General features: G+C 33.7%; 1 long non-coding RNA gene and 1 other non-coding gene across 3 annotated transcripts; both read right to left on the bottom strand.

Annotated features, from left to right (window-relative positions):
* Nucleotides 1–14,658: 14,658 nt before the first annotated feature.
* Nucleotides 14,659–48,793, bottom strand: LOC120091973 (uncharacterized). 2 transcript variants are annotated; one of them, XR_016524632.1, is made up of 6 exons: nucleotides 48,610–48,793; nucleotides 47,692–47,799; nucleotides 46,016–46,413; nucleotides 45,832–45,897; nucleotides 15,235–15,878; nucleotides 14,659–15,154 (listed from the first exon to the last, which is right to left on the bottom strand). It is a non-coding gene; the product is annotated as an uncharacterized LOC120091973 (long non-coding RNA). The 2 variants fall into 2 exon arrangements; XR_016524631.1 differs by having other exon boundaries at nucleotides 14,659–15,878; nucleotides 48,610–48,770.
* On the bottom strand, nucleotides 38,387–38,493 carry LOC150032388 (small nucleolar RNA R71). Its single transcript, XR_016524931.1, has one exon. It is a non-coding gene; the product is annotated as a small nucleolar RNA R71 (small nucleolar RNA).
* Nucleotides 48,794–72,089: the final 23,296 nt, after the last annotated feature.

Here is a 72,089-nt window from a genome sequence, read left to right as displayed (position 1 = left end):
AGCACCATACAACACCCATAAAAACGTTACCAAAATTTATCTTTTATTACTCAATTAAAAAAATAAGGTCCACAAAAAATTATTTGCTTTGTTTTTAAGCGTCTCATGTTTATTGGCTCACATTTTAGAAATAGAACATGAACTAATAATTGTGAGTGGCATCAAAGCCATTAAGTAAATTGAAAATTTATTTTGGATTCTCAAAATAATTTCATACACCTCGAGAACATTATAACATCAAACTTTGATGATTCTAATCTCCGTCGTCGGAGTTTAATGAGAAATTTCATATATTTAAGGAATTTAACTTCTAAAAAGTGAACACTACTAAGTCTCATTTTAAATTAAAAATTGTTATTGATGGTTGAAATGCAAATTGTTAATTTTTTAAAGATGATTTCAAATTTAGAACTTTAAATTAGGGAAAATTTCATGTATTTATGGACTTTTAACAATAAAACCCATAACGGAACACTACTTTTCTCAAATTTATTCTTTTGTAAAAATATATATTTATTTGCACGAGAATTTTTATGTATTTATGAATTAGAATAATTCACAAAATAACACTATTAATTCTCAAATTTAATTTTGGTCAAGCATTTTGTGTATTTATGGAATTTTAACAAAAACACATAAAGAAAAGACTATTCCGCCTTCAGCCAAATATTAATTTGCTACCATTTTTAATTTAAGAAATATTTGTGATGAATATTTTATTTTATTATTGACTTTACACCTGAGATTAACGATGGATTTGAGATTTATGTAAAAATATATATATAAAATTACAAATTCACCATGACAAATTGGTCACCTATGATAATAATAATTAGGATTAACATTGTGACGTATTAAAGAAAAAAAAAAAAAAGTTACACAAAGCACAAATAAGCAGTTGTAAAAAAGTTACAAAAATGACTCTCTAGTTAGTTAATTGATGTGATAAAAAAACAAATCAAAGCAAGTAGACTCATTAAATAACAAAAAGAATATCACAGACTAACTAACAACAACAAAATCTCATTCGAACTTTAATCCCATGTCATAAGATAAAATTAATTTTGCATATTTAGTATTGATTCTTAGACACAATTTGGCAATTTGAAAGAAAAGAAGAAAAATAAACTCATAGTAAAAATAGAGAGACATCAAAGCTTACCATGGCTTGAAGACTGCAAATTACCTACTTGGGAGACAAAAAAGCAGTATATTGGTGTTCTTTCTACCCATCTCCTTGATTAATGTAAAATTGGGAAGCAAGAAGGAGAAATAATAATTTAAAAAAAAAAAAAAAAAAAAGTCTAATAATGGGAAAGAAATCTTTATCACTTTGGTATCTAATAGAGTAGGTAAAATTGGAAAAGAAAAAAGCTGTGAATTTTGGTGTACTTCCCTACACAATACCTGAAATTCCCTCCCACCCTAGAAGACAGAGAGGAAAAGATTTTGATATTTTAGATTAAAATGAGAGGGATTATGGGAGAAGAAATAGATAGAACCGAGGGAGAAAATTGGGGGAGAGAAGGTGAAAAAGAAATGAGGAAAAAGGTGAGGAGAATTGATGATGGGAGAGTAAAAGCCGAGAGAAAAATGGGAAGGTGGAGATATAGAGAGAAGATAAGAAAGAAGATAGGAAAGACATCGACCTTAGCTCTAGGGCTAGGTTCGATAGATATCAGACCTAATAGACAGACTTTGACATCAATTCTAGGATTGAGCTTGATTTAGTTTGAGAGAACTTTGAGTTTATCTCTATGGCTAGGTTCGAAATAAATGGATATGGTTGGACTTGACCTCAATTCTAGGATCGGACTTGATTGAGTGACAACTTGAGGCAAACAAACACTATTGTAAAAACAAAAGTTCCAATAACAAAGGATAAATGAGCACCACATGACATAATTAAGGTATGTATTGAGAACTGGGAGTAGACCATCATTGTTACAAGAAAAGGGACAAGTTCGAGGCAAAGGACAAACAAACTGAGTACCGTTATAGCCAAAGGTGTCAAAAGCCAAAGAAAGACAAACATCATGTGACATAACTAAGTTATTCGTTGAGAGCCATAGATAAACAAACACCTTTTCATCAAAAGTAATAATCTAGATGACTGAGGTAAAATCTAGCAAAATCTTGAAATTGCCCATGTTTTACAATAATTCAACCTCAATCTTAGAATGTGTTGAATTTTATAAAAATAGAAAAGATCTTGCTAGGCAATAGTCCAACCTAAATCTTGGATAAGGTTTCTTTTAGACCTCGGCTGGGTGCAAGCTTCAACCATAATCATAGATGGCATTGAATTTAATCAAAATTTGAAACCAATGTGATCAAGACATGGTATTGAAAAAGATAGACTAGACTTGTCATATGCTTCGACTAGAAACAATTGTATGAGATACCTATACCAATCTTGGATCGGGTTTGGTTCATTGAACCAGGTTTTAACGCAAGCTTCAATCTCGAATTGAATACCTCACCAAATTTTGTAATCAATCTGAAAACATATCCGATTTGATGAAACTAGAATTGAGGTAGACTTCAACCATAATCTTGGATTAGGTTAAATTTAATCAAAATGGAGGTGACCTTGCTTGACAAGACTTCAACCTCAATCTTGAGTGGAGCTTGTTTGATTTAATGAAACTAGGCTTGGCGTAGATTTCAACAATAATCGTGGATTAGATTGCAATTAATTCAAATGAAATAAACCTTGCTTGGCAAGAGTTCAATGTCAATCTTGAGTCGAGTTTGTTTATTTTTTAAGCGTATACAATAGCACATGATGAAAAATTCACAAAAAATATGATGAAATGATCTTGAAAAGCTAAAGAAAACATTATTTTGAGTGTGAAAAGCATAAGAGATGTGGAAGTTATGACTTGATGCAATGAGAAAAAAAGTGCAACTTCTTTTTTGACGATATGAGCGTATTATTTAATTCTCATCTATGCCAATTAAAGGATTGATTTCTCATGAGCATGATATTTGTGAAAATGATATGATTCGATGAAGCACGCAAAAAAAAAAAAAAATACTCACTTTGTATTTGCTTTTGCCCCAGTATGCAATGATATAAAATAGTTTTCTTTACGACACCCATGATTCCTAGTAATGCAATGATATTGCACATGTATGTAAAGACTATACTATGGAATGCATATGGAAAGTCAAATGTGTGTTAGAAATCCATGATGCATGTTGGATGCTTAAAACTTTCAAACAATCTTGACTAAGATTTCTAAAATCTAAGTGGAATTTAGTGATCGTGTATGCATAAATGATGATTTTGGTACGACTGACCAAATACCAGCTCCTTTTTAAACCATAACTTCATTTTGGCTTGAAGTGAAAGAACAATCTTCTAAAATACATCTTTGTTCAAAAGTCATGGTTTCTAGTAATGGAATGATAATGTGTATGCATGTGAACACGCAAAGTGAAATGTATGGCTGAGATTCATTATGCATGTTGGATACTTAAAACTTTCAAATGATCTTGACTAAGATTTCTAAAATCTAAGTAGTACTTAGTGCATGTGTTTGTACTTAGTGCATGTTGGATGCTTGAAACGTTCAAATGATCTTGTTCTCTCTCTTTATTTTTTGTAAAACTTTGTTCCTTTTATGAAAGAAGACTTTTCACAAATATAGTTGTAATTAAAAGAATTCTTTTTTAGTTAGGAAAATGTTTCATGTCCTTTTGGTATATATATCTTAATGAAAAATTTAATGTTTAGTCCCGTTTGGTGACCATTATTTCGTTTTTTGTTTTTAGTATTTGAAAATTAAGTTTATTTCCTCCCCATTCTTTATGATAATTTGCATCTTTTTTAAATACAATAGTTGAATTCTAAGCCAAATTCCAAAAACAAATATAAGTTTTTAAAATCTATTTTTTTTAGTTTTCAAAATATGACTTGGTTTTTTTAAACTATTGATAAAAAGTAGATAACAAAGGAAGAAATTTGGAAGTGGAAAATGGAAGTAGTGTCTATAGACTTAATTTTAAAAAACAAAAACCAAAAACCAAATTGGTTACTAAGTAGAGCCATAATAATATATGTCTTTTAGGTTTGATATTTTGGTTACATTATGAACTCAATGTAGCCACATTTTTTTGCCTAAACTCTTTTACATTATTTTAAATTAACACGTATTATTCCTACATTTTTGTATGTTATTTGTTAATTTCATCCATATGTTAATCTATGAAGATTTGTTAACTTTTTTAGTTTGGTTAAAATATCTAATTTGTTTAGAGTAAAAAAACAAAAATGAGGAAAATTTTGAATTTGGATTTGGTTTGTCAAAATGGTCTAATCCATTTTGGACATTTAGTCATGTTGGGTAAAATCACAAAATTAAAAAGAAAAAAAAATGCAAATACAATAACGTTTTGGGTTCAATAAATCTCTCGTAGTCCCCTAAATTTGTCCGGTATTTTATTTCATCATCCTTATTTTTGTTAATTTTTGTGACACTGGTATAATTTAAAATTTGTTAGCTTTCAAGATAAAATAAACATAAAAAAACTTTTGAGTAATTAATATTTTAATAATTTTCTTTTTCTTAATTAAAATAAAAATTTATTTGTTTTGAAGGGAGGATAAATTTTTTATATTCAATTTTTGTTACGGAAAATTTATATTAAAAATATTTTGCAAAGAATTAATAAAATCTTACAAATCAATCACAGGAAAATTATATTGGGTGTCAATTTGAGTTTAGGGATTTTCAAACATGTCTTCAACTTTTCAAATACTATAAATATGTCAAAATTTTAAACTTTTCAACTTTTCTAAAAATAAAGCAACAAAATTTATTTTAAATCTTTCAATGTTTTGAGTTTTTCAACTTTTGAACTTTAGTAATAAAATGCATTTTAAATCTTTCAATATTTTGAACTTATGTTGGAACAACTATTTTAATAAACACTAAAAAATAGCAAGAGCGGTTTTTTTCTAGCCAAAATTATTATCTCCAAACAAGTTTAACAACCTTAAGAAGTTATCTTTTAATTTAATAAATAGATTATATTTTTTCTAAAAAAAAAAAACTTCTAAACAGTTTTTCAACGAAAATAAAATTGTTTCTTTTCTAAACCCCAAAAGATTGAACTTAGAGCAGTTAATTAAGATTTAATGTGTCATAAAAAAAGATTTAATATACTCCACTAAGTTAAAATCCGCTAACAAATAAATGGCAATTTAAAAAAGACCACATATTTTCTTTATGATTTATAGAGTTTAATATGTGCTCATGGATTTGAAATGTCTATATTTGAATATTTCGAATGTCCATATTCAACTTTTCAATTTTTTAAACGATCTATGAAGTTGCCTGCCTTTGACATACCAACGATCGCTATCCACGTCACTTGCCGATTGTCGGTTGTTATTATTGGTAAATTTCTATGTTATTTTCTCTCTCTCCTGTGTATGCGGTAGCCCTCCCATTTTCATCATAAAGTAGCCCTAATTAAAGAAGATCTATTTAATTACAAAATTAAAACAAGTCTATATTTACATAAATGTCCTTTAATTTACAACACTTAGAATAACTAGTCATTTTCAATCATGTATCAATTGTATATCAAGTATATTAAGATCTTTATCAATAGTGTATCAAGTGTATCAGGCATATATCAAGTATATCAAGTGTGTATCAAGTGTATCGGGTATATTTGTCCTTTTTTACATTTAGTGGGTTGAACTTATTTTTTGTCATTTTTGAAAAAGTAATAAGTCTGAGTTATGAACCTAATTTTTAAAATTAAATTGGTCAAATCTGCAAGAAACCCTTATTAAAATCAATCAAACAATCTTCCATCAATTTTATTATTTATTCCTTTTAATTTAATTTGATTGTTCTTTTCCTAATTGAAAGGAGTTTGAGTTTTCTATAAATTGGGTGATCGTGAATCATTTGAGATGACACACAATATTAAACCCTAGAAAGATTTTGGTTTTCTTTCTCTCAAAACTTTTTTGTTTTCCCTCATCCCTCTTTCAATTTTCCCCAATCTTTTTTCCCTCTTCCAACAGTTTCTCCATTTTCATAACTTCTCCATTTTTTCTTATTTTTATAAAAATCTCTACCATCTTTTTTCCTAGGTTTTATTATTTTCATCTTCTTTTTCCCTTCTCCATGTTTTTTTCCCTCTCCATATTCTAATTTCATAGTAACTTTGTTTTACATTAAATTTGCTTTGTCTGAAGAAAGTATCATTGTATCGTCGTTTATGCGGTAAGTCTCCTATTGCTATCATAAAAGATATATATTTTAAATTTATATTGATGTATTGTTTACGTTCATTCATTGATCTACTTCATTATTTAAACGATTATCTTTTGTGAGACATGATTATTTAGTTTTTCATTAATGATAAAAAAAATCCTTTTATATATCATAGTCATTACAAATATTTAAAATCTTCGTATCATGAAGTTCGCTAAATAATATTCGTAAATGTTTTTGTATGAAGTGTTCATGCATTTTTGTTTTATTACTTCATTAATAATAATCATTCTTTTCTCTTTTTTTTTTAATATTAACCTTTATTTTTAAAAAAAAAAGAAAAAAAGAAAAAAAAGTTTTTCTCCACCGATAGAACTCAAACTCTCATAAGGCTATTATTTGATATTCTTGAGGAATAAATTTAAACTATTTGGAGGCCAAGATTTGAATTAAATATGTTTTCTCTTGTAAATAATATTTTTTAAAAATAAAATTTCTTATCTTTTACATTTTGTTTTATTTTTTTAATAATAAAAATTCACTTATTAAAAATATGCATTTAAAAAAAGTCCTTTCATAAAAGGAATTTTTCTTTAAAAGTAAATTTGAATCTCTCTAAAATTAATCTCTTGATATTTATTTAAATAAATTTATTTAAACATAAAATTGATTTGATAAGATTTCTTTTTCTTACCAAAAAAAAAAGTAATAAAATTTCCCTTCCATGCTTTTCTTCTAATATAAATTAATTGAATAAAATTTGATTTTATAAATAATATGTTCCTTCAAAATAAAAAAATAAAAAATAAAAAAAGGGTTCTCACAAAAGCTTTTTTTTTCAAATGTCATTTTATTTAGGCTTTCCTAGACGAAGATTAGGATTTCAAGAGGTTGATTCCCTAATATTCTTGAGGTGAAATTTATTTTTGAATCAACTTAAATTCAAATAAATTTTTCTAATGACCTTTAGCCACTCATAATTATTGTTTATTATTTATTTTAATATTGATCAGTAAAATATGAGACATTTAAAAATCAATATAAAAATCATTTTTTTCTTCAAGGCCATTTTCATTAAATTAACATGAAAAAAATAAATTTTATTCTTTGAACTATTGTTGTATGGTGCTAATTACGTAAAATACCCTCAGATCTTTTATTTTTGTTTGCAAACTATTTTAGCATATTTTTGAGTTCTTAGTCACGCCCTCTAAATCGAGACCGATGACGACTTCATTTTTCTCTTCTAGAGAATAAGTTGGCCGCTCCATTCTTAAACCCATAGCGACACTCCTTTTCTCAACAAATGAAACCCTAGAGGGAGTTAGCCACCACACCCCGTTTTGTAGAGAAACCTCCATGAGTGCTAGTATCAGAATCAGTCAAAATCTTACAAAAAGAATGAACAGTTTGCCTTGTATACCCAGGCGGCTCTCGATCAAGGCTTTAGGTTCACATGGCTGACTCATCCACCAACCAAAACTATTATAACATAACCAAAACAAACAACAAACAATTTCAATCTTGTGGTAAGAGAGAGAGAGGCCATAAATGAAAGAAAGTTAACAGTTCCTAATTGCAGTTCCTAATTGTACTATTGTATGGGATTTGGGACACTAATTACCAATCTCTAAATCCACAATTTAACTTTTCCCTTGAAATTTGAGGCAAGTTCATTTTCATAACACCAAACCCAAAAGCAAAGGAAGAAAAACAGGAAGATTAAAGCTAAGTAGTAAAAATATATGCATACATCAGTTTCTAGGTATAAAGTGATCTGAGCGTATAGACCTCATTTGTTTCCTTTTCAGCCTGAAAATCAAAAGCAAAAGAAGAAAACAAACTTGAAGAATCAACACAGAAACAAGGTAGGTAAAAGGATATGAACAAAAAAGGAAAAAAATAATACTACCAAACGAATGTTAAGAACGCGATATAGGATTTTGGTGATTAATCTTGGGAAGGAAATCTAATCTCTGAAATATTCTATAATGAGACAAGTTGCCAGAGTAATCTTGGGAAGGTTTGAGAATTTTCTTTTGGGGTCGGTCATTAATCATTAAGTTGTCCGTGAAAGGGTCATCCATACAAAAACAATTTATTTGTATAGCTTTTTTCGTGAGATGAACATTATGAAAATTCAGGAAGAAGACAGAGATGTTCAGGAAAAGTTTAAGAATTTTATTCGCAAAAGTTGGGGGAACAAACTTGTAGTTTAACATTTGTTAAACTTCAAAGAGAGATATTCAACAAGTTTACAAATGAAAGGGGAGATTTCGAAGAATCAATTACAAAGGATGAAGCTGGTTAAGTTTGTATGAAGCATCCCCTTGAGAATGAAGGAAGAAAATATATTGGATGAAGCATTAACTTTTCACAACTACTCAACTTGAGACCATGGCCGTGTGGATTCCAACTCTCCATTCTCAAAAGAAGCTAAATATGCGTTGACGTGGCCAATTTATAAAGCTATGCCAAGGTTAATGAGTAGGCAATATATATATCTCTCTATCACAACAATCCATTGAAGAACAGTGTTTTGCTCACTTTTGCAAAGTTGGACTACAATTTTCTGCAAAAACTTTACCAGAAAGAAGATGAAATTTCAAGGTGAAACTTCTTAATACTATGTTTGAGAGTGATTTTAAAATTTTTAAATCACTATTAAAATTACTCCGAAACAATTTTAAGTGAGAATTTAAATTATTCAATAATCATTCTTTATGAGCCTACTAACTTGAATACTTTTGATTAAATTTTAGGCAGGATATCAATATATTGAGAAACTCCGAAATATAATGAAAGGTCGTTATGAAGCCATATATGAATTTTGTTGAAAAGTTTGTCATTATTAAACTTTATTTGTGACATTTAGTGTTACATTTGGGTTTTGTGATTTTTAGATTTTTGTAACCAATAGTGATTTTTAAGTTATAGGAGTTATGTGAGTTAGGAGCATTTGATGACATTTTTAAGTTATAGGAGTTATGTGAGTTATGAGATTTTTGTAACCATTGGCATTCCTATGGTTATGTTTGTAAGCCTATATAAAGGTATGCTTAGTTGAGTGGAAAATGTATCTCTCGTTTTTCATATTTGTCCTCCACTTTTTTTCCTAACATAGTGGTATCAGAGATAGTAGAAAATATTGAGAGAAAAATGGCCAACAGTGGGATAGGTTCACTTCAACTTCAATGCTTACTAAGCTCAACCATGACAATTGGAGCATCAAGATAAAAGCGTTACTAGGAGCATAAGACGTATGGGAGATCGTGGAGAATGGTTTCCAAGAGGCAGAAGCTAGAGCCGATCAAGCGCAAAAAGATATGTTAAAGGAGACAAGAAAGAAGGACAAGAAGGCCCTTTATATCTTGTATCAATCGGTCGACGAAGATACGTTTGAGACCATCGTCAATGCGAAGACGTCAAAGGCGGAATGGGACAAGCTCCAATCGACTCATAAAGGAGCCGATCGTGTGAAAAAGGTATGGTTGCAAACCTTAGATGGTGAGTTTGAATCTTTACAAATGAAGGAAACGAAGGTGATAGTGGAATATCGCACAAAAGTAATAGTTGTCGTCAACCAATTGAGACGGAATGGTGAAGAAATCACCGATGTTCGTGTCATGGAGAATGTTTTACGAAGCCTAAATAAAAAATTCAAGATTATCGCCACAGCGATCGAGAAGACACAGGATCTCGAGAACATGACAATTGAACAATTTATAGGCTCATTACAAACCTATGAGGAGAAAAAGAAAAGGAGGATGGAGCAAACAGAGACCGTTGAACAACTTCTCCAACTCAAAATCAAGGAGGAGAATAGTCGTGAACGTGGAAGAGATCGTAGTGGTCGAGACCATGGTGGAAGAGGTGAAGCCAACACCGATGTTTCTCAAAACTCGTCTGAATCCTCAAGAGGAAGAGGAGGTCGAGGTTGTGGAAGACATGATGGAAGGTTCGGGCGAGATAAATCTCAGGTAAAATGTTATAGTTGTAACAAATATGGACATTATGCGAATGAGTGAGTGTTACTCATCTCAAACAGAGTCGATTGATCGAGAGCATCAGGATCGGTCAACGGCTAGCACATCAAAAGCCCATCAAGGGCAATCCAATTATGCAGAAGAGAATGAAACCTTATTTATGGTTTTAAAGGGAGAAGAAGAGAGTCAAGATAGTATGCGGTATCTTGACACAGGAGCCTCGAATCACATGTGTGAAAAACGTGAGATGTTTGTGGAGTTGAACGAGATGGAGAAAGGTAATATTGCCTTTGGAGACAATTCTTTGGCCGCCATCAAAGGAATGGTAAAATTCTCATTCGATTAAAAATGGAGAAAATCAATATATCAAAAATGTTTATTACATTCCCAATGTAAAAAATAATATATTGAGTGTAGGACAATTGTTAAAGAAAGGCTTTGAAGTTTAAATGAAAAACAATTGTTTGTATTTGAGGGATAATCATGAGAGACTTATTGCTAAAGTCTCCATGACCAAAAACCGAATGTTTCCTTTGAATATATGTAATGATGTTCCAAAATGCTTGAAGACGTGTTATGAAGATCTCTCTTGGCTATGACATCTACGGTTCGGGCACCTCAATTTTGGAAGTCTAGAAGATTTGTCAAAGAAGAAGATGGCGCGAGGTTTACCACACATTCACAAGCCAAACCAAGTGTGTGAAAGATGTTTGCTTGGCAAACATAATCGAAGTAGTTTTCCAAAGGAGTCTATGACAAGAGCAAAGAAGCCTTTAGAACTCATCCATGCCGATGTGTGTGGAATGATCAAATGAGAGTCTCATGGTAAAAGTAAATATTTCCTTTTCTTTATTGATGATTTTTCTAGAAAAACATGGGTGTACTTTTTTAAGAAAAATCAGAAGTATTTTTCAAGAGATTTAAGGCACGTGTGGAGAATGAAAACAACTTTACAATCAAGGCCATGAGAACCGATCAAGGTGGTGAACTCACATCAAATGAGTTCAAACAATTTTGTGATGAAAAAGGCATCTGACGTCCGTCAATAATCCCAAGGACACCGCAACAAAATGGCGTGATGGAGAGGAAGAATCGGACAATCTTGAACATGGCAAGAAGCATGCTAAAGACAAAGAAGATGCCGAGGGAATTTTAGGCGGCGATCGTAGCTTGTGCGGTTTATTGGACAAATCAAGCACCGACCAAAAGTGTGTTTGACAAGACGCCTCAAGAAGCATAGAATGAAAGAAAGCCCGAGATTGGTCACTTCAAGGTGTTTGGGAGTATTGAATATGCTCATGTGTCGGAAGAAAAAAGGACCAAGCTCAATGATCGAAGCGAGAAACTCATCTTCATCGGCTATGATGCAAGTTCAAAGGGTTATCATCTTTACTATCCTTTGAATGGGAAGGTAATTATTAGTCGTAATGTTGTTTTTTATGAGGAAGCCTCTTGGAATTGGAATATACAAGAGGAGGAGTATGATTTCCTTCCATTTTGAAGAAGACGATGAAAATGAGCCGACCAGGGATGAAATGGGTGAAGGTTTTCCCATTCCAGTGCCACTTAATTCGACCGATCAATCATCATCTGAAGGTTCATCTAGCGATTCGGAGAACGAAAATGGCCCAAGAGGAACTCGAAGTCTACAGGAACTTAATGAGGTAAATGAAAATCAAAATGACATAATTCTCTATTGTCTTTTTGGTGATTGTGAGCCTATTAGTTTCCAAGAAGTCATTGCAAGCAAGAAATGGAAGGATGCAATGGATGAAGAAATTCGAGCGATAGAGAAAAATGACACATGGGAGTTGACCAAGTAGAGAAAAGTCAATGGCGATGTTGAGAGGCACAAGGCGAGACTAGTGGTGAAAGGGTATAGCCAACGACATGGCATCAACTATGATGAAGTATTTGCCCCTATTGTTCGCCTTGAAACTATTTGTTTGATTATTGCTTTGGCAGCCCATAATCATTGGAAGATACATCAAATGGATGTCAAATCGGCATTCTTGAACAGAATTCTTGTGGAAGAGGTCTATGTGGAACAACCATTGGGTTATGAAGTCAAGGGTGAAAAAGATAAAGTGCTTCGATTGAAGAAGGCACTTTATGGTTTAAAGCAAGCACCAAGAGCATGGAATTCAAAGATTGACAAGTATCTTCAAGAGAAGAAGTATATGAAGTGTCCTTATGAGCAAGCCCTTTATATCAAAATGCAAGGTGAAAGCATACTAATCATTTGTTTATATGTTGATGATTTAGTATTTACCGGAAATAATCCTAGCATGTTTGATTAGTTCAAAAGAAAGATGGCAAAGGAGTTTGAAATGATGGACATTGGTCTTATGAGTTACTATCTTGGGATCGAGGTCAAACAAGCTGAAGATGGGATTTTTATATCCCAAGAGGGCTATGCTAAAGAAGTGCTCAAGAAGTTCAATATGAATGATGCTAATCCAGTTGGAACATCGATGGAATGTGGAGTTAAAATCACCAAGCAAGATGGAGGAGAGAAGGTAAATTCTACATATTTCAAAAGCTTGGTTGGAAGTTTGAGATACTTGACATGTACAAGACCGGATATTCTTTATTCGGTTGGAATTATTAGTCGATTTATGGAGGAACCGACAGCAACACATTGCAAAATGGCAAAAAGGATACTTCGCTACATCAAATGGACGATTGTGTATGGTCTTTCCTATGTCTCTTCTAGCAATTTTGATATTGTTGGTTATTGTGATAGTGATTGGAGTGGTGATTTGGATGATCAAAAGAGCACTACAGGGCTTGTGTTTTTTTATTGGTGAAACAACGTTCACATGGAGTCAAAAAAGCAATCCATAGTCACATTATCAACATGTGAGGCAGAGTACGTCGCAGCAACTTCATGTGTATGTCATGCAATTTGGCTAAGAAACTTAGTGAAGGACTTGAAATTTCAAATGGAAGGTCCAATGGAGATTTTTGTTGATAACAAATGGGCCATTGCCTTAGCCAAAATCCGGTATTTCATGGGAGGAACAAGCACATTGATACCCGATTTCACTACATTCGGGATTGCATTACGAAGAAAGAAATGGAACTCAAATATATCAAGTTACAAGACCAAGCGACAGATATTTTCACAAAGCCCCTCAAGTTGGAGACTTTTATCAAAATGAGGAGTTTACTTGGTATAACAAATCAAATTTAAGGGGGGGTGTTGAAAAGTTTATCATTATTAAACTTTATTTGTGACATTTAGTGTTACTTTTGGGTTTTATGACTTTTAGTTTTTTGTAATCAATAGTGATTTTTAAGTTATAGGAGTTATGTGAGTTATGAGCATTTGATGACATTTTTAATTATAGGAGTTATGTGAGTTATGAGATTTTTGTAACTATTGGCATTTCTATGGTTATGTTTGTAAGTCTATATAAAGGCATGCTTAGTTGAATAGAAAATATATCTCTCATTTTTCATATTTATCCTCCACGTTTTTTTCCTAACAAATTTTTATGGAAAAATTGAACAAAATACATGCATGAACAACAATATTCCGTTTGCATTTGAGTGCTTAGAAGAAGCGGTAAATTATTCTCTATTATTTTAATATATTGGTTTGATATATATTCCTGAAAAGAAGACAATTAAAATACTAATAAACTCGAAAGCTTCACTTCTGGGCTTAAATTTTTTTTTTTGTTGGTTTTTTATTATTTAATATGGTATCAAACCAAAACATTCAAAGTTCAAATACTAATAAAAAAGAAGACAATTAAATACTGATATATATTCCTGAAAAGAAGACGGTTAAAATACTAATAAACTCGAAAACTTCACTTGTAGGCTTAAAAAATTGTTGAAAGACTAATAAGTTAAATTCAATATTAAAATGAGAGAAAATAACTTTACACGTGTTTGAACTTTGAATGTTTTAGTTTGATACCATGTTAAATAATAAAAAACCAACAAAAAAAAAATTCTAAACTAATGAATTATGGTAAATTTAAAATTATCTCTTTCTATTTTTGTTTGGAGTTTTGGGAACAGATAAAAAGGCAATGGAAAGTTTATTTGGTGGAAGCTAAATGGTTGAAGGACGGATATGTGCCAACAATAGAAGAATACATGAAAATTGGTGTCATTTCAATTGGCATCTATGTTTTGGTTTCATTAATGTCTTTCCTAGATTTAAGAACGGTTGCTTCAGAAGAGGTTCTCCAATTGGTTCAAGGTAACCCCATGCTTCTTAAAGCAATTGGAGTAATTACCAGACTCATGAATGACATAACTTCTCACAAGGTATAGACAATATGAAGAAATTATACTTATCATTAAAAAATTAGGTTTTCTTTCTTTTTTTTAACAAGAAACTAAAGGAGTGTGGGATTAGGGGGTATACCAGGACATCTCAAATAGGTTGATACCTCTGTAGCACCTTCATCACACCCCAAGGATAGGAATCCATATCATTCAAATAAAGTAAAGTTATATACAAAGAGCTAGAGGTCAAGCCAAAAGAGCATAAATATGGAAGGGGAAAGGCAAAGGGTAATAGTAGAGACATCATAATTACAAAACAACGATGATTTGGTACTCCAAAGGGATGCCAGGTATCATCCCACAAGTTGTTTTGATTTTAGCTAGCATCTTGGAAAATTCTTCTATTTTTTTCAAGCATTATGTTCCAAAGGATAGCAGCCATAATGTTGCTCTTTAAGATCCAAGCTTTAAGATTCGTCTTGCACTGGAGGAAATGATGAAGAAGTATGTTGACAGATCGCACATGGTGACTTGTATTCCCCTGATAAAAATTGTCCCAAAATTTGGAGGAAAATCTGCAGGAGTGGAAAATGTGTGCCAATGATTCCGAGTTGTTTCTACATAAAACACACCGATTGGGATTAAGGCAAATAGATGAGTTCCTTTGTTGGTATTTGTCTGCGGTGTTGAGGCCATTTTGGAAGATGGTCAATACGAAGAATTCACAATTTTTGGCATAAGCATAAACCACAAATTACCTGGATTTATGTCATGGGGTCTGGCCGTGTGTCCATGAAAATGAATTTTAAGGGATTTTACAGAAAAAATACCATCCCCAACCAAATTCCAGATAATTTTGTCCTCAGCCTCATCATTTATAGGATGAGTCCATAGGGCAGTAAAGGAGTTCGAAGCTTCCTGCTCTCGCTGAAGCAGAGGTCGTCAGGAGGTACAGGTTCCAACTATTTGTATTCGAGTCCCAAGCATCACAAACAGATAATAGTGGATCATTAGTTAGTGTAAAGAATCGCTGGGCAGTTGATGAAGATGTCCACCAAGAGACCAACGATGGTACCAAAATAAAGTTCCCTTTCCTCCATATATACGCCAAGTGGAATGATCGAAAACTTGGTCTTAGAGCTGCTTGACAATGTGAAACCAAGGAGATTCAGAGCTAGTTCGATTACACGGGTTAGGGATGGTACCCAGATGTATGGATTTATATTTTGCATCAATAAAAATCTTCCATAGGTTGTCTTTTTCATTTAGAGACCTCCAAATCCATTTACTAAGCAAGGCAGCGTTTGTAACTTTCAACTTGTTGAGCCAAGAGCACCCTTATCTTTTGGAGAAGTAACAATATCTCATCTGACAAGGTGTGAACGACCATTTTTATTTGTACCTTCTCAAAGAAAATTTCTCATAAGTAAGACTAGTTATCATATACTTTATAATATACTAAATATATTTTTATTTCCTGTTCGTAACAATTCTGTACGGAAAGGATATGTGAGTACTCGTAGAGGAAACGGTCATGTCTTAATTCTAATTTTACAGAACATATGAAAAACATATAAGATAGAAACAATATTTACATAACAAAATAAGCAGGCTTTTATATAGAAAATTAAGAGAAATAAGAGCTCTGAAGACCACTTATCCTTGAAGACTAATCTCTTCACGAATTCTTTTCGAAGCTGTTATTGAGGTTTATTCAATAAAGATGTTATTGAATATGTGAATTGTACTTAGAAACTCTAAATCCAATAAACTAAGAACCCTTGGTCAATACATGAATACTTGAACTATATGATGAGTTATAAAAGTGGATCAAGTTCGAGTAAATAGTCAAAACGGTCCATAGTATATAGATAAGATTGAGTACCTTATCCAATGGACACTATGGATGCAGCCCACTTTGTATTTGATACAAATGATGTGATCCTAAACGGTTCATATGGAGACATACGAGTAGGGGCATCCTAATGAGCTTGCATAAGACCGAACCGCGAAATAGTCACTTTTACTTTATAACATCATTTATTGTTAAGACTGACTATTTTAATACGATAACCTAGGTAACTTGATCTTAATCCTAAGTCAGCTATGAACTCTTGATTATTCGGAATTATCCTTAATCTGCATGGGAGAGAGTAGCCCCAATTCGCCGACTCAATAAGTCCCCCATTTTAGAGATAAGACTAGGTAGATAGTTGGGGACATAGTCCCCCAAAATGGAATTTACTCCTACCCAATTCTAGGGATAGTAGATAGGTTGTCTTTTAAGTGCTAACTGTAGGTCTTGAACAAGGGACTCCGCCCTCTCATTGGCCTGAGAGGGACACCGTTTGGTGGTTGGACCACAAACCAATTGGTCATTAGAGGATCAGTGGGACTTAAGGAGCAAGATGTAATTACAGGGATAAAATGATAATTTTGACCCAACTATAATTACGAAAAATCTGTGAAGGGTCGACTTACTAATCATGGTTATATCGAGTGAACAAAAATATATCTATAGTGAGAAGAGTGCAGCTACTAGGCTATAGTGGAGTGTCCCGGTAGTTAAACAATGTTGGTTAACTAGGTTAAAGAGTTTAGTCGGTTAATCTCAGATCGTTGGAGCTGATGATCTATAAGTCCATTAGGTCCCCGTGCTCACTCATATCAGACTAAACCTTAGAACAGTGTGATGAGAGAAATTGAATTGTTCAAATTCAGCTTAGAGAGTAAGAGTCAATTGCATTTGATATTCTTAACGAATTATTGTTTAATTATGAATTAAACAATTTGGAGAGTTGAAAAATATTTAAATCTGATTTAAATATTGAATACATGAATAGGGATTCGTGATCGAGATTGGTTTATTAATTAATTTCATATTTGATATGAAATTAATCTTATTAATTAAATTGTTTAATTAATTATTTAAAGTTAATTTTATGATTTAATATTTGATATTAAATTAATATTAATTAAATTATTTATTTAATTATTCAAAATTATTTTTATCTAAAGTTAATTATTAGAATTAATTTTATTTAAAATAAGTTAATATTTAATTTATTTAAATTTTGAATTTAGGAAATTAAAAATTTGGACTTAGTGAGTTTTTCCCCGATTTCCCACTTGATTAACACCTGAAATCCCGTTATTTTGGTGTTTAATTTGCTGTCAATCGGAGGTAAATTGAATGTGCATTATTCCCTTCTTTAAATAGAAGAGTAAATGTTGAGATTGAATTTTTTTCTTAGAAGCTTTAGAAGCTGAAATTCTTCTCTCAAAATTCATAAACTTCCACTCTCCCAAACTCATTTTTCCCTTTAAAATTCATCACAAATTGATCTATTCTAAGGTCAAAGAATAGAGGGGAAGACTCTAGCGGTGGTCTACAAATTGTTCCTGATCAGAAATAACTAACGAATTACTTCAATTTTGAGCTACACCAAGGTTTGCTTCACTAACTCTGCTTTTACAACTTGATACTAGCATGCTTGATTCTTAAATTAATGAAATTAGAGTGCTTAAGATCCTAATTGTTTTCGCTTGCATGTTGCTAACTCCTACATGTGGTATTAAAGCATGTTTAAGCACTCAATTTCCATTAATTTAAGCTTGGTAGGTGAATTTTACTGAGATGGATGTTGTTGTTTGGTAAAGTTGGATATATTACAGTTTTGGCATCAAAATGAGCTTCAATCTGTTGTAATTATTGTAATTGCCCAATTGTTTATGGGCTTTAATGTGTGAAGAAGAATCTGTATTTTTGCTAGAGTCATTAGAGTTAAAGTTAGGCTATAATTTCAAGAAATTTGGAGCAAGACGCAGCTGGAGCCAAAACAGGAAGCTACTGTCCGAGACGCGGCATTGCAACGTTGCTCATATTTTTTTCAGAACTGCGCGCACGAAGGAAGAACGGTCCAGTCGAACTAGTTAAGCCTTATTCGGTTCGGTTCATCCACAATCCAGCCAGTTCTACCCCATTTGAAGCCTTAGAGGTCCAGTTCAAGCTAATTTCACCTGGTTTAGGCCAGTTTGAAGTGTTTGGGAGCGGTTCAAGAAATTTTTGGAATTATTATTGTAATAGTTTAGTTGCTTGATAGCCTAGAATGCCAAAATTGGTCCACTTTATTATTATGCATTATGAATGTATATTTTAATTAAATTAAATTTATTTGTGCATAAATTACATCATATAGATTTAAAATCCCACAATAGGATAAGCATGATTCATGCATTGAAAATATGTTATAAGTGTTATAATATATAGTATGCATGTGTAGCTTTTGATGAGAATTGATATAAGTTGTTAAATTGGTTTATGAAAAAAATGATGTATATTATGGATTTTGTCAAAGTTATAAGTGTTATAAAACAAATTAAACATTTAAAATCTATACCAAAGATAATTGCATGCTCACTTAGGGTTAACAACCACAACCTGTTTGAATAGTTAAAATAGGTCGATAACTTGTAAGACTAAGGTTACAAGATAACTCATCTAGCAAGATCCTACTAAGGTTTGAGGTACTTAAGTTGACGGTTTATAGAATACCTGTTGGCTGGGGATCGAGTCGGTTCTTGAGTTATGTTAAAACCCGATTTTATGAGCATGTGTGAGTAATGTGAGGTGTTAAAAGGAGTTTATGACATAGACATCGTAGGTTAAATCGAATATAAGATTTATACTCGGATACATACCTAGACTTAGATTGTATTTAATTAGCCGCAATATACCTATGTAAAAATATACCTAAACCGTCTAGAACATTTCAATGGGAGAAAAAATATTTTTAGTTCCCACGTCCCTAAAAGTTCACATCGTGAGATCTATACTTGGCTTCGCGTCACCCTGGGTGCGACCTCTATCGAAAAGTATTTGCATGGGTCAATAACAAGGTGAATAGAGAAGTTGTTCATAGTAAGTGGGAGAAGGAATTGTATCAACACATCCTATGGTCTCCTCCATTAGGTTTCACCGAGAGATTCCCATGCTTCGCCTGCGTGTCGTCCTAGAGCGGCCACCCATTCGAAGGGTCGTGTTGTGGGGGTTGGAACACTGCAAACTTCATAAATGAATAGGGTCTCTTAGGTCCATTCTCAGCATTGTCTTCCATTCGGTAGCTTGTTGAGACTGATCACTGGGATCTAAAATGGAGAGTTACACTTACAAGAATTACTAAGTGTTATTAAGTTTTAGACCAAACAAGCATAACTAAATGCTATAGGAAGAAGAGTTATTTTAGTATTAGAATTTAATCAAAAATGTCTTGGTTCAATGAAGGTGTAATTGACTATCCCTCGGTAGCGGTTATTCTAACTCATTGAAGTATCGTTGACGATTAATAATGAGTTATATGGGTACATTGTTACTTTTGCTAAAACTTGATTGTATTTAACAACAATTCACTAATAAAACTTGTTTATATCTTTAGCATGATTAGCTCATTAGTTCAACTACTTGCTTCCAATAAATTAACGGCGACTAATAACACCAAAAATGTGTTATTTTTCTCATCTTAGTTCTAGGTCTTTACTATGTTTAATGTGTTTATTTAATGATTTTATAGGTATCGAACATTTGGGACATAGAATCAATCTTAATGTTCGGGGTTAATTTGGAGCAATTATGAGCTAATTTGAGTAATCGAGCTTCAAAAAGATGTGAAAGGACCATTATGCCCCTAATCGGAGTGTTGCGATGCTCAAAAGGAGCGTTATGCAACGCTAAAAGGCAATAGCCTTACATTCTCGTACAAGCAGGGTAGCGTTGCAATGCTACATGTAGTGTTGTAATGCTACGAACCTTGAATAGAGGCATGTGCATTGTCTGTTGCGGGGTTGTAGCATTGCAACACTGCAACTGCTGTATAAAATGTTTTCTCTTCGATTTAAGGTAGGGAATCGCCAATCGGCACCTATGCCAATTTTCTCCTCTTCTCACCTCTTCACTTGTATTTTTCTCCATGTTTCTCCCAATCCCATGTAATTAGTGAAGATATTGTTGGGTTCTTCTCTTCTTCATCTCTATGGAAAGATAAAACCTAGCTTTCTAGTTTAGGAATTTTGAATAATGTAATTTTTGGGAGTTTTGTTTGAATGTAATTTCTATATTCTTGTCAATGGGTTTCAATCTGAATTTTGTGTTTATGAATTTCATAATTTCATTATTGATTGACAACCAATAATTTATTGTGTAATTTGAATGCTTAGAGATAGCTTATAATATATGATTATAGGTTAATCTCAAAGGAAGCAATAGGTTAGTTAGGCTTGTAATTCATTGTGTAAAATAAATAGTATTGCTCCCATCAACCTAGAGAGAAACCACATTGACTGTTTGATTAGACGCCCATCTTTACAACACTTGGAAAAAAAAAACTTGACTTAGCTCAGCCCATTTCTTTTCTTTCTTGATTGAATGCCGGCCAGAACTGACTGAATCTATCTTACCGGAGAATCAGTTGCTAGCCTGAACAGCCGTATTCAAGAGACTATAAAAGTACGAAATACTCCTGACTTTCCAGTCTTTTTCCGAAGTTCCTAATAGATTACTGTCAAATAGCTTCTTCTGCTGCTTTGGAAGTCGAACACTCATCCTAGCGTTATTCCTAGAACTTAATGCGATTTGCAAATTTGTATGGAGCAAATTCATTTTCTATGAATTTCAATTAAATAGGTAATTAGGACCATTGATTGGGATTCCAATCAATTGGGCTAGGCATAGTCAAGAACCTAAAATTTCATTTAAATAACTCAATGAACAAGAATTGCATTGGTCCATTCCATTTCCTTAAGCTAGAATTTCGTAGTTAATTGCATTTTTATCTTTTTACTTCATTGCATTTTATTTATTTTATCCATTTCCTTTTTCAATTCATACGTACCCTTCCCTCCTTCCCCCATTTTACCACTTTAACTAGAAATGCACTTCAAGGAACTAATCTTCCGTGCTTCCCTGAGATTTAACCCCGAACTTGTTGCTTGTACTACCAGTTAGTATAAGTAGTGCGTTCGGTTATTTATAAATATTATTTTACTAGCAAGTGTTTATGGGCGACGATAAACACCGAGCTTTATCAAATTGGCGTCATTGTCAGGGAAGCCAATTATTTCTTCTTAGTTAGTTTTTAGTTAAAGTTTTTTTTTTTTTTTTTGCTTTGATTTGTTTTCTTTCTTGTGTCGGTTGAGCATGATAGGATATCCAAATCAATCTTAGACGTTTGAAAGCCAAGTTGTAGGATTTGACGACGATATAAGTGGCCTTGACCACCACATTGTTCAGTTGACCGCCTTGGTCGGCCACATGATGGAGTGGAGTTCGCAGCAAGCAGAGGCAGTAGGCCCGAGGTTGCAGTGGAGTCAAGTACCACATGGTCATTCCAAAGAGGGGTATTATGGTCATCTGGACTACGAGCCTTACCATTCTTTGTAGGAGGAGTTTATTGACCATAGATACTCATGATGCCAGCAAAGCTTTGACAACCAAGATTTCACAGCACCACACTAGTCGACTCATGCTCAGTCTTCAGGGTCAGGTAAGTCTTTAGAGGCTTTGGTTATGGAGCTTCCTGATAGTACTTTTAAGCTTGAGTAGGACACCCTCCGTAGGAAGCAAGAGCTCGAGCGCTTCCAGCAGGAGAGTATTTGGCCCAAGGCAAAGACTAGAACTAACTTGCAAAGTTTAATTGACCTTGTTACTCAGCTTGCAACTTCAGTTGGAAAGCCGAACGAGTCATTGTCAGACCATTCTTTAGATTTTCCAAAGGCTCAGAAGCATAAGGTAGTCCATGTTGGTGCGGTGGAGGAGGAACCACTTCCTGGAGATTGGTGCCCAGGTATGATATTGGAGTTCTTAAACTTACTAACAACTCCATTCAGTTTAAACAGAACGTTCAAGCTCAGCTACAAAACATGATTGACCATGTTGCCCAGCTGACAAAGGTCATGAAAAGATTGGAGAGTGTGCCAGATCAGCCCATCGTCTGTACCTCGGACACAGAGTTCCTAATGGAGTGCTATTACTCTCGTGATGAAGAGGACATCACAACATGCTTCCCAGTTTTAAGGCTAAAGAGGATCCTAAGCTTAAACCGAACGACATCCAGGTGATAGCGTTAGAGGTTGAAAGACCTCGCCCTGTTCTAACTCCTAGTATTTCGTATATATTTGAGTTTTGTTCCCCTAGTCCTCACGAGTCTGGTGAGTGTTTTCTTTGTTTCGACTCTTCTGAGTCATTTGAGTCTTTTGATTCTTTCTTTTTACCTTTTTTTCCTTATTCCAAAAAACTCAAATTCGACCTGTCTGGCTCTCTTTAAAAGATGAAGAACCTTATAGCCTTACTGGGTTATATTGACTCATCCAAGAAGGGACCAAAGAAATACGAGAATTTCTTTGTACCTTGACAGGGAACAGGTCACATCGAGCAATCAACGTTAAATATTTGTCCTTCCTAGAAGGAGCCAAGTGATAAAATAGTCACTTTTGCTTTATAACGTTGTTTACTGTTAAGGCTGGCTATTTTAATACGATAACCTAGGTAACTCGATCTTAATCCTAAGCTAACTATGAACTCCTGTTTATTTGGGATTATTCTTTAATCTGCATGGGTGAGAGTGGCCCGAGTTCACCGACTCAATAAGTCTATCATTTTAGGGATAAGATCGAGTAGATAGTTGGAGACATAGTCTTGCAAGATGGAATTCGTTCCTACCCAATTCTAGGGATAGTAGATAGGTTGTTCTCTTAAATGTTGATTTCGGGTCTTGAACTGAAGGAATTGAATTCTCGTGGAAGTGTGTGAAAGCCTTGCATTTAGACATTCAATTTTTATAGAAATAAAAATAATAAAATAAAATATGCATTTGTAGGATAAACATTCAAACAAAACTATAAGCATGCTAGAAAAGAGGAAAAAGAGAAGAAACCAAAACTCACCTTTGTTGATTATTCTAGCTTTCCTCTTCCACCGTTATCAACAATCTCGAACTTCTCCAATGAAGAAGGATACCACCAACAAAGTTACCTTGCTATTCTCTAGGATTCTAAAGAACTTTGAAGAGTGGTCTCCAAGAACTTTTTAGGAGGAAAATGATAGAGAATTTTTAGAGAAAAGTTAGAGGGAAGGTGGAGGCTTGGAGGCTAGTTTTTTTTTTCTTTTTTTTTTTTTGTGATCAAAACTCTTGCCCTAAATGGGCTATAAAAATATATTTATATGGAGAATGGTTAACCCCTTCTCTAAGTATTTCCCTTTATACCTTAGTGCTAATTAATTAAATGATCTTTATTTAGTTCATTGGCACATTAATTAAATGACCATATATTAAATCCTGTTTAATATACATTTAACTAATTATCATAAGTATCATATATTTAGATTAACCTCTAATCTCTATTATTTCTTAATTATTACTTAATCAGGTAAATCATATTTAATACGGAGTTAATTAACATATAAATATCATATATTTATATGTATACATCTCTTTAAGAATCCAATTCATATAAATCTAATATTTGAATCTTATTCAAATATATCTCTCTTACATAATTTGGATTATAGATTATATATATAATTAACCATTATATTTCAATTTCATTAATATAAAATTCCCTCATTTGATTTGTACAATTTAAATCATTCCTTATTACTATGCTTTAGTGAACTAACAAGGGGATCATATGGATCTACATATTAAGAGCTCCAATGATGTGAGATTAATTGATTAAACTTCTTTAATCCAATTAATCAATATTCATTTACTATTGATCACTCCACTAAAGATTGATAGCTGCACTCTTCACACTCTAGATATATTTTTGTGTCCATGGATATAACCAATCAACAAAGCAATGACCCTTCATGAATGCTCATAACTACAGCTGGGTCAAAATATCGTTTTACCCCTACAGTTACATCTAACTCTTTAAATACCGTTGATTCCTCTAATGAACAAACAGTTTATATAGTCCAAATATAAACTAACATCTTTCAGGCTAGTGAGAGGTTGTGGCCTCATTGTTCAAGACCTGAAACCAGCTATTAAGGGACTAATTTATCTACTTTCCAAAGGAATGGAAAGGAGTGAATTCCATTTTGTGTAGTTGTATTCCCAACTCTCTAATCAGACAAATCCCTAAAATGGTAGGTTTATTGAGTCGGCTATCATGGTCACTCACCTATACAGATCAAAGGACTGTCGTCATAAACAGGAGTTCACAACTTACTCAAGATTAAGGTCAAATCTCCTATGTTCATCCTCGTGAAATATTAGTTTCTTCAAGTAACGGTATTATAAAGAAAAACTAATTATTTCGTGGTTTGGTTTATGTATAAACTTCTTTATACAGGATACCCCCACCCACATGTCTTTACATGAACAATATGGTTCATGGTATTTGTAACACTTACATCTCATGTAACAATTACAAAGTGGAGCGTACCTGCAGTGTTACTAGGATAAGGTACCCAGTCTTCATCCATATACTGCAGACCTTTTAGGTTATTACTTGAACATGAACCACCTGTATGTTAACCACATACTGTTCAAGTGACATCATATAACCTTGGATCTTAGTTTATTGAATTGAATTAATGTTGTCTAAATGTCAAATAAAATACCTTTGATTTTATTAGATAAATAATTTGTGTTAACAAAACTACAAACCACGAGATACACTAGATTTAGGACATCAATCCCAACATGAAAGGGCTTCATCCTCTCATTGACCCGAGAGGGACTCGGTTTAGTGATTGGATCACAAACCAATTGTTCATTAGAGGATGAGTGGGATTTAAGGAACAAGATATAATTACAGGCGTAAAATGGTAATTTTGACCCACTGTAATTAAAAACAACCTGTAAAGGATCGACTTACTAATCATGGTTATATTGAGTGGACAGAAATTTATTTACAGTGAAGAGAGCTACAGTGGAATGTCTCGGTTTAACTACGTTAAAGAGTTTAGCCGATTAATCTCAGATCGTTGGTACTCATGATCTATTGGTCCATTAGGTCCCCTTATTAGCACATATCGGACTAAACCTTAGAATAGTGTGATGAGAAAATTTGAAACGTTCACATTCTATTAGGAAGTAAGCATTAATTATATTTGATATACTTAATGTCTTATCGTTTAATTATGAATTAAACAATATGGAGAGTTGGAAATATTTAAATGTGATTTAAAGATCAAGCACATGAATAGGGATTCATAGTCAGGATTGGTGTAAATTTATTATTAATTTAATATTTAATATTAAATAAATATTTTTAATTAAATTGTTTAATTAACTATTTAAAATTATTTTATTTAAAATTAACTCTTAGAAATAATTTTATTTAAAATTGTTTTTAAAATAATTTTATTTAAAATTAAGAAAAATTCATTAAAATTGAACTTTAGAAATTTAAAATTAAATGAATTTTGGAGGTAATGGATTTTTCCCATTAAACCTCCTTTAAATACCTCAATTCCCACTAATTAATCTCAAATTTGGTGTCACTTTGCGATGGATTTGGTTTTGCATGATTTCTTCTTCAAATAGAAGAAAGAATGCTGATATTTAAAGCTAGATGGCTGGTTTTGAAGCTTGAATTTCCTCTCAAACAAAGATAGCTCCAAATTCTCTCAAACTCCACTTTTCCATAAAAAAATCATCACAATTTTGGATCCCACAATCCGTTCTAAGGCTGGAGAATAGTATGGAAGACTCTAACGATGGTCCACAAAGTGTTCGTGATCAAAAACATCTAGAGAATTGCTTCAATTTTGAGCTACATCAAGATTTGTTCTTCAAGTTTTGTTTTTTCGGATTTGAACAAGCATGCTTAATCCATAAAATTGATGTAATTAGAGTGTTTTAGATCCTAATTGCTTTCACTTGTATGTTTTTTACTCTTTCATCAATTAACTTGAAAACATTGTATATTTCAATAATAACAAACTTTCATTTTTCTAATTACCTCTCCCTTTTGGAATCAATCAAAAAATGACAATTATGAAAAATAACATAAAGACATGAATGTTTCTTCTAAAATTTTGAACACAATATTTTTCATATTTCTTCTCCTATCAATATGCCTTCTAAAAATGAGCAACAATATGCAAATTCAAGAGGCATCACAAAAAACAATCAAGTGTAGGCTAATTCTATTTATGATAATTTCACAAATTTCTCCTCCTTTTGAAATCAATGGAATACTCTCCCTTAATAAGGGACGAGAAGATATTTAACACATATCAACTTGAAGATACAAATATCAAACAAATTTTTCGATAAGATTTTATAACAAAGACAATTATTCCCCTAGAATGATAAACAATATGCCTAAGAGAGGCACACATCAATAAACTAATATGAGAATCAATTTCATTCATACATAAAATATATAAATCCTCTTAAAATCAAGCAATCTCCTAATGAGAAAAATCAATAAACACCAAGGAGATAAAAATGTATTAAATAAGTTGACAAGTTGGAGTAGAGAAATAGGAGTTTGTGAACTCCACTCCTTATTTGGCCCAAGGAGTTTGTAGGTCTAGTTCACAACTTCCTAGACTTCATAACTACACTATTCCACTCCTTAGCTCAAAACACCCCTTTATAAGTACTCATGGGGTACATCGTCGCTCATCTTCTTTGAGCATAAACCTTAAGGTCTCATACCAATGGAGATAGTCATCCTTACTTATATACCCATGATCCTCCTCTTATCTAACCAACGTGAGACTTTGGTTGCATTCCCAACATTGTTTTGTATAAATTTCTCTCATTTCATCTAAAATTCCAAACTTTTTAAATTATCCTTAAGGTCCAACACATGGATCACTCATAGAAGTTGTTTTTATTAAACCCATTAATTTTAAATTTGAAGTGTTTTGATTATTATTGTTGATTTATATGTGTTTGTGAATTGTATCATTGTTTAGAAAAACAGATCCATTATTATGGGGTGTGCATGTTTTTTTATTTAAAAAGTACTAAAAAAAAATAAAAATGTCCATCGTCAATCTACAAATAACAAATGGACTCAGTTTTAATTTAGAATTAATAAAAATGACCTATTCAAAATAAAAGTGGAAATAAGAATTAAAGTTTGGAAGAAAAGAAAAAGTCAAGAATCGAGAACCAAACCGATAATAAATCAAACCAAACAATAATCAATCCATTTATTTTGTTCTTTATTGGATAATAGTTTGGATCTCTTCTTTATAAAATCGATTGGTTTTGTTTGATTCTTATTAACCTCAAAACCAATAAATCGAACCGACTATTACCCTAACAATACGCACCAACAATTGAGTTCAATTATTCTCCCTACTTTCTTCTCTTTACCTTCCTCTTTTTTTTTCTTGTTTAGGACTTGCACTAATCTTATTTTACAACAATTGATTTATCTTTATTATTAAATTATATCTAATTATTATAGGTTTTTTCCGATAGCATTAAGATTACCTAGAATTTAGATCATAAACTCCAAAAGTTATGTGGTTTGTATGTCTTCCTCAAATATGCAATTCAAGTTGAAATGGTAAATCTTCACTATCATATGGGAATATGAGGCTAAAGAGACATAGTATTTTGGAGACCATAATCTTATATTTATAAATTGATCTTACGATTTCCATAATTTCCTAGATTAATGGTTGGTTTCTCCACAACAAACCACACTTCTATATAAAAGTTATTGACCCATAATTTAAGATCACACAAAATATCGGTTAAATAGTCCAGATATAATTGTTATTTAATTTGTTACCCACATATGAACTAATTATTAAACTAATTCTAACAAATCATTATTTTATTTGAAAATTTTCTCACGATATTAGTATTTTTTTTATCTTTAATTCTTCTCTATTTTTCTTCTTTTCTTACAATTCTCACTAGCCATTTTTATCATTAAGGATAATTTCCCTTCCTTTAAATATTATGTTCAACAAGTATAGGAGTCAAATTGAACATTTTAAAAGTATAAAAACCAAAATAAACAAAAATCAAAAGTATAAAGACCAAAATAGTATTTAAACTTTTGTTTAATTTTGTGGTGATTGGATTGGAGATTCCTCGTGGAAAAAGTTTTCCATCTTTTTAATTTTTTAATTTTTTAACAATTTTTAATTAATTCTCAACCAGATGAAATTTTAAAGACAAACAAATTAATCAATTACACTCGATTGACAAATTCAAATGGCAGTATAATAGCAAAAAAGAAGTTGGATGAACGAAAATATAGAGATGTGCAATGGAAATTTTCGACCGAATTAAAGAAAATTTTTTTGGATGGGAAATGCAGGATAAAGATTAGTTGTGGAATTTTAGGCTTGGGGTAGTGTGGTTCGGGGGGCCATGATGAACAAATTTTTTTTAATACATAGGAATATATATTTAAAAGACAAATCGGGCAAGGACGAGAGCTAGAAATCATATAATCCCCGCATCTGTTTAGATAATCGGGAGAAAATTTTTCCCCCTCCATCCCCCATTCCCATGTGATTAGGGATTTTTTGGACAGATTCCTACGAGTTAAATGAATCTCTCTAATTTTGACCCTTTTTTCACTTCTATTTAAAAGGTTAAATTAGTCCATCTATTAATATGATCTATCAATGCTACTGTTGTATTAAAAAAATGTGTCAAAAGTTTAATGACCAAGAATAAATTTTAAAGTGTTTCTGAATCAAAATAAATATAAAATTCCATAACTAAAATAAAATCAATTTGAAAATTTGAAACCTATAAATAAAAATCTTTTAATTTTAAATTGTTCTAACTGGTATGGTCTCATTTTATAAAATCATACTTTTAATTTCAACGTTCCGTGACATTTATTTACTAATTTATACTTATTTTGTAGTTTATGAGAAAATACTAAATTATTAAACCTAGTTTTTAATTAGGAAATTTATAGCAGGTGTTTTTTTTATTATAAATAAATAAATATATATTCTTTTTTAAAACTAATTGCATATCTAAAATATTTTTGACAAATATGTTTACTTTTTCTTAATTCCTAAAATAACCTTCATCCCCTTCCTAAAATAACCTTCTTCTCTCAGGTCGTATTCTTCCTTTTGGATCTGCCCTTCATCATCTTCTTCATCTATTTCAGCTATTTAGTCTCCCGCTTCTTCTTCATCTATCTTCTTTTTGGTCGAGTTAATGTGCATTTTCCAGGTACGTCTTCTTCATTCTTCGACGCTCAATTCTGAGAGGAACGATTGATCAGTTTTCTGCTCGCGATTTCATATTTCTACGTTCGATTTGTTTTTTCTACACACGGTTTGGTATTTCTTACTCACGATTTTGTATTGTTTCATCCTTTTCTCATGTCGTTCTTTCTCCCATGTCTAGGTCTTCTTCTTCAGTTTTTTATTCGATTTCATTCGAATTTTTTAAATTTTTGGCGATTTGTACCTTTTTAGGTTTCATTGATCTTAATTGAAGTATGTTGATGTTAGTAGTCGATTTGATCTTGTCTACACATTTAATCTACTTTAATTTTTCCTTTCAGTCTTCATAACTTAATTTCTGTTCTGTTTATATTTAGGTTTTTTTTTTCAATCAGCCATGAACTTCCTATCACTGATATTAGTAATCATAAACTTCCTATCACTGGTATTAGTAGTCATGAACTTCCTATCACTGATATTATTAGTCATGAACTTCCTATCACTGATATTATTAGTCATGAACTTCTTATCGTTGATATTAGTCTACTGATGGTAGATACATATCATAGTGTATCAATTATATTAGTCTATCACTGATAAATACTGGTTTCTATTTATTCTACTAGTCTATCAACATTATGAGTTTAATTGTTGTTTCTTGCAGTGATTTGGAAATATGATTGCAGTAGTGGTGTCTCATAGTGGACAATGGGATGATAAACATAATTAATTAAATTACAAGACTAAAGGCGTATTGGTCAATGAGATTATGTGTTTTGAGAGTTTTGTGAATTTGATATTAAAGGAAATTCAATTGGATGTATCTATTTCTTCAATACAATAGTTGATCTTATTGGATTTTGATATCAATGGCATTCAAACTGTGATTGAAATTCATGTAGGTAACAATGTTGCTTGGTTTTTGAATTTAGTTAAAGAATAAAGTACAAGACATCCATTAGTTGTTCATACCATTGATATTCTTTTAGGAGTTTCCAATAGTAGATTTGATAACTTTTTATGTGTTGTGTCTTCTTCTTCTCCCATTAATGATGATTTTAACATCCTAACAGATGTTCATATTAATAGTTTGTCTTCTACATTTGATTTGAAAGAGAAGGATATGTTTGCTAGTAAGGAAATAGTATCAAAGTCTTTTTACTATATAGCTATAAAGAACAACTTTGAGTTCAAGACTGTGAGATCAAATTCTAAATCAATTGTGTTGAAGTTCTCACAAGAAGATTGTCAATGGTACGTTCGTGCATCTCGTTATAAGAGTAGGGATCTATGGAAACTTAGGAAGTATATTTCTAATCATAGTTGTTCTATAAATGCTATTCAAACTTCTCATAGACAAGCATCTTCATCATTGATAGGTGATTGTATGATAAATGATTTTAGCTCTTGTGGCCATTTGATTCTGGATGATATTATGATTCACATGAGTACTAAATTTTGGGTAAATGTTAGCTACTATAAAACTTGGAGGGCGAAAGAATATATTATGAAGTCATTGAATAGTGAGGAAAATGAATCTTATGCTTTGATCCCATAATTTTTTACAAAGCTAAAAGAAATGTATCCAGGTTTATTTTTTTCTCCTATCTTTTATATATCATCAATCAAGTTTTCAATGAATATGTAATCAGCATTTGATAGACTTGTAACTCATATGGTCTATCAATGATATTGGTCTATCAATTATAGTTCTTATAGTAAATGAGCATATTATTGGTCTATCACTGATATTTGGTCTATTAGTGATAGATCTATTATAAAACAACATGTAATTATTCTTTGATTTATCTTTTTTTTTATCTTACTGCACGTTCATTCACTATATATGAAACTGATTCCGAGGGACATTTTAAGTATTGTTTTATGGAAATTGGATCGTGTATTGAGGGGTGAAAATAATGTAGGCAAATATATCAGTCGACGGCACCTTTTTGAAATGTAAATATGGTAGAACTCTTTTGACGACGTCAACAATTGATGGTAATAATCAGATTTTTTTCTCTTGCCTTTAGTATTGTAGACTGCAAGAATGATGCATCATGGAGATGATTTTTTGATAATATAAAGAGAAGTTTAAGGGATCAAGAAGGTTTAGTTATTATATCTAATCGACATTTAAGTATTATAAAAGGTGTTCAAAACGGTTTTCCAATGGCTGAATATTGTGTTTACTTGCAACACCTTTTGAAAAGTTTGAAGTTGACATATAAGGACTCTTCTATTGATAATATTTTTTTTAGATGTGGAAAAGCATATACTATTGTTGATCTTTAGCTGAATATGAGATGGATGGAGGCTATATATCCTCACATACGAGACTATCTTAGTAATGTTGGTTTCGAGATGTGGGCTCGTGCGTATTGCAAAAGGAGAAGATATCAGATGATGACTACAAACATTTCAGAATGTCTAAATGCAGTTCTAAAAGAGCTTAGAGATTTACATGTGACATCACTACTCGATTCTATTAGACAATTCAAAAATGGTTTTATAATAAAAGTAAAGTTGCATATTGTATGAAATCTATTTTGACTAGCTGACCTAATGGAAAATTATGGACACAACATTAGATATCAAGAAACTTCACGGTAAGAGTTACTTGTTTTCATGGGTAATATTGCACAGTCTATCAGTGATTGAGTTCTATCAAGGATAGACTTCTATCACTGATAGGCTCAGATAGTTAGATCTTAAATAATTTCTTGTCTATATATCATTTTTCTCATATTAATGCAATTAATGATGTCGAATTTCAAGTGATTGATGGAAGCAATCACTTTATGGTACATTTAGATTCCAAATCATGTACCTGTCGTGTTTGGGATCTTAATGAAATTTCATGTGCCCATGCACTTGCCGTTATTCGTGGACACAACATGGATACTTACTCATTTGTTCATAAGTATTTTTTGACAAGTACCTTGATTTCGTGTTATATTGGTTCTATTCGTCCAGTTGGGAACCATGCTAATTGGAAGCCTATAAGAATTGACATGAGTATATTACCTCCAGTTGTTAAGCGTCCAGCAAGCCGACCTCGAAAACAAAGAATATTATCAATTGGCGAGAAAAAAAGTCAAACAAAGTGCAGCCATTGTCCATCGCATCGTGAAGATGACGGAGTATGTGATCACGGTTGAACGCATCGGTTAAACAATGGGGTATGCGATCAAGAGTTGGTCATATCGGGTTGACGATCGGGTACGCGATTGCTGAGTATTGTTTAATGCGCGCGCTAGACGATCGTATAGGTAAGCAAACTTCATCGCTTAGTAACTAACTAAACGATCGCTTAGCATCACAGGGTAAATCGTTTACCTGGTTGCACGCATTGTATAGACGATGAGACGCTCGCATATCGTTTAAAGCACGCGTGCTAGACGATCATTTTGGTCAGCAAGCTACCACATCGATTAAACTATGGGGTATGCGATCAAGAGTTGGTCGTATCTGGTTGACGATCGGGTACGCGATTGCTGAGTATCGTTTAATGCGCGCGTGCTAGACGATCGTATAGGTAAGCAAGCTTCATCGCTTAGTAACTGACTAAATGATCGCTTAGCATCGCAGGGTAAAAGTTTACCTGGTTGCACGCATCGTATAGACGATGAGACGCTCGCATATCGATTAAAGTGTGCGCGCTAGACGATCGTTTAGGTCAGCAAGCTTCATCGCTTAGTAACTGACTAAACGATCGCTTAGTAACTCAAGGTAAATCGTTTACTTGTCGTCGCGCTACACGATCGCATGAACAGTCAGGCTTCACAGCCTCGTCGTCGTCTATGCAATCGTTTACTTTTGCTCCTATCGTCTAGTGCACGCTAAACGATCGTCTACCTGCTGGAGTTTGCTACACGATGAAGACCTTTTGGCAATTCAAGACCCGATTCGCCTGTGAACTGGTTTGCTCAATGAAAATTGTAATAGATAGGGTTTTTCATTCCCCTTTTTTTGTGTAAAGGCTCATCCCGGTCCATTAATCATTTGTTTGTTGCATGCGATGTATGTTTTATGTGTCATATGGTATGCACGTATAGTAAATCTCACCTTAGGTTATGCAATGGTGATGCATCATCTCTTTATTATAATTTTTATAATTTAGAGAAGCATGATTTGAATTATGTAAGAGTATGCTCATGCATCATATAATATAAGAACTATATTTATTCATGCATAAAAAGCATTGACATGCATCATCTTTATATTATAATTGTTATAGTATAAGGATGAATGATAGCATATCTGCTTGGTTATTACGCGTTATATAAAAATTATATATAGTAATGACCAGACATTGCATGAAGCATGACACATAGGTTAATTTATAATTGTTATAAACGCCTCGTTGTGTGCAATGGTTTTAGTTGTTTCTTTTTAAAAGTTAAAGAGAAATTAGAACTAAAAGAAATAAGAAAGACATGCATGCTCACTTAGGTTTAATTCATGGTTTTGAAGTGTTTAAAACTTGGATCACATAGACCTAAGATCACGGTTCTAATACGATTAGCAACCATAAGGCTTTAATCTTTTAATCAGTTTAATGGGATTAAATTGGCAAATAAAAGGTTAAAGTGTAGCAAATCTATCTATAAGGGACCTTTTGTCCAAGGCGGGTTCTATCTAGGCTGAGGTATTTAAGTTGACGGAAACGTAACACCTCTACCTAGGAACTTACTTGGAAAGGTGAATTAGATAGATTTAATGCATGCATGCAAGTTAAGGACAATCCATTAAAGTGTTTAAATGTGATTACTTGAACTTGTACATATTTCATAGACAAATGTTGTTTATGAGCAGAGTTTAAAAAAATGACTTAGACTAAAATCATTAGCCGAATTGTCTAGGTTAATGAATCCCTAGGTAGAACATTCAGTGGGAGGTACTTGGGGCATGAAATGTTTCACTTAAACCTTTCACTTTTCTCCTAAATAGTCCACACAATGAGATCTATCATCGGCCTCGCGACACCTTTGGCGTGTCCCTCCAACGGATGGTGTTTGGGTAGATCAATATCAAGGTGGATGGAGAGAATGTTCATAGTAAGTGGGAGCGGGAAGTGCGACAACATATCCCTCGGTCTCCCTCGTTAGGTTGAATAAAGTTACTGCGCATTGCCTCAAGACACCCTGGGAGTGTCCCCCTAAAGGATGGCAGTTTTGCGTGTTTCTTTATTTAATCTCCTGTAAGAGGATAAGGTAACTTATTCTCTTGTCCTAATTTGTCTTCTCCCTACGGTAAGCGCATTAGGGTGGGACTCTGGCACCGAAAGCGAGGGGTTACACTTACGCGAAATAGTTAAATGTTAACGATTCTAGACCGAAAAACGGTGGCTGTTAGGTTTAGTTCCAAGAGTTGGTTCTATCTAATGGTTGAGAATGTCTCATCCCAACAAAAAGGCAACTAATCACCCCACCGGTGGCGTTTGTCTTGCCTCACTGGGGCATCATTGCAAAATAGAAGTCTATAACTTAGGGTACTTGAAACTGTTTTGCAAAACTAATTGGTTTAAAAGTGGTTTAGCAAAATCTAATAAAGTTTTGTTCGTATTTTCAGCAACATTTTCAAAATGGCAATAGCCACGTTATCGTTGTTAAGCACCGAAAAACTAACTAGCGATTATTTTTCAACATGGAAACACGTGATCACAAAAATCCTAATCATCGAGGATCTCATGTTCGCTCTCACGGAGGATTGTCCTTCTATTCCAGCTCCAAATGCCGCTCGAAATGTTCGGGAGGCATACGAGCGATGGACAAGGGCAAATGAGAAGACCCGAGCCTACATCTTGGCAAGTCTTTCTGAAGCCTTGGCCAAGAAACATGAGCCTATGGTCTCAACGCGTGAGATCATGGAGTCCCTGCAGAGGATGTTTGGACAACCATCTGAACAGCTTATGCATCAATACATCTTCAACTCCAAAATGCAAGAAGGCACCTCTATTCGTGAACATGTGCTAAACATGATGGTCAACTTCAATGTGGCAGAGTTGAATGGGTCTACCATTGATGAGGGCATCCAGGTTAGCATAATCCTACATTCTTTGCCGGAGAGCTTCCTGCACTTTATTAGTAATGTGATTCTTAACAAAGTGAAGTATAACCTTACAACTCTCCTCAACGAGTTGCAGACATACCAATCTTTACTGAAAAGTAAGAAGAGGCATAAGGGGAGGCAAATGTTGCTTCATCCTCCAGAACATTCCATAGAGGTTTGACCTCAGAAACGAAGTCTGCACCTTCCTCTTCTAACTCTGCAAAGGGGAAGAAAAAGAAGGGTGGTAAGGGTAAAGGGAAAGCACCTGCTAACCAACCGCCTGTCGCCCCAAGGAGGCGTCCACAGGTTGCTAAGGGAAAGTGTTTCCACTGCAACTAAGATGGACATTGGAAGAGGAACTGTCCTCGGTATCTGAAAGAGAAGAAAGCAGTCAAGCTAAGGCCAAGGCGGATAAAGGTAAATGTGATTTACTTGTACTTGAAACTTGTTTAGTGGAGAATGATTATTCTGCCTAGATAATTGATTCAGGCGCCACTAACCATGTTTGTTCTTCTTTTCAGGGGATTAGATCTTGGCGATAGCTGAAGGCTGGTGAGATGACGATGCAAGTAGGCACCAAGCACATCGTCTCAACTGTGGCAATGGGAGGGCTCCAATTAGCTTTATAGAATAGGTTTCTTATTTTAAATAATATATATATTGTTCCTGAACTAAAAAGGAACCTTATTTCTGTAAAATGTTTATTGCAATGTAAATATACTGTTTCTTTTTATTTGAATAAAGCGTTTATTCATAAAGATGGTGTTATTCTTTGCATAGCAAATCTGGAATCGAATTTATATGTGCTAAGGCCGTTAGCCATTAATTCCCTCCATAATACAGACTCAATCAAAACGTCGACGAATTTCTCCAAAAGAAAATGCCCAACTTTGGCATCTATGTTTAGGGCACATCAATCTCAATAGGATTGAGAGATTGATGAAGAATGGACTTCTAAGTGAGTTAGAAGAAAATTCTTTTCCTGTGTGCGAATCTTGCCTTGAGGGTAAGATGACTAAACGACCTTTTACTGGAAAAGGTACTAGAGCCAAGGAGCCTCTTGAGTTAGTACATTATGACCTTTGTGGTCCTATAAATGTGCGAGCCCGAGGTGACTATGAGCATTTTATCAGATTTACTGATGATTACTCAAGGTACGGGTATGTTTATCTTATGCAACGAAAGTTTGAATCCTTTGAAAAGTTCAAAGAGTTCAAGGCTGAAGTTGAAAACGTATTAGATAAACGAATTAAAACACTTCGATCAGATCGAGGTGGAGAGTTTTTGGACTCCGCATTCTAGGACTATTTGATAGAACATGGAATCGTTTCCCAACTCTCAACGTCGGGTACTGATAACGGGCAGAAATGCACGTTATCATAATGCTAAATTCTTAAACAATGTTAGATTACGTTGATAGAATGTGTTAAATTGCGTCCATTAAGCATAGATTCTTAAACATAATGTCTCTAAGTCCCTATCTCTTGTTTACGCAAACCTAATCTTGCTCTTTCGAGTCCAGATTCTAACCTAGCTCTGTCAACTTGCATCGCATGCATCCTGGGAATAGGAATGATATTATGTGGTCGCATATTTGTGTGAATGTCATGTTGTCACCACACATATAGAGATAAAGGTTATGTGTAACCTTTTAGACTTATCGCATATTTATCGCATGCGTTTTATCCTTAGAAGTCATGGCATTCACGCCGAAAAGTGGTTTACTATTGTATGCATGTTGCATGATCGCAAAGCATGAACGCATCCTAGGGAGTGTTAGCCGAAACCCTTCTCAACCCGTTCACCTCATATTCATCGTATTTCCCATTTACCAACTCTTTTCGAACTCTTCCGCATTCGTTATTATTTTCATCATGCAATAACAACCCAACACTTATTTATTAACTGGTTACCGCAAGTTTTCATGAAAATCTCCAATGCAACTATTTTCACAAGTCCCTGTGTTCAACCCTGGACTTACCAGGCAACTCAGAGGAATTTACACTTGGATTTCACTAGGGAAACTTGAGTGCACAACGCAATCCATCAACGCATATCATCCATATTTTTACTATATAAAATAACGCATCAAGTTTTTTGCGTCGTTGTCGGGGACTTCGGCAAGATAGTTTGTTAACGGTAATTTTTTTGATTTCTTCGCCAGAGATTGAGAGGACATTCAAAAGAAGATTAAGAGACCACCACCAATAATAACAAGAAAGAACACCAAGAATGGCGGAGTAACCGAATATAAGGGCCGCTAATGCGAATAATATAATGGCCAACCCCATCCTTCGGCGAATGACTGCAATAGACCCATCTGAGACTATGCGTCACCTAACCTTTATGATTTCTCCCCAGAAATCACGAGGTCGGCGTTAGATGGATCAAGGTTTGAAATGAAGCCGTGAATGTTGTAGATGATCCAGGCTGCTGGGCAGTTTGGAGGAAGGCGTGGCGAAGACCCACATGCCCACCTCCGGAGCTTCATAGAAATCTGCAATACTTTTATGTTCCTGAATATCTCAACCGAAGAAGTTCGACTAACGTTGTTCCCATTTTCTTTGTGTGATCAGGTGAGGAAATGTTAATATTCTCTCGAACCGGGGGAGATAACTTCATGAGAACAGGTGGTGGAAAAGTTTATGAAGAAGTATTTCCCACCAACTAAGAACGCTAGGAGAAGAAAATTAATAACAATATTTGAACAAGAAGATGACGAATCGCTCAGTGATGCTTGGGCGAGGTTTAAGCGGCTGGTGAGAGACTGTCCACACAATGGCTTACATGATTGCCTACAAATGGAGATTTTGTACCAAGGATTGAATCCCTCTTCGGAGACCGCTGCTGCTGGTGGTCTGCTCGACAAAACATATGAGGAGGCAAAGAGTATACTTGATCTCATTTCCAAAAATCACGAGGATTGGAAGGAAAGTGGTCAGAGATTAAGAATCAAAGAAAATAACGCAAACAATGGGGTCATCGCATCCCTGTAAAATCAAATGACTGCGATGATGAGTCTAATACAAGGCATCGCAATTAATAATACGAGAGCAAAGAAAGGGCAGGTCAGCGCAATCACTCAAACAACCACAAATTGTATCATTTGTGGTGATGCTCACCCGATGGAGGAATGCCCAACAAACTCGCAGTCGGTATGCTTCATGAGAGATAATCCCTATCCCAATACATATAACCCCAGGTGGCGGAACCACCCAATTTTGCGTGAAAAAATCAACAACAAAGCTTCCAACCTATGCCACAAAAAGAAGAGCCACCCAGATTTTTTCCTCAAAACAATGGTCTAGCGCAAAGTTAAGCTAGCAGCTCACAACCACCACAATCTTCGTCCTTAGAGAGCTTGCTGAAGCAATACATTGAGAAAAATGAATTAGTGCTTCAGAACCAAGCTACTTCCATTAGAAATCTCGAAATCCAAATGGGACAAATTGCGGGCGAACTAAAAAACAGATCGTAAGGAGTGTTGCCGAGCTCAACTGAGCTCCCTCGCAATGTTGGGGGTAATGGGAAGGAACAATGTTTAGCAGTCTCCTTGCTAAGCGACAACATGACTGCGAAAGTAGGGGATAAGCACATTACGACCAACTTAAATGCGGTGACAACCAAAGACTCGTTGACCTATAGTTTGGAGAAGCCCAAGGAAATAGACCCTGAAGTTGCGTCCAACCTTAAGCCTCTAGATCTTGAGACAGAAGAAGTTCCACCACCAGAAACTTCGCAAAGATTGAAAGAGGAACACAATGAGGAAGAAAAGTTCGCAACAGTGGCTACAGCGCAAAATGCTATAATCCCACCTAAAATGGGCGACCCAGGAATCATCACGATACCATGCTCTATCGGAGGGACCTACAGTAGCCAAGCACTATGCGATCTTGGGGCAAGTATAAACATAATGTCACTATCAATCTTCAAACAATTGAATGTCGGCACACTCACGCCCACAAAAGAAACTCTCCTGCTCGCGGACAGATCTATAATATATCCTGAAGGGGAGCTGAGAAATGTCGCAATCTCAATTGATAAATTCGTCTTTCCGGCAGACTTCCTCATTTTAGATTATAAAGTGGATGAAGATGCGCCCATCATATTTAGACGACCATTCCTTTCGATCGGTCGCGCTCAAATTGATGTGCGCAAGAGGGAGATTGTAATGAACATTCATGAGGAAAAACTCCAGATTAAGGCAGTAAAGATCCCAGAGGACAAAGAAAATAGAGAAAAGCCACCATGGACGTGAACAAACCAGCCTGGAATAAGCGGACCCTAAGTTATTATATAATTCAACATCATCAAGGACGCAATCCTTTTGAATATCCTTTGCCCGCATCAAATACTGCATACACTTTTATCTTACTCGTTATTATCCGTTATCGCAATTACTTTGTTTTATTGATTATCTATCTACACTGTTCTTACTCTAAAAAAAAAAAAAAAATACCATTTGTTTTGTTTAAAAATTATTTGACCCTCTCTCTGTTTTCGAGTAACGATCAAGGCGCTGGATTGTGGAGCTGTTACACGACGAAGTACTTATCCTACTCCATCACCGCAACCCAAAGAAGAGAGATCGCCACAAAGATGGATGCATTAATACAATGCGGGCGACAGCACAAAATTTGGGGGTGTACTCTTCCTTATCTTTATTTCAAATTTTGCGCTATCACATTGCATTTTAGTTTTCAAAGTTTTATCAAAGCATCCTCTTTGATCACCACAATTATTTGACATAGATAAATTTAGTAGTTTACCGCATTCTGTTCCTTTGCCAAGTATGATTTCAATGATGAAAAATATGCTCCTATTTCTTTCATATATCCTAGAGTCAACTTAGTCTTAAGATAGTCACCTCATGAAATATTTCTAAAAGTTAGGGGTTTGCTAGCTTTCTTTCAAACTCTCTTTACAATGCATTCTATGACCATAGCATGACTTATTTTAATTTTTTGGCAATAAGGACATTGTCGTATTTTAAATTTGGGGGTTGGGTATTTATTTCCGACCTTGCTATTTCTAAAAAAAACTCTACTGTCAACGTAATGGGAAACCCATGTTGATAAGAGTTAAGTTGTGAAATGCACCTACCCGTAGTTGAATGTCTGCATGTCACACGTGGGGGCAAGCCAAAACAAAAGTAAGTTACCAGGATCAACGCATAAATAAATGACCGCAACTCCACTGCCAAATAGGCATGAGTTTAGTTTGAGAAAGAGTGCATTGCTCGTAGTTGGATGTCCGCATGACACACGTGGGGGTAAGCCAAAATGAAGGCAAGGCACTCGGATCAGCGCAAGGTTAGAAAAAAAATAGCAATGAAGAAAATTTTTGTGCAAGGATAAAATCATTTGACACCTCGGAAGAAAATTTTCTTTTCAAAATAAATTATGCGATGTTCCGAAATTTAGTAAAGTCCTTTTGAAAGGTAAGCTTGCAGTCCCTAGGTCTTAGAAATATCTTAAGAGACTTGAATAAGACTTAGGGAAATTCTGGCATATAGAATTTGAACGAAGTATTCTTGAGAAATCTAGGAAAAGAATTTTGCGGTTGTCTTGCTAAAGGAATCTTTAGCTTATGCTTGAGGACAAGCATTGTTTAAATTTAGGGGTGTGATAACGGGCAGAAATGCACATTATCATAGTGCTAAATTCTTAAACAATGTTGGATTGTGTTGATAGAATGTGTTAAATTGCGTCTATTAAGCATAGATTCTATAATATTGCGATTGCATGCGTCCAATGCATTAGAGCAAGCAGAATATGCGTTAACGCAATGCAGAGATTGCGATCATAGGAATACATTAGTCGAGCGCAACTTCATCGTAAGGCTTTGCATTGATCGTGCTCGCAAACATTCACCCAAGAAGAATCACCGCAACTTGATCAGCGTAACAAGGTGGGCGCATCCGGATGAAAGGACAATTAAAATCGATGGGACAGAAAGCTGACAGCAGTCATATCCAAATTAAGTTGACAGCTGATAACAGTCACAAAGTACATCCATCTTTATCGGTGACAATTATCCGGCGCATCAGTCAGGAATTTAATCTATCCCATCTGTACAGCCAGGAGAGAGAAGCCGCCTTTCACCTTTTGATGACCTATAAATACCAAGTGCATTCTTTTGAGAAGAGGTTAAGCAGTTGATTACTTCATCACTTACAAGTTCACGTCTTTGTTCATAGTTTTCTTTTCCATTTTACAGCAGAGCTAGAGAATAGTAGTGACGCCGGAGATCACACAAGGCAGCTTGAGAGAGAACCTTAGGGCGTAAGAGCAGAGAGCAGGCCGACTCTCGCAAAAGCGAGAATATCTTTAGAGCACGAGTAAAAACAGTGTAACGCCTGGCAGCAAGAAATTGCTCCAGGCTCTTTACTATACTTGCATTGTTATTTTGTACTCCATCTTATATCTATTCAATGGAAGTTCTATTTCTATATCTGCTCACTCTCTTAATACGCATGAGTAACTAAACTAGCTGAAGGGTTGAGAAGAACTAAGCTAACATGACCTAGGAAGTTCATTGCTTGCGATTGTCTTGTTTTATGTTGTGCAAAATACCTTTTAAACTTACTCGAGAGAGAATCTAAAGAAAAAACCTAATGTCTCGAGAGAGCTATGTTAGAATCTGGATTCGAAAGAGCAAGATTAGGCTTGCGTAAACAAGAGATAGGGACTTAGAGATAAACTCTGTCTATCAACTTGCATCGCATGCATCCTAGGAATAGGAATGATATTATGTGGTTGCATATTTATGTGAATGTCATGTTGTCATCGTACAAATAGAGATAGAGGTTATGTGTAACCCGGTAGACTTATCGCATATTTATCGCATGCGTTCTAGCCTTAGAAGTCATGGCATTCACACCGATAGGTGGTTTACTATTGTATGCATGTTGCATGATCGCAAAGCATAAACGCATCCTAGGGAATGTTAGCCGAAACTCTTCTCAACCCATTCACTGCATATTCATCGTATTTCCCGTTTACCAACTCTTTTCGAACTCTGGTGCATTCGTTATTATTTTCATCAACGCAAAAACAACCCAACACTTATTTATTAACTAGTTACAGCAAGTTTTCATAAAAATCTCCAACGCAACTATTTTCACAAGTCCCTGTGTTCGACCCTAGACTTACCAGGAAACTCAAAGGAATTTACACTTGGATTCCGCTGGGGAAACTTAAGTGCACAACGCAATCCATCAATGCATATCATCCATATTTCCACTACATAAAATAATGCATCAGGTACACCTCAGTAGAATGGTGTAGTGGAGAGGAGAAATAGGACCTTGTTAGACATGGTTCACTCGATGATGAGTTACGCTTCCTTACAGGACTCGTTTTGGGGTTTCGCAGTGGAGACTGCGGTGTACATACTCAATTATGTTCCCTCCAAAAGTGTTACAAGAACACCTCTGAAGTTATGGAACGGGCGTAAAGCTAGTTTACGTCACTTCCAGATTTGAGGTTTCCCTGCACATGTGCTTGAGGCTAATCCCAAGAAGTTGAAACCACGGTCGAGGTTATGCCTCTTTGTAGGCTACATCAAAAGTACATGAGAGGGTTATTTTTATGATCCGACAGAAAATAGGGTGTTTGTTTCAACAAACGCTACTTTCCTTGAGGAGGATCATCTAAGGAAGCGCAGTCCACGAAGAAAAGTCGTATTGCGTGAGCTTTCCAATGAAACTACTGAAACTTCAACAAGAGTTATTGAAGAGCCTACTACATCAATAAGAGTTGTTGATGGAAGTTCATCCAGTAGGTCTATTCCACCTCAAGAGTTGAGGGAACCTCGACGTAGTGGGAGGGTTGCGAACTCACCTGTTCGCTGGGTTTCACGAAAATCCTTGCTATAGTAGAAGATGGCGACGTTGAGGATCTGTTGTCTTATAAGAAGGCAATGGTGGATGTTGACCGAGATGAATGGGTCAAGGCCATGGATCTTAAGATGGAGTCGATGTACTTCAACTCAGTATGGGATCTTAAAGATCAGCCTGATGGGGTTCGCCCTATAGGTTGTAAATAGATCTGCAAGCGCAAACGGAGTGCTGATGAGAAGGTAAAGACCTTCAAGGCTCATCTTGTGGCAAAGGGTTATACCTAGGTAGAGGGAGTCGACTATGAGAAGACTTTCTCGCCTATTACCATGTTAAAGTCGATCCGCATCCTCCTGTCCATTGAAGCTTATTATAATTATGAGATCTGGTAAATGGACGTCAAGACGGCCTTTCTGAATGGCAATCTTAAATAGACCATTTATATAGTGCAGACCGAGGGATTCATAGCCCAAGGTCAAAAGCAAAAAGTTTGCAAACTGAATCGGTCCATTTATGGACTGAAATAGGCGTCTCGATCTTGGAACATACGGTTTGATACTACGATCAAGTCGTATGGCTGGGACCAAAACGTTGATGAACCCTGTGTCTACAAGAAGATCACCAACGCTTCAGTAGTCTTCTTAGTGTTGTATGTAGATGATATCCTACTCATTTGGAATGATGTAGGTCTACGACTGCAGTTAAGAACTGGCTAGCGACCCAATTCCAAATGAAAGATTTGGGAGAGGCTTAGTTTGTTCTAAGTATATAGATCTTTCGGGATCGTAAGAACAAAGTGCTAGTACTGTCTCAGGCATCGTACATTGACAAGATGTTGCTCAAGTACTCGATGCAGGACTCCGAGAGGGGCCTACTACCGTTCCGGCATGGAGTCACTTTGTCTAAGGAAATGTGTCCTAAGATGCCTCAGGAGGTTGAGGAGATGATACGGGTCCCATATGCGTCTGTCGTTGGCAGTTTGATGTACGCGATGCTCTGTACTCGTCCAGACATCTGCTACGCTGTACCCAGGCCAAGGTCATTGGACGACAGTGAAGAATATCCTCAAGTATCTTTGGAGAATGAGGGACTACATGCTCGTATATGGTTCGAGGGATTTGATCCTTACAGGATACACGGGTTCTGACTTTCAGACTGATAAGTACTCTCGCAAGTCCACATCAAGGTCAGTCTTTACTCTTAACGGAGAAGCTGTAGTGTGGCGAAGCACTAAGCATAGGTACATCGCCGACTCCACTATGGAGGCGAAGTACGTAGCGGCTTGCAAAGCTGCTAAGGAGGTCGTCTGGCTCGAAAAGTTCTTAACAGACCTGGAAGTTGTTCCAGATATGTCTAGGCCCATTACCCTCTATTGTGATAATAGTGGGGCAGTGGCGAACTCCAAGGAGCCAAGGAGTCACTAGCGCGGTAAACACATAGAGCATAAGTATCATCTGATCCACGAGAAAGTGCATCGAGGGGACGTGATCGTCACGCAGATCGCTCCGGAGCACAATGTTGCTGACCCGTTTACAAGGCTCTCACGGCTAATGTATCTACAAAAACTCGGGTATATCCCACATCCCACAATATTAAAGTACTGAAATATCCACAAAAACTAAGGTCTAATAGCCACAACACTAAACTAAGCTACAACTACATTATTACATCTGAGAGATTTTTAGGTCAAAACTAGGGGTAATGTCCTTGAACCTAGGAGAATATCTTGTTTGTTCTGGAGAAGTTTTATTTTGGTCTTTTGTATTCTTTTAGTCCTTTGCATCATTTTGTTCTCTTGCAATCTTCTCGTCATTTGCATTCTCCAACATCTTCTTTGATGGTTTAGGCTGACTTTTCGATTTAATATTTTCAATATTCATCGTTGTATTTGCCTTTTGTTGAATAACTTGAAATGTCAATACTTAATTATAAGTTTATAAATATATATTGAGTCTATAAGTCATAAAGAAATATAGGGAATGTGATAATTGTTATAGTTTCACTTTTTTTGCTTTGTCATGCACCATTTTTTACCTTTTTTCATGTCCATTGACTTCTTCCTCCTTGTCTTCAATCTTTTGTAAATATATTATATAAATGTACCAATGCACAAAATTTTAGAAGATGTCAATATACTTTTTCTATGTTACTGTTGGACTCCAATAAAAAGATGACAACATTCTATTAGTGATAAAACCTATCATTGACAGACTTTAATGAGCAACACACTTGAAGTTTATAAAAATAAAATAGCAATAACCTACTATTTAACTAGATGGGTACCTTTTTTCCCTCAGCAATAGTGGTTTCTTCTATTTCCTTCGCTTTCTCATGATTTTGTTCATGCTTCTATAGATATTAGTATATCATTTTTGTCAGTAAACTATATGTACTTTATATAGTCTATCATTAGAAAAAAAAAAAAAAAAAAAAAAGTAAAAGAACTAGAAGGCTTTAATAATTTTACCTCTTTCTCCTTGGCATAAGTAGTTGCATATTCAACTACTTTATCAATATTAGCATCAACATCGACATCTATCATTTCTAGACTCACAGATGAAGGATGATTCTTTTCAAAGGACTCTTGAGATTGTCTTCACTTTGACATTTGTGTGCGACCTTCTGCTTTACAATTTTCATTAGAGAATGTAACAAAGTGAGAATCTCCGTTTGTCCTTTTTTAAGATCTTCAAAATCTTTTTTGTGTTGCCTTTTAAGACCTTCAATATCTTCTTGTAAAGAAGATATTCTTTCTCCAATCTGTTTATCTTTTTTAGCAACTTTTCTCCTTCCTCCAATCTTTTCTTCTCCATAAATTTTTTGAAGTATTCTGATGTCATTTCTTCTTGTGATGCAACAAAGGAACTAAAGAAAGTTGAAAACATAATATTTAATTAGTATTGTATACAAAATATCTTTTTTTTTATGAGATTTGAAATACTCAAATAATCATAGGTGGAAGTTATCAGTGATATGGGCTTATCACTGATAGACCCCATTACTGATAGACCAATATCACTCATATGGTCTATCTATCTATGATATTGGTCTATCATTGATAAACTATGTTGCTGATAGACTCCTTCCCTACAGTTATTTGTGTGTTTCAATGGATATAATACTTCTATCACTAATATTTGTCTATCATTACTGATACACCAATATCGTTGATAGACAGACTTGTATCACAATTACTAAGGGAAAAATTAGAAACTTATGTTTTGTTCTGAGAAGATATTGTCATTAAGATCTTGCCAATTTGGTTGCTTTTTTGTTTCCCAATTCAAGATTCTTGGAAAGCCATTTCCTATTCTTTTTGTGAACCCCTCAGAAAGTTTAAGAAGTATTTCATATGCCCAATAAGCTAAAACTATGGGGAAGCCTTGCATATAGACAATTAGTTTTTCTTTACTATTAATAGATTTCTTAAAAAACTCGACGATAAAACTATAAGATAGTCTTCCCTATAGATAATTCCTAAAATTCTCATCATCATTCAGCATCTTAACATGCTTCCAATCTACACAATTATGACATTATTTTGGAATCAACAAGTTTTCTAGCAAAAAAGATTGGCAAGTTTGCTATTTTTGTTTCATCACTGCAGTGACTAGAAAAATAGTTAAATGCACTATTCACATTTTCCCCAGTGATGCAAGTATATTTCTAAAAAATGTTTGTCTAATTACTGAATCATTTTCTTCAACTTCATTTAAAACATCTTCAACAGGGTATTCATCATAATTGAATCCAGTAATCAAACAAAAATCCCTCAACCCAAACTCTACAATGTTACCTTCAATATTGAAAAGAAGAACATTGTTATTAACAGAGACACATTGTCTTCTAATCAAATGTGCTAGAAGTTGTAAAGGTACTTTGGACATTTTTAAACCTAGTAGATGCCCAAATGGTCCTTCCTTAAACAAAGATAGACACATAGAATCTAAACCCATAATATGGTCTATCACTTCCATCTTGACATAAATTGTGACTTTCAAAGTGGAATTCCAACTTTCTTTAGGATTTTTTTTTTTTTTTTTTTTTGCCTATTTAAAAAAAAAAAAAGAAAAGAAAATATATGTTATAAATATTCTAAAGAATAACTTAGAAATAGATATATAGTAAATATATAATTCATACCTTCCCTTTTTTCAACTTTTTTTTACTTGATGGTTCTTCAAGTTCTAAGGTTCTTTTTGCTCCTTTTTTTTGTTGTTCGCTTTCTATAATTGTTTTTCAATTATCAATCTGTTAGAATATTAATAACCACTCCAGTTAACAAACTAAACATTTCCAGTCTACCAGTGTTAAACTTATCAATGATACGTTTCTATCACGGATAGACTTGAAGTGATGAAGTCTATCAATGATAAGGTTATCACTTATAGACTTCACCACTTCAAGTCTATCAATGATAGAAACTTATCACAGATAGACCCTAATCAATATCATATTTGAAGTTTAAAAGCAAGCTAGCAATAGTCTATCAACTAAACAACAAATAAACAGAAACAAAACTACAATTTTTCTTCATTTTTATGGAAAATAAATCCGACATGCTCCAAGTCTATCAGTGATAGCAACCTATCAAAAAATAATAATAATAAACAACAGTGAAATTGTACATTTACTTACATGGCATGAAAATACATTCAACATCCATTATGTATATCATTTATCACTAATAGACTCCATTCAACAATACCAAAGAAAAAAACAGTAAACCAATGCATTTGTTTACTCATAAAAAAAAACAAACAACTAAACAAAAAACAAAAAACAAAAAAAAACAAAAAAAAAAAGTCATGCAACTACGCTTTTTCTTATCTTTGAAAAAAAAATAGTCATGAAACAATAATCAATCAACTAAACACATTTGAATGGAAACGGGAACACATTCACTGGAAGAAGATTGTCGTCGATCTACGGATATTTTATGGATGATCGGTAGGTTTTTTTATTTGCATATTTTAGAGTTTTAAAGAAGGTCGTTGGGTTAGGGTTTTTCGAACAAAAAAAAAAAAGATGAAACTAAACGACAGATGGATGAAAACTTACTATGGGTGGATGCGAATCGGCAATTGTTTTTGGAAATCCTAATCGGCAATGGAAGAGAAATCATTGATCGTTTTGGTGTGCTGGAAGAGAAATCAGCGATGGGCTCATGGAAGAAGTATATGAAAGTATTATCATGGAAGAAGGATTATGGGTTGTGGGTCATGGGCTTTTATGGGCTTTTTAGTCTTTTTCTTATGGGCTTTTTAGTCTTTTTATATGGGTTGTACTCAAATTTAGCCATATTTATAATTTGTTTTAGTTAATTCTATATTTACAATTAGTTTGGCCAAAAATTTATGCTTGCTAGTAGCCCTTTCAATTAACTTATACTATTTCTAAAATAAATCATGCATAAAACAAAAGAAGGAAAAAGAATAGAAAGCCCTAGACCAATCACAAGAAGATTGAACTTACCTAAATAAATAAATTTAAAAAAAAAAAATTGAACTTAACTCAACTCGGAAGATCAAAAAGTATAAAATTATAGAGGTTGAACATATAATATACACATTTTGTTGAATAAGAATTTTGGATCAATCATAAGTCACTTTATCATTCCTCAATTTAATGATAAAGTTACAAATTATCAAATTTAGGACAATTTAAAAGTCGAACATGTGTCCTAAATTGAAGTTGAAGATAAGAGTCGGTAGATCTCGATGATGCACATGTTTTTGTTTTAATCGTTGAATTGAATAAACTAATTTAAACCAATAATTAACTCCAAAAATAGGCTTAATTTGGTCCAAATATCAACCAAGCCCAAAATCTAATTAATTAGACCCAAGGTCCAAATCCATGAACTAACTAAGTTTAAGTCCACAAAGCTCAAAACTACTTGGTAAATTTCAAATTTAAATTATTAAAAAAAAAAAAAAAAGCTAGTTATAGTGTTTTAGTAAATTAATTCCAAGTTGTTGTGATTTAGTTACATGACCCAAATATGCTTACTATTTCAATTAATTTCATACTGATATTCATTTTTGGAGTAAAAAATTGAAGCAATCAAAATTTCATTAGAACATAGATGTGAAAAAGTATATTAACATGGCATGATAAATTTGAGATATGTAAATTCTTGCAGGAGGTGACAAATTGTTAAGAAAACTAAATCTAAAAAGCAAATATCTATTAGCTTTGCACGTTGGGATCAATTAAGAAGTGATTTTCCCGTAATTATTTTTTTCGTATGCAAACATTATTTCAAACGGGGCTTTAAGTTTTTATATACTTTTGTATTTGTCAAAATACATATTATATACTAAAATAATTTAGCATTAATAAACAAGCATAAATAGATTAAGTAATCAATGGTAAACCTAACTTCCATTGAAAAGTCTAACTAAATTAAAAGAGTCTAATGAGTGTTTCAATTAGACTTCTAAATTTTGAAAAGTACTTTGCTCTTGATGTTCGAAATTTTTTTTTTAAAGTACCACCCGAGAGTTTTTTTTTTTCTCTTGTTAAATAAGATGAAAATAAAAATGAATCATTGGACAATATATATGTGACATTATTTACAATGTCACTAACGCAAATTGACATGACAGTTGATGTGTACAAAATTTAAGTAAATGATCTTTAGTCATCTTGATATTCTATAATAATTATAAATATTATCACATAAAACTTCTAGTTCCTACACATCAGCTACATGTCCATTTTAAAGATATTTAATGGAACAAAGTTCAAATTTTACGGTAACAATTATTTTATAAAAATAAATGCATGCAACAATTATTTTATCTATAAACGTGATAGAATTTTGATAAAGTAAAAAGGGACAAAGAAAGTGAAAGAATCAATTATTTTTCTCTCATGGCATAAAAAGTGAAAAATTTGCTCCCCAAATTCAGTGAGAAAAAAAAATGGAACACAAGCATAAAAGCATAAAGTACTCAAAAAGCTTTGAAAAGCAAAGATGTGGTAAGGCTTGGTGGGACATTATGTTTCCCATGTACTAGTGGACAAGGACAACAATACAAAAGGTTAAATTATACATTATACCATAACTTTTGAAGTATAGCATAGATTTTAAAATGTTTGATTTTTATTCTAGAATTTTGAAATTTATTCAAAAAATACTTTAAAAGAGTTTTTCGCCCAAATAAATGGAAAATCGTCGAAGTGGCTAGCATGTAAAAATTGAAAGTCATATACGACCTTTCTTTTTTTCAAAAAACCATTTAATTAATGCCGCAGTTGATGTGTAAAAAATGATTGTTTTTTACAATATCTTTTGAGATGAAATAAATAGTAACAATGGTAATCGTGTACAACTATCATGGGTTCGTCTAGTGCAACGATAAATAGGAGGCATGACCATGATAAAGACCCAAAGAGTTTAATCCATGGTGGTCCACCTAACTAAGATTTAGAGTTTTCTTAATATCCAAATATTGTATGCGAGTTTGATGAGAATTTTCACGATATAGACTAAATTGTTACAAATTTAGAAATATAGGAACTCCGTTGTTACATCTTGCTCAGTGACTAAGTTATTACAAATTTGAAAGTATAGGTACTAAATCGTTACAAATCAAAATATGTTCATGAACTAAATCATTACTTTTATGAAAATATAGAGACTAAAAAGTGAGTTTTGATCGATATTTAAATTGCACTAAGACAAAAGTGAATAATTGCATAGATGGCCTAAAATAAGAGGTCCAAATGAATTTTGGCCTCACTTTAAAAACAAATGAAAAGTGACCATTTACTTACATCATTCACCCATGGAATTACCACTTTTATCCCTAAAGTCTTCTTCCTTTTCCTCCTTCGTTTTCCGGATTTTTTTCTTTCTTCTTCCTCTTCTTCCTCCTCGTTCCTCCTCTTCTTCGAGGAGAGAGAAGTGAGATTTAGAGAGAGGACAAAGAAGCGAGATCGAGATAGAGAGACAAACGAGGTTGAGATGGAGAGAACATTGAGATTAAGAACGAAGAGTGATCGTAAATTGAGGAGAGAGAATCTAGGAGAGACGAGCAAGATATAGGATAGAGAAACGAGATATAGGAGAGAAAAGTAAGATTGAGATGGGTTTAGGTTCGATCAGGTGTAATTTCAGGGTCAAAGTGGTAAATTCACGCATCACTGACATAAGTAAATGACCAAATTTTATTATTTTTTGAACATTGAGCCATTTTTCATTTGGGCCCCTAAAAAGGAGTTATCCTTACAAAAACCCCAGGCAAAGGTACCCCTAATTAATATTATACGTAACCCACATCTAAATTAGTGGTGTATTAGGGGACGTTTGAATTGAGGGAAATGGGACGGGAATAAGGGTGGAAATGGGTAAAGGATACCTATCTCCTTATTTGGTACAAATTTTGAAGCTTTAGGCATGAGAATAAACTATTTCCATGCATTCTTTATGCTCGTGGATCATACTCATCCAAAAAAGTGGGTTTTCTTGATGTCCACTCTCTTTCATCTTTTGATACATTGATTTATTATTTTATTTTATGTTATTAAAATTATTTAATATATTAATATTAAATTTATAATTTAGAAAATTATATTCAAATTTTAAATTATAATATTTGAATTTAACTATTCCATATTCATAAATAAATTAATTAATTAATTATATAATACACCGTAAAGAATCGATGCATTAATACTATTAATTCACTAATAAATTATTTATGTAGTTAATTAATTATCATTATGAATAATATTTTATGAGATTATTTTTAGTAATTATAATTAGTTTATCATTGATTAATTATAATTCATTTTTTTATCACAAGATATTATATTTATTTTTTCAAATTGATTTTGATTGTTTTATCAATATTCATTATAGTTATATAAAATTCATCAAGCTGATGCATATAATCAAGTAACTTTAATTATAAGTTACTCATTTTGTAAATACTTGTAATTAATAAGTTAATTAATATTATTATTTTATATTTAAATAATTAATTTTACTCAAAATTTTGAATTGAATTTATTGTTTATCAATTAATCTATCAAAATTTTATAGAGATTTAATGGAAATCTAATTCGTTTGCCAACAAGAGCATAGCTCAACTGGCATAATGTTCTGTTACCATAAAGTTATGATAGTATTCTCATGTACAACCAAACACAGTCATCCTTGATTCACAATAATTTTATTCCTAGGCATCCTTAATTCCTGGGCATCTTTAAAACCTTAAACCAAGCGGCCTTAAGGAAGACAAATATGTACACATGGAAAACCCCATCTAAACAACCAAAGAATAAACAATACTAATTGAAGGAACGGTGAAGTTCGATTGCAGAAGTGGGATCGTCCCAATTTTAAATTTTCACATAATTGAATTCACAGTACATAAAATTATGCATAAACATTAAATTTACAACATGCTTAAATTAGATGAAGAAGGGTTAGAGATTTGAACTTACCCTTGAAGCCAAAACCTTCTTCTCGAATTTTCTTTTCTCCGATCACAATCAAACACAACCAAAAGGCCGTCAATGAGAACACCACCTTAAACGTTTTCTCTATATTCTCTGATGGGAAGAGAATTCTCAAGAGTGTGCGGGCTCTGAGTTTTGGGAGAGGGAGAAAAGATTTAGAGAGGAGAAGAGGTTTTTGTATGTTGTCCAGGGAAAAAAACTAGAGATTAGACTCTCTTCTATACCAAATTCATGGAAGAAGAATGTCTCATAAAAAACTTCTTATCACACACGTTCAACCGAGGAAAAATTAAGGGGAGAAGTTATTTTCCTCCTTTCATTTTGAAAAATAAAATAAAGTTAAAATTAATTTAATTTAAATAAAAATTATATATATATATATATATATATATATATATATAATAACTAACTTACTATAGGTATATATAACTATATGTTATATCATATATAATGCATAACCTATAGTTTGTATATTTTATCAAATACAATATAATCTATAGTTTTTATTTCTCTCAACAATGCATGGTATTTAATATAAATCACATTTATACTAAATTCAATTATATAAATATGATCCATATAATTAGTATCTGAATCATATTCAAATTTAATTCTTCTCTAAATAAACTTTATACTATAATGTATCGAATACATAATATTACTTATATCATATATAATTAATTTAAATTAATTAATTCCCTCAATTTATTTGAACAATTCTAATTAATCTAAAATTAATTCTCAATGATCCCAGTTGAGCTACAGAGGGGACCTTATAAACCTGTAAATTGAAGTTTCAATAGTACTTAAATAATTGATTAAACTCTTTTAATTAAATTATTTAACATCCATTAATTTTCGGTCACTCCAATAAAGACCGACAACTGCACTCTTCGCACTGCAGATACATTTCTATGTCCATTGGATATAACTAGTCAACAGAACGGTGATCCTTCACAAATTGCTCGTAAGTACAGTTGGGCCAAAAATATTGTTTTGCCGCTATAGTTGCATCTAGTTTCTTAAGTACCACTGATCCCTCTAATGAACAATAAGTCATAGTCCAACTATGATCAAATCCTTATCGAGCAAAGAAAGGGTGTGATGTCACATTGTTCAAGCCCTGGAATCAACTCTTAAGGGAGCAATTTATCTACTTACCCCGACATTAGGGAAGGAGTGAATTTCGTCTTATGTAGTCGAGTTCCCAACTCCTCAATCAAACGAAACCCCAAAATGGTAAGCTTATTGAGTCAACGATCTGGCCGCTCTCACCCATACAAATCAAAGGACCGCCTTCATAGGTAGAAGTTCACAACTCACTCAAAATTTAGGTCATGTCACCTATGGTCATCTTGGTGAAATGTAAGTCTCTATTATTAACGACGTTATATAATGAGACTATTCATTTCATGGTTCGGTCTTATACAAACTCTTTTGTATAGAATACTCCCGCTCACATGTCTCTACATGAATGATCAATATCAGTTCATTTGTAACATTTTACAAAAATAAAGGAGAGAGTTTAAAAATACATAAATCTAGGGTGAGTCAAATACATATAGTGGGAGAGATACTTAAGGATATTAGTTTTAAAAAGGTTAAAAATCACTTTTAGTCCCTAAACTTCTATAAAAGTAATAATTTAATCTTTAAACTTTGGATTGTAACGATTTAATCTCTTAACTTTCAATTTTTAACAATCTAGTCTCTGAACTTTACTATGTAACAATCTAGTCCCTGAGACTTCTTGCATAAATAAACTAATAAACTAATTAGAGACCGAATATGTTTTGTAAATATAAAGTATACATCACAAAATAATTAAAATTGACATCTAATGTTTACTAAATTGTCACAAATTTAATAATATAAGGACTAAATTGTTACATACTAAAGTTTATAGGCTAAATTATTATAAAATCGAAAATATAGAGATTAAATCATTATACACCAAAATTTAGAGACTAAATTGTAGTTCATAAAATCGAAAATATAGAGATTAAATCATTATACACCAAAATTTAAAGACTAAATTATAGTTTAGGAATAAAAACTTTCTAAACAAAGAAATCTATTTGTGATTGTGGAGGCTAGCTGTGAATACATATATATTAACGAGTATAAATAGAATGGAAAATAGTCATTGATTTCTTCTCCCAAAATATGGTAACCATTATTTCAAAATATCTCAAGCCTTTTCTTGTCCTTTTTCGTTGTGGCTAAAATTTGTGGGTCTCATTTTTTGTGAAATATTCCTATCCATTCAATTTTCTTCTTTCATTAATTTTGTCTAAACAATAAAGTTGTTACGTATTAAAGTTGAAAAAGTTCAAAAAACTAAATTATTACAGAATTGAAAGGTTATTCTTTAAAATGACGTGACAATTTTAATATGATGTGTCAACAGTCTTTTTATTTGAACTTATTTGACTTTTTTATTTAAATTTTTTTTCTCTTTCTCTCTTCCTTTCTCCCTTACCCATATTTTTCCTATACTTTTTCCGAACAATAATTAGATGTAACTTCTCATGCATCTCATTTTCTTTACATAGTAAAAAAATCATTTTTTAAAAAAATATTGTCACATGCAAATTTTTATTGGGATTGTTGTCGTATAGAGATGGGTGCAACAAGGATTGCACCTAAAGTTTTTTTCATTATTTTTTTTTCTCTTTTCTTCTTTTTAGATGGAGCTTGTTGCCTCCACCATTTTTATTCATCTACCATTTGCAATTGTCATTCCTTTCCCTCTTGTTCTTCTTTTTTTCTTTTTCCTCTCCTTGCTACCATCGTTTATTAGTCACTATATTATCTCACGTAGTCATCAAACTTTTCAATGTAGTCTTGAATAGGTTCATTCAAATCTAGACCTAACAAGATTGTTCAAGGGAAGTTCGACTGCAAACGAATGATAACATAACGATGGAAGAACAACGACAGAAGAGCGAAGTGAGAAAAGATAGGAAAGGGGAGGAGAAACATGGGTGAAGGAGGGAGAGGAAGGAAAGGGAAAAAAATAAAAATAGAAAAGTACCTGAACTCAAATCAATAAAAAGTAATTACGTTACCACCTCCCATATTTCACATCGTTGTACATTAGCTAACTAATGTCTCAACTTTTAATCGAGAGATCGTATAGAATATTTTCTTCAAAACATCAAATACTAAAGGTATCCAATTTAAAAATTTAGAGATCAAACAAACTTCATTTCCAAACTTTAAAAATCGAGTGTATTTTACACTTTTTTCTTTTATTGGTCCTGATTTTGTTTTTTCAAAACTTTCAAAGTAGTTTTCTAATATTATGGACATTGTCTTCCTAAAATTCTTTTATGCATTTGCTACCATTTACATTTTTTTTAATTTTTGCAGACTTTTATTTATATGTATTATCAATTTTAAGATTAGACTCTCCATCACATATTGTCAAGAAAATCATCATTTAATAATTTGTAATTTTATTAGTTCAACAATTGCAAGATAAGAATCGAACAATCGATCATAGGATGAAAAATATATACCTTTAAACCAATAAGTTGTACCTATTTGTTATGAAATAGGTATAAAAAAGTTACATATGAGAACAAATACTAAACATTTTATGTTGTACTCTATATGATTATGGATGTGTTTGAGAGTGATTTGAGAAAAAGAGATTTTGGAACAAATGATTTTGTAAAATTGATTTTTAAACAATCAAATTTATGTTTGGTTCCCAACTTTTTAAAGTGATTTTCAAATATATAAAAGTGATTTTAAATTATTATGTTTGGTTCTAAAAGTGATTTTAAAATTACCAAATACTAAAAAGTGTACTTTATATTTTATAATAAATATTTAATTTTATTAATTTATTTTTCGTTTGTTTTATTGTTAAATTATTATATGCATGATTGAGATATGATGTAAGAAAAATATTACAACTCGATAAATCTCTTCTTCTGTACTCAATAACATCATACAAACAATCTAACTTGTTTGACTTCTTAGAAGACTCTAAGGTTGGCAACGGGACAGGTCGGGGTCGGGGTCAGGAAATCTCCATTCGGGGATCAAATCCATGTGGGAACAAATTTTCTGTCTTTTATTTTTTATTTTTAATATTTTTTATTTAAAATCAATAAATTTTTATATTTATATTGAAATGATACACTTTTTAGGTAACAAATTGGTATTATTATTGTTTTGTTTATTCAAATTAATAATAAAAGAATATTTTAATATTTCTTTATTTTAAAATTTAATAAAAGTTATTAAAAGTTAAAGCTAATTGTATTATGAAATGAAATTAAAAGAAAAAGTAAAAAAATAAAATAAAACAGTAGCCTAAAGTAGCTTTTATATATATATATATATATATAATGTGGGATGATTCCATAATAATCACCTCCACAAAATCACCAATCAAGTGAAGTTTATGTAGGAAAATGATTTTGATGAGGGAAAAAGTGATTTTGGTCATGTCAAAATCACTCCGAAACACACCCTATATCCAAGATATATGTTTATAATTCAATAATTTGTACCTATTTATATATTGGAATTTATACTTTATATGATTATATCCAACAATATGTTATAAGATAGGACTTTTTTTTTTTATTAACCTAAGAGATTTCAAGAAAGAATAATGGAAGTTAAAAAACATTACATTTCACATTAAATTAAATTATTGAAGAAAGTATGAAATAGAGTTTAATCCATTTGAAAATCCTACTAAAACTTTCAAAAATATGGAAAAATAATGCATATAGTTACAATAAAGGGGAACATATAGTTAGTAATAAATAAGCAAAGGTGGGACAAAAATTATGGCTCATGTGACCATATACTTATATATTGGGGATTGCAAAAAGATTGATATTTTATTGTGCATTAAAAGATGGATATATTTGGACACTTTTTTCTCTTTTAAAAAAAATATTTGGACAAAACTTAGTGTTCATGAGAGGTCAAAAAATGATTCCCAACATAGATATTCTACACTAAAATGATATGAAAAATATGATTTTTAATTTTGGGGGACATAAGATTCCATTCAAAGAGACAAGAATGATGTGATGGATCATCACACATTTTATTTAAATTGATTCTCTTTTAACTGTAGTAAGTAGAATCAATTTTAACTTTGAGCTAATTGCAGAAATTAGTTCATTAAAATATTATAAATAAACATGACTTAAAATTTGATTAACATACTAATAAATTAGTTATTAATAGTTATTACTTATTAATGGTTCAGAAGATTATATACGTAGTCAATTGGATAGTTATAAACTCCTCCGCCCGTAGTGTGAACTCCATGGATTTATTAAGCTTGAAGAGTTGTGAGATCTTGAGATCTATAGCGTAAGACGTTAATAAGACATAAAATTGATATTTTTAATTGTGGGACCTACTAATTTTTTGAACTAAACAAGGAGTGGAGTTCACAACGCACACTCCTAAGTATAACAAGTGAGTCACATACAAGAAAATTTGAATTATCTCCAATCTCAAAGAAACGATTAACTGTCATTACCACAATGTTAGGTTTACGGTAATTAGACTCTGAATTTATTTTATTTTATTCTATTTTATAAGTATATCAATTAAAATCATTTATGTTTTTAAAATTTTTTTAAAAAATATTTGGTCCTAAATTTTTGTGAAAATAACAATTTAGTTATGGGCTTTCAATTTTGTTATAGTTTAGTCCCTAAATTTCAACTTTGTAGGTTTAAAAATACTTTTTGGTTCTTAAACTTTTATAGAAATAACAATTTGATATTGAATTTTCATTTATAACGATATGGTAAATTTTTAATTTTGTGTTTAAATAATTATCCAAGAGTATTGTTAGATCTGAGCAATTCAAGATTGTTATTCTACCAAAATTAGTTATAATTGTATCTTTGTTGCAATGATCATTTTGTACTCTACTTGAAACTTTTGTAGAAAGAATAATTTTTTTTAGGACAATACTTTTCCACACGATCTTGAGTTTCTATACATTTACTTACTGTAATTATTTGTAATCAGTTTGCTCGTGTTATTATCTAATTCTTACCTGTAATATATTATCCAATAGTCATACCCAATGGACCAAATTGGATGTATAATTTTTTTATTTTTGCATGTAATTTTTAAGATCTACGTGTCTTGGATAATGTTGCTTTCAAATCCTAGAAAATGACTATTTTGGCCCTCCATTTGGATAGCACCCATTATTTTTCTTCAACATTTCATCTTTTTTATGTTTAATACCATAGTCTTGAAGTTCAAAGATGATTCTTCTATGTTCAGGCTATGGTCCTTAAGTCATAATGAAATGATAGAGGAGAGGAAGAAGAGATAGAGGTGAAAATATAATTTCACTCATAAAATGTAAAAAAAAAAAATTTTAAAAAAAAAAGTCTTTCGAGAAATTTAAAAAATCAAGGCATTCTAAAAGTTTTTAATTTTTAATTTTTAATTTTTGTTAATTTCAACCATTTTTCTCAAGAGTATTTGGCATTTTTTTCAACAAATTAGTTTAACATTGTTAACAATAGGGTTTTAGGCGTTGGGATAGGATTATTTGAGATTTATTATACAATCATAAGGTGGCGATTTCCGAGAGAAGATTGACTGCATTTTCTTTTTTAAAAAAATTAATTTATGCTTCTAAAATTAGAGTTGTATCACATCATATTTTAAACTAATAATAACCGCAATTAAAAAAAATTTGATTTTTGAATCAATTTAATGCCCTTCATTTGAATTTTGTAATTAAAATCAACGGTGCATGATTTTCACCCATATTACAAGACTTTTTTAAATGTCTGGATTAACTTAATATTAGAGAAAATACTAGATTTAAATGAATAGTAGTAACATTTTTTTTTATTATTAATATGAATGGCTTTCATCTTCTGTCCTCCTCTATTTTTCTTTATCTATTCACGAAAAATTACACAATAATTTTATTTACTTTATTTTAAATGGAATTAAGTGACAATGGTTGTAAATATAGTCACTAACAAAATTGAAAAAAATAGAAAGGTAATATATAACACACAATTACAGATATTAAGACAGATGTTATGACAATTTGTAAAACAATATAGAGAATAATAAAGAACAAGGAACACGGAAATTGCTAATCTAGTTCGTGAAATACGACCTACGTCTGGGGAACAGTGTGCCGAAGAAAAATAAATCTACTAATGTAAAGTAAAACAATTACATGCTATACTTATCTATTGAAACAAGCAGTAACAGTGACACACGTCAAGCTTGACTTCTTGAAATAATATTTAAGCTCTCCCTAAATGTGAGATTCCCTCTCAATAAATATCAGGACCTCCTTAATTAAGCATGAGTACATTAGTAGATACTTAGGCTCCCCCTAAATACGAGACTTCTATACTAAAGTCGCTTATCTTTCTTTTTTCTAGTGAAGTTCACTCATCCATACTATAAACTTAGACTCCCCCTATGTTAGAGAATCCTTCTCTACTTGTGAACTCAACCAGTATTCTTAAGACAAGGATGAATGAGATAAGAATACACAGTCTTCACCGAGAAGGACACACACTTGTGATTCAACTCCTCACAAGACAGCCGCAACAATAGTCATCTTTTAGAATCGAAAGTGCAAACCCTAGCAAACAACAATACTTTTAAATATGCACAGCGGAACATAAACACCTATCCTAACAAAATACTCTCAAATCGTCAGATAACAACACTTTTTTGCTTTTTTTTTTTTATGTTTTCAGGGTTGGACGTTAGTTTATTGGTTTTCTGGATTAATGCTACTAAATGTCATATAAAATACCCCAGATTTTATTAAATAAATAAACTGTTTGTACAATACAATTACAAACTACGTGACCCATGATATTTAAGGCATCTACTCCAATAATCTCTCACTTATTCTAAAGCTGGTGGGGTGTACATCATAAAAGTCATACTAATATAAAAGTACACAAAATAAGAAACTAGGGCATAAAATGCGCCCAGTACAAAATCTCCCACTTTCCATAGACTAGATGTGGCATGTCCTATAGAATCATACTCGGTAGGTGACCCTCAAACACCTTATTTGTGAGGGTCTTCATAAATGGACCAAAAACGTTGTGTGCCGAAGCTATCTTCGTGATGATCACGTGTCCTCGATGCACAATCTCTCGAATGAGATGATACTTTCGCTCTATGTATTGGGGTTGATGCCCTAAACTCTCGTTGGGTCCTGTAGTTTGTAAACACAGTATTGAACAAACGTTTGTGATGTATTAATATATGATATTTTCTTCACTTTTGTATATGGAACATTGGATGTTTTATTTACTTTACCACAAACCATTAAACTAAGATCCCTGGTTGTCGTTGTAACTTAAGCATGTATGTAGAGATATACAGGTGGATCATGCCTTAAGTGATAACCAAAATGGTCTGTAGTATATGGATATAGGAGGGAAACCTTATCCTGGTAACGCTACGGATATGGCCCGCTTTGTAGAATAGTTACAAGTGTTGTGACTTGCTACAGATGGTCTAATTCTGATCATTCATGTGGAGACATGTAAGCGGGGTCATCCTATACAAAGGAGTTTGTATAAGACCAGACCACGAAGTGTTATAGTTTCGTTATATAACACCGTTCATGACAGAGATTTCACTTCACTAGGATGACCATAGGTAATATGACCTCAATTCTGAGTGAGTTGGGAACTTCTACCTTTGAGGGCAGTTCTTTGATTTGCATGGGTATGAATGGCCAGATCTCCAACTCAAACCTACCACTTTAGGGATTCATCTGATTTGGGAGTTGGAAACTCAACTACACAAGATGGAATTCACTCCTTCTCTGAAGCAAGGGTAAGTTGATAGATTGCTCCCTTAAGGGCTGATTCCGGGGTTTGAACGATGTGGCGCCACACACCTTCTCATGGCCTGAGAGGTATCCACACATAGTAGGACTATGTTGTATTGTTCATTAGAGTGACCAGTGGTACTTAAAGAGTTAGATGTAACTATAGGGGCAAAACGATAAATTGGCCCAACTGTACTTACGAGCATCTATGAAGGGTTATCGTACTATTGATTTGTTATATCCGATGGACACAGAAATATATCTATGGTGAGAATAGTGCAGCTGTCAGTCTTTAGTGGAGTCCTTGAAAATTAACGGATGGTGGATCTCGTGGCTAAAGAGTTTAGTCAGCTACTCAAGTACCGTTGGAGCTTCAGGTCATAGGTCCATAAGGTCCCCTTGGTAGCTTAATGGATTCAAGTTGAGAATCAGTTTTTGGGGTCAGTTTGAAGTGTTCAAATTGACAAGAGAGAGTTTGATTATATATGATATGATTGAACTGGTCAATTATATATGATATAGTTGACATGATGTATGAGATATATTAATTGAAGGAAAATGGTATAAATATGATTTATATCTAGTGGAGGACAAAATGACTATGGTTCATATGTTGCATATAATGTAATATTAAATCATAGGTTATAAATATAATAAGATTATATTTATTTTTTAATTTAACAATTATGGGATAATTGTATCGGCATGTTCTCCGTAACAGAATGAGTTAGTGGGAAGTTGCATTTAGTTTCATAACTGAAGGATAAAATGAAAATGATTTTCATTTTTCAAAATATCAGAAATTCGCTCACCGATTGTGTATACTGCCTATCGCATAGTAAATAAAGAGCATATGCGACAGCTCAATGTTTAATAAATGATCGTGTACACGCGTGCCTTTCCTAAACGATTGCACAGAATTTACTAAACGATCGTCTAGCTTTTTTCTACGTGATCGTGCGCCGAGCATTTTACTATACGATCTCGCTCTTTTTACTACACGATCGTGTACTTTGACCTAAACGATCAAGCATCCGTCTATACGATAGACACCTGATATCTCCCACTTGCTTGGTCGTGGTAAACAATCGTCCCTTCTTCCTTCCCACTACCAAATCCAACAGAGCCCACATCTCCTGGATTCTCACTCCAAGAATACCGAGGGTTCCAAGTGGTGGTATCTTCCCTGCTACGTTGTTCGTGAGGAGTCTATTCGTGGGTAGACGACGCAACGATTTGGTGGACGATTGCCTTGACGTTCTTAATGAGAGCAAGATTGGTTGCCTGGACGAGAGCGAGGTTTTTATGAAGAAAAGTTCTTCAACTGGTATGTATCTTGTTCTCTTGTTGTTGTTAAAGTTTCAAAGCATGCCTGTAATTTGTTGTTAATGCATAACTTGTATGTTTGATTGTGAATACAGTAATTCTGTCACAATGAGTTTGGAACGATCTTGCTTCCGCTCAGAGGTACTCTTTTATAAGAGTTCCTTCACTATGTGCTTCCCGCGTTCGTGAATCCTAAGCTCTTCAGAATTAGCCATAGCACCATTATTAACATAATAAAGGGCGATAGACTTTGATATATCTGGGACCACTTCCAGATCTGTTAGGAATTCTGAGTCACACGGCTTCCTTGGCAGCTTCACAAGTTGCTACATACTTAGTCTCCATAGTGGAGTTAGTAATGCACCCCTACTTAGTGCTCCTCCAGACTATAGCCCCTCCGTTAAGAAACACTAATTTTGAAGTGGATTTCCTAGAATCCCTATAAGTTTGAAAATCGGAGTCAGTGTATTCTATAAGGATCAAATCCTTAGATCCATATACGAGCATGTAGTCCCTCATTCTCCAAAGATACTTGAGAATGTTCTTAAAGGCGATCCAATGATCAAATCCTGGATTAGACTAATATCCACTAACTATTCCCATTGCATAACAAATGTCAGGTCTAGTACACAACATCGTATACAGCAGGCTACCAACAGCCGATGCATGGGGGATCTATCTCATTTCCTCAACCTCTTGCGGTGTCTTATGACATTATTCCTTAGACAAAGTAACTCCATGCCTAAAAGGTAGAAAACCTATCTTGGAGTTTTGCATTGAAAAATTGACAAGAATTTTGTCAGTGTATGATGCCTGAGACTGAAGGAACTATTAAACAAGAGAACCGTTGGACGGAAGCAGATTGTTCCAAACCCATTGTGAAACAACAACACATTTACAATCAAACAAGAATAGTTATGCATCATCGAGTAAATTACAGCATGCTTTCAAGTTAAATATAAAAGGAATTGGGTGACATACCTTTGAAGAACTATTCTTCGAGTATTCCCTCGATCAACACCAATCTAGCGTCTAAGCAAACTCGATGAAGTGCACGAACGCAACGAACAACCAGTGAAAAACACGAACTATCGGATCCTCGAACACAATCAAGTATCACTCGATCCTTGACCCTCGAACGACATACTCGATAATACCAAGAGGCTACCTTAGTATTCTCAGTGTGAGAATCCAGGAGGTGTGGGCTCTGTGTAGATTTGGTAGAGGGAAGGGGGAATTATACGATCAAGTAAACGATCGAGTAACTGGGAGAAAGAGAAAATTTATCGTATAGACTTGGTACTCGATCGTTGGGTAACGAGGAACTATCGTCTAGCAAACTCAATGCCTCGATGCTTGATCATTCACTTTTTCAAAGACTATCATATAGCTCTTTCTTCACCCGATCGAAATGAGTTGTATTAATGAAAAATGAAAACGATTTTCACATTTATCCATCAGTTATTAAAACTGATTAACACTCAAACGGTTAAAGGAGAAAAATTAACTAACCACAATTATCTTATAATTGTTTTATTATAAATAAGTATAATAACTAATTTATCATATTATATTTATAACCTATAGTTTTAATATCACATCATATGTAATATTTAAATCATAGTTCTTTTTCTCCTTTATTACATTTAATATAACTCATATTTATACTAATTCTCCAATTAATGTATCTAATACATCAAATCAATTATATCACATATAAATGAATCAATTTAATTATATCAAATATAATCAAATTCCTTCTTATTAATTTGAACAATTCAAACTAACCCAAAAACTGATTCTCAACATGAATCCATTGAGCTACTAAGGGGACCTTATGGACCTGTAGCTTGAAGCTCCAATGGTACATGAATAACTGATTAAACTCTTTAATCACGATATCCATCATCCGTTAACTGCAAAACACTCCACCAAAGACCGACAGTTGCACACTCCGCACTACATATATATTTTTGCATCCATCGGATATAACCAATCAACAATACGATGACCCTTCACAAATTGCTCGTAAGTACAACTAGACCAATTTACCATTTTGCCCCTGTAGTTATATCTAACTCCTTAAGTACCACCGATTTCTCTAATGAATAATACATCATAGTCCCACTATGAGCAAACATTTCTCGGGTCATGAAAAGGTGTGGCACCACATTGTTGAAGCCTTGGAATCAGCTCTTAAGGGAGCAATTTATCTATTTACCCCTACTTCGGAGAAGGAGTGAATTTCGTCTTGTGTAGCTGAGTTCCCAGCTCCCCAATCAGACGAATCCTCAAAGTGGTAAGTTTGAGTCGGCAACTTGGCCACTCGCACCCATGCAAATCAAAGGACCGACCTCATAGGAAGGAGTTCCTAACTCAATCAAGATTGAGGTCATGTTACCTATGGTCATCTTAGTAAAATGAAAGTCTCTGTCATGAATGGCGTTATATAAGGAGACTAAACATTTCGCGTTTTGATCTTATACAAACTTCTTTGTATAGGATACCCTCGCTCGCATGTCTCCACATGAATCACCAAGATCATATCATTTGTAGCACTTTACAACACTTGTAACATCTACAAAGCGGGTCGTATCCGTAGTGTCACCTGGATAAGATTTTCCTCCTTTATCCATAGACTAACCATTTAGGTTATCACTTAAGGCACGATCTACTTGTATGACTCCCCATACATGCTTAAGTTACAACGATAACCAGGGATCTTAGTTTATTAGTTTGTGGTTAATGAAACTAAAATATCTCATATTTCATAGACTCTAGTGAATAAAATATCTTATATTATTACATCACTAATAGTTTGTTCATATAGATGTTTACAAACTACAGAACCCGATGAAATTTAGGGCATCAGCCCCAATAGAGACAAGGCTAGCATTTTGTTCTTTCGATCTCTAAAGATCTTAATGTCCAGAACAAAATGCGCCTCTCCCAAATCTTCATTTGGAATTGGGTCGCTAGCTAATCTTTAATTTCAGTCAGTAAATCTACATCGTTCCCAATGAGTAGGATATCGTCTACATACAGCACAAGAAAAGCTACTGAACTGTTGATGATTCTTATATAAACACAAGGTTCATCGACATTCTGATCGAAAACCATAAGACTTGATCGTAGTATCAAATCTTATATTTCAAGATCAAGAAGCTTGTTTCAATCCATTAATGGACCGGTTAAGCTTGCAAACTTTTTGTTCTTGATCTTGGGTTATGAATCCCTCAGGCAGCTTCATATATATGGTCTTCTTAAGATTGCCATTCAGAAAAGTAGTCCTGACGTCCATTTGCCAAATCTCATAGTCATAATAGGAGGCAATGGTCATGAATATCCGGATAGACTTCAACATGGCAACAAGTGAGAAAGTCTCCTCATAGTCGACTCCCTCAACTTGAGTATAACCCTTTGCCCCGAGTCTGACCTTAAAGGTTTGCACCTTCCCATCAACACCCTGTTTTCTCTTGTTGATCCATTTGTAATCTATAGGTTTTACCCCATCAGGTTGATCTACAATATCCCAAAATGATTTGAATCATATAGACTCCATTTTAAGATCCATGGCTTTGATCCATTCATCTTTGTCAACATCCTCTATTTCCTTCTTGTAAGAGAATGGATCCTCAACATCATCATCAGCTACGTTAGTTAGGGTTTCTATGAAACCCATATAACGTATAAGCAGGTTCACAACCCTTCCACTACGTCGAGGCTCCCTCCATGTTTAAGGTAGATGTGACCTACTAGATGAACCAACTTCAACAACTCTTGTTGTGGTATTGGGTTCTTCAACAACTCTTGTTGAAGGTTCCGTAGTTTCCCTGGAAAGTTCATTTAACATTACTTACTGTGGGGCTCCCTTATATGGTTCTCTTCTAAAAATGTAATGTTTGTTGACACAAAAACTTTATTACCTTTAGAATCATAGAAGTAACCACCTCTTGTTCCTTTGGGGTAACCTGCAAATAGACACAATTTTGAACGAAGTTCCAATTTCTTAGGATTTGCTTCAAGCACATATGCTGGGTGTCACAATCGCCCTTTCGGAAGCTTCACTTAGCGATTGTGCGACATTTGTTCTCGCTCAAGAAAAAGTCAGCCAATTCGAATTCGGGTCGTCGATGGCACACCAAGTGCCCTTACAACCTCCACCCACTTTTAGAGAAAACGATTTTAGAAAACAGGTTTAGAGGAAAAGGTTTTTACAAATGTTTGAAAGCATGATTTGAGTAAAGACAAATTGTAGTAGGCTAGAAAGCAATAAGCAATAACAATGACTTTATAGCATACCACTTGGATATGAGGATATGATAATTAGTCTTACCCTCATATGGTACATTATGAATAAAAAGACATCCGCCACCTTTGCATACGGAAACAGGAGAGCAGTTATACACTAAGAAAAGTACATAAAAAGTAAACTAATTAGCAAAATGAAAAGGATGAAAGCATGGTAAAAAGAGGCAGAGGTGGACATGTGGCCATGAGCAACACGCCTTAGACAAACATAACCGTGACATTCTCCCCCACTTAATTGGTTAACCTCCCCGTCAATCGACTCTGCTCGAACTTAGCAAATTGTTGAGTAGTTGCCTTGAGGTATTCTGTGCACTCCCAATGAACTTCTCTATCTTTGAGGCTTTTCCACCTCTCTAGAAACTCTTCCAAACCTTGTTCTGGTCTTCTAACTCTGTTGCTTTTTCCAGAAAGTCTCTCATTGACTTCTTCCTCTATCGTTCTCTTCGTCGTGGTAGGCGACATGTCACAACACTACATCGCTCATCGACATGGTTGGGGTGATAGGGCTTCAATCTACTTACGTGGATGACAGGATGAATCTCTATCCACGACGGTAATTGCATTCGATAAGAGGCTTTCCCGTCCTTTTCAATGACTTCCATCGGTCTTTCATATCTCCTCACGAGGCAACGTTCTCTTTGGCCTTGTAATCGAGACATTTCCGAACGCAATCTTACTTGAACTTTGTCTCCTGGTAGGAACTCTCGGTGCGTAGGCTTTCTTTTCCTTCTCTTTGGAGGCAGGGACTTGTGTAAGCTGTCAGACTCAACAACGCGACACTTTTCCATGACACACAAAATCTCTCGAGGAGCTTTCCCTTCCTTGGTTTCAACTGACTCGTGGGTAAGGTCCCTCTCCAACTGGAGGGTCGAAATCATCTTTATCTCATTCGGTTGTTTGATCTCAGCATGCAAAATAGTGGGCATAGACCCTATGATCACTAAGCATTTGGCGAGAGGTATCAGTATTGCCTTGTGCTTGAGAAATAAATCCATCCCCAACATCACGTCAAAGTCATCCATTTTAACGATCATGAAATCGGTAGGACCATTCCAATCCCCAAACTTTACGATTGTTCTCTTTACCATTCTTGTAATAGATAAGGCTGCAAAGTTCACTGCTTTAATTTTTCCTGCGTCTCCTTCCCAATGGAAATTTAACCATTTGGCTTCTATTTCAGACATAAAATTATGGGTAATTTTAGAGTGGATCATGATACTCTTGGTCGATCTATGGTTGACCCAAGCATCTACATACATTAATCCGCCTTTTTGGGGTTCCTTTGTTTCTCTCCTATTCCTCTGGAGATTAGCTAAAAATCTTAGGATCCCAACTCGTGGGGTTTCATCTTCCTCTGCTTGTATATTATTGTCCCATGTATAAATAGTTTTTCCTTTTGTATCTGAGGCTAATGAGGCTTAAAAGACGTTAAAGGTTGCTCGTTTCAAATACTTGCTTGTCTTTTGTTGCCCCTTGCATATATAATAGAATGAGGGCCGATAAAAATTTTGTTGATTTGGCTCTCACTATGTATTTCTAGTATCTGTTGAAGCGGTTTGTCATCCCTACTAGTGTCTCTTATCTCCCCAACTATTTCTCGATGGGCTTGAACAAATGCTCTTACTCCCTCTAGTTGGAGATTTCTGTTCATGTAATTTTATTTTTGTCTACAGTTTTAGACCTTCGATAAAACAGAAACCTTCGTTTTTTCGGGCATATCATGTATGTCCAACACCAGCCCAAAAAATTGTTTCACATAGTTCCTAATAGTGCCAGTATGTTTCAATTCTCATAGCTTACGTCTTGCCAAAATTTTAACATTTTCGGGGAAGAATTGAGAATGCAACTGCTATTTTAATCTCTCCCACGTGTCGATGGTACACTGACCCTCTTAGATGTCGAGAAAAACGGAACCTTCACCATAACTTGGCACCCTCTGTTAAATGCATCGTTGCCAAAGTGATCTTTGACTCTTTAGTAGTTGTGTATGTAGCGCTGAAATACTGCTCCATATCAAAGATAAAATTTTATAGCGCTTTCGCATCACGAGTCCCAAAGAAAGGATTAGGCTCGGGAACTTTTACCCTGTTAAATTGGACTACACCCCATCTGATGATTAGCGGGTCATGCAGTCAGTAGGGCCAGAGTCGCATCCAACATCAACCATTAACATAAACGTAAGATTGGACTAAAGGGGTGCAACCATACATACCCTGTTAGTCCCTAGCATAAACTTGACACAATTGGGTATAGAGGGGTGCAACCATACATGCCCTGCTAGCCTTAGAAGCATAACCTTTATCTAATTAAAATTTAATCTTATGAACAAACATAATGCATGAGGTCCCTTGTCGATAAACATGTAATGCAATATAACAATAACATAATTATGCAACATATTAAAGGTACACTACCATGAAACACTTAAAAAGAGGGTGAGATAAACTACTTACCTTGACTGCGATCCTAGTTATTCCTTATTATGGTTATGGTTTAATCAGTAGAGCTTTCCCTTTTAAATCAGAAGGAAATTTGGGCAGCACTTCCCTCGCGTTTCCTCCTTCAAACTAACAGAATTACTTCACCCTTTTCACACGATTTTTACTACTGAGTTTTATTTGAGAAGGAGTTTAACTTCCAGCCCAAAGCCTCCTATTTATAGCCGTTTCCAGCTCTTCTCTGTGTGACAACTCATCCTACAAATGGCTTCTTTAAAATTACTTAGGTTTAAGAATTTCTCTTAATACGACACCTAAATTTGGCTAACGTTTGCCCTTACGTCTTCAACCTTTGTTTGTATTCAATTTTAGGGTTCTCCATGTATAATCTATAAGATCGTGGCCAAATTCAACGCATAATCGATGCTTCTGTCCAAATCTCGCTCTTTCTATTCTCAAAATCTCGCTCTCTCCAGCTTTCTCGCTGGTTTGGCTCTCGTGACTCTCGCTCTCGCACTCACTCCTGCTCTCACTCTGGCTCTCGCTCCCGCTCTCTCCCACTGTCTCGTTGAGGATCTCGCTCTTTTTACTCTCGCTTTCTCCAATTTTCTCTCCAATCTCGCTAGTTTTCACTCGTGGGTTGCCTTCACTGCTTGTGGATTCCACTTCCCATTTTTAACTCTTTCAAATTTTAAGAGTATATGGGCAATTAATTCACCTCCAATTCTTCCAATGAGCAGTGCCCAAACAAAAAGTTATCTACTGCCCTTTGTCTCTTAAATTAGCTAGCGTCCAACTTCTAATTAATCCTCCCTAATTCTGCCCCCTTATTCATTATTTTTGGATAATTAATAAATTTCTTATTTTTTTTCCTTCCTAAATTAGGGTTAGGGTATCACATTTACCACCCTTTTAAATAAATTTTCGTACTACTTAACATTTGACATTTAATTTTCTATAATGTATGCGTACAAATTTGGGTTGTTACACTTTTATCATATAAAAATCTTTATTTTCAAGAAACCATATATTTCATTCCGATATTTTCCACTAAATTTTGACATCGTTGCTAGAGATGTCTAATTTTCCCATAGGGCTCTACCCCGAATGGGCGTGGATTTTCCGATTAGGCGGGAAATGGGGGAAAAAAATTTCTAGTGAGTTAAAAGGGGATAGGGACGGGGAATGTATTCTACATCCCCACCCCTACCCCCGCCCCGTTCCACGTCTCCGCCCTGATTAGCTTCTACTTATTTTGTTCGACAATTAGCGATTCTCTTCTTTCGACTACTAAGTGAGCTGGGGTTGGCCAGTTCGCTAAGTAGACTCACTCTACTGAGGGGCAATAAGTCAAGTTAGTTTTTAGGAGTATCGATTAAGCCTGCAGCACCAACTAAATTCTTTGCTTTTTGATTTGCTTGGTTCATATAGTTATATAGTGTTATGCTATTATTATTATATAAATATTACATTTAAATTTCAAATTTGATTATTTATTGGGAAAGTTAATGAATATGTATAAATTGAATATTTAAATTTAGATTATAAATGTGAATAATTTGATTTATATTTATTTCTTTCTACTAAAAAATAATTAGCTTTTTTAAGCCAAAATTTGAGTAATTTATCTTTAAATTCAAATTGTCATGTAAAACTAACCATAATAAACAATTTAGTAATAAAGTTAATTATTTAATTAAAATTTGCTCACATTAGTGATTTAAGTTAATTGGTTATTTACCAAAAAAAAAGTAACGGGAAAAAATTCCCTGCGGGGAAACCCTGTCCCAATCTCCATAGAAAATTTCACGGGGATGGGGAATGAAATAGGGAGCGGGGATAGGGATGGGGAATAGCATCTCCTGTCCCACCCTACCCCGCGAACATCTCTAATCATTTCACCTCAAACTTGAATTAATGTGAGCTCTCTAATATTCTTCTCATTTTCTCTCAAACTCTATCTACTTGTAAAGTTTTATTTTTCTTCTTTCTTTTCCATTATGTTGTGTTATGTTTAGTATTATGTTTTTTATATTTCTTTTATATTTATTGTTATGGTTTTTTTGTTCTTATTATGTTATGTTAGTTTAATGCTATGAATTGTTTATTATAAAATAAAGTAAATACAAAAATGAAAAAGCATAGCCTAT

This window comes from Benincasa hispida, chromosome 11, assembly GCF_027475165.1.
Source record: "Benincasa hispida cultivar pf3 chromosome 11, pf3_genome.v1.1, whole genome shotgun sequence".
In the NCBI taxonomy this organism is placed as follows: domain Eukaryota; kingdom Viridiplantae; phylum Streptophyta; class Magnoliopsida; order Cucurbitales; family Cucurbitaceae; genus Benincasa; species Benincasa hispida.
This window is presented reverse-complemented; position numbering and strand designations above follow the sequence as displayed.